The 72089-nt window shown below is 41.7% G+C and overlaps 2 protein-coding genes and 2 long non-coding RNA genes across 4 annotated transcripts in view; 1 reads left to right on the top strand and 3 right to left on the bottom strand.

Moving 5' to 3' along the window:
- LOC123724103 (protein turtle-like) overlaps positions 1-243 on the top strand; it is a 1023-nt gene extending 780 nt beyond the window's left edge. The window contains exon 3 of the mRNA XM_045687034.1: positions 1-243. This exon is cut by the window's left edge and continues 20 nt beyond it. Coding sequence (XP_045542990.1) covers positions 1-243 — 243 coding nt within the window.
- A 24277-nt stretch (positions 244-24520) lies between these two features.
- Positions 24521-35115, bottom strand: LOC106605914 (uncharacterized). Its single transcript, XR_006771228.1, has 4 exons — positions 34723-35115; positions 25463-26396; positions 25330-25369; positions 24521-25201 (listed from the first exon to the last, which is right to left on the bottom strand). It is a non-coding gene; the product is annotated as an uncharacterized lncRNA (long non-coding RNA).
- Positions 35116-38216: 3101 nt separating this feature from the next.
- LOC123744758 (uncharacterized) lies at positions 38217-47814 on the bottom strand. The gene is made up of 3 exons (XR_006771230.1): positions 47774-47814; positions 38843-38920; positions 38217-38559 (listed from the first exon to the last, which is right to left on the bottom strand). It is a non-coding gene; the product is annotated as an uncharacterized lncRNA (long non-coding RNA).
- Positions 47815-55972: 8158 nt separating this feature from the next.
- On the bottom strand, positions 55973-57365 carry LOC106595102 (B-cell receptor CD22-like). The gene is made up of 3 exons (XM_045687033.1): positions 56811-57365; positions 56392-56646; positions 55973-56205 (listed from the first exon to the last, which is right to left on the bottom strand). The coding sequence occupies exons 1-3, from the start codon at positions 57166-57168 to the stop codon at positions 55973-55975; spliced, it is 846 nt and encodes a 281-aa protein (XP_045542989.1). The 5' UTR covers positions 57169-57365.
- Positions 57366-72089: the final 14724 nt, after the last annotated feature.

The raw sequence follows: 72089 nt of genomic DNA, 5'->3' as shown, positions 1-72089 counted from the left end.
CCTGCCACGGTGACAGAGGGACAGAAGGTGACACTGACCTGTAGCACCACCTGTACTCTGACTGACAACCCCAACCCCACCTACATCTGGTACAAGAATGGACATGTAACCACCCAATCGAACAGTCTGTTCCTAAACCCAGTCAGCAGTGAGGATACAGGCAGATACTCCTGTGCTGTAGAAGGCCATGAGGATCTCCCCTCTAATGAAGAGACTCTCACTGTCAGATGTGAGTATGTGTGATCCATCTCCAGTTGTATTATTTTAGTAACATCTTCTCTATTCTATCTATCTATTATTTCAATCTATGTCCAAGTTCCATGATTGTACTCATCTCACTACTGTATGAAATTACAAGTACTTCACAAACACTGTATTGTTACATTAATGTCTAAGTTACACATATTTATATTTCATTTATTTTAATCAGAAATAAGTTCCATGATGCTCCTCATGTAAAGCTCTATGTATGAACGATGTATTGTTACATATTATCCACCAGATGGCCCAAAGAACACCTCAGTGTCAGTCAGTCCCTCTGGTGAAATAGGGTGGAGGGCAGTTCAGTGACTTGACCTGCAGCAGTGATGCCAACCCACCTGTGGACAAATACACCTGGTACAGGAAGAATGTAACCTCACCAAAAGCATATTTAGAACAGAGTTACAGCATCACTAACATCAGCTCTGAGGACAGAGGAGAATATTGCTGTGAGGCTGAGAATGAAGTTGGAGCCAAAATATCAAAGCTTGTTCCTGTAAATGTTTTGTGTAAGTATTGCATATCATCTCCATTTTCTACTCTATTTTACTTTAATTGTGATTTGCAGACATATTTTCTGAACTCAAATGGAAAGTATTGCTATACTTTTCTATCAGATAAACCAAAGACCACCTCATTATCAGTCAGTCCTCTGTGAAATAGTGGAGGGCAGTCTAGAACTCTGACCGCAGCAGTGATGCCAACCCACCTGTGGACAAATACACCTGGTACAAGAAGAATGTAACCTCACCAAAAGCATCAGGACAGAGTTACAACATCACTAACATCATCTCTGAGGACAGAGGAGAATACTACTGTGAGGCCCAGAATGGCAGAGGATCTATGAACTCTACAGCTCTGATGATTATTGTAGCAGGTAAAGTTACATCTTCAATACAATATTTTTTTATACATGTTTCAAGCTAATCTGAATCATTATACTTGGGTTTATTGCACCTTAGTTTATAACTATACATTGGATTTCACAAGTATTGCATTAATGTGCTGTATTTAAATGTATTATATCATACCATGTACTCATATCATCCATATTTTATTATAGGAAAACAAACCTCAGTTATGAATGCAGCTGTAGGAATCATAGTGGTTGTTCTGGTTCTCATCCTCTGTCTCTCTGGACTCATGTGGTTCAGGTGAGTGAAGTGAAAATTCATTTTTTGTTTTATTATTTAACTTTAGTAACATTGATTCATTCATTCATTCATTCATGCAAAACAGGAAAAAGCCTCCAAATCCACTCAACACAAGAGACGCAGCAGATGATGGACAGGTGAGTGTTGGAATCAGAAGATGACTGTGATGACTGTAATCTTTGTGGGACATTTCCACTCCTCATGTTGTCTGTCCTCTTTCTCCATCAGGGAGACTCTAGTCCAGTGTATGACAATGTCTCAAGCATGGCCATGACCCCTACTGCAGCACAAACAGCGGACACAGACAACCAGGATTATGTTCACTATGCCAGTGTCCACTTCTCTGGCTCCAAAAACCAGGAAGTGCCTCTATACTCCACCATCCAGCTGCCTCAGCCCCAGATTCAGGAGGAGGATGTCCAGTACGCTGTTGTGAAATTCAGCTGCCCCAGTGCTGCCACCCAGTGAGCGTATTCTGCCATTACAACAGTGTCAATAGTAGAACATTGAACACACAGACAGCATCAGGGTCATTCATATGCTGCTGCTTATTGGAAGAGTATACAATGTCATCAATAAGCAAAAACGGTTGACCTCTAGTGACAACTCATTGTTCCCCGAAAAGTCCCTCCATCAATAGGTGAAGCACAGGAGGATGGTGCTTCATTGGGGAGGATGGGCTTGTAATGGCTGGAGCGGAATGGTATAAAATACAAACATATGTTCTCATTCCATTTGCGCCGTTCCGGCCATTATTATGACCCGTTCTCACCTCAGCAACCTCCTGTGATCTAAAGAGTTGTAGGACAATCCTTCAGGCCAAAGTGCATTTCCTTGAACTCATAATATGGTGTAACAAGGGACATTTTGAAAAGTTGCACTCAGGGTTGGGGTCAACTCCATTTCCATTTAGGAAAATGTCAATTGTTCCTCATTGAAAAGCATTGAGAAAAGATGGATTTTTAGTTTAGTTCCTGAATTGAAATGGTATTGACCCCTAGCCTGGTTGCAGTTTCAAGAAGACCTTGTATATCTGGACCTGTATTTTAAAAATAAGTGATATAATGATATTACAATACAATAATATATGCCATTTAGCAGATGTTTTTATCCTGGGGACAGGGGGAGAAGACGGGAGGGGGGGCCTACCTTTGTTTCCCAAAATGTTTGTCAGCTAATTCTATTCGTGTCTTTAGACTTTAAAGTGTAGCAAAAACAATTTTGCACAAGATTATATTAGGCCACACTGTTACCGCAGGTATGGCATCAACCTTTCTGGGCTAGCGGGACGAACGTCCCACCTACGCAACAGCCAGTGTAATCCAGTGGCGATTTTCAAATACCTTAGAAATGCTATTACTTCAATTTCAAACATATGACTATTTTACAGCATTTTAAAGACAAGACTCTGTTAATCTAACCAAATTGTCCGATTTCAAAAAAGGCTTTATTAAGTCGAAAGTTAAACATTAGATTATGTCAGCAGTAACCAAGCCAGTTTAATCAGACACCCATTTTTCAAGTAGTATAATGTCACAAAACCCCAGAAGTATGTTAAAATGCAGCACTAACCTTTGATGATCTTTTATCAGATGACACACCTAGTACATTATGTTATACAATACATGCATGTTTTGTTCAACGTCTATATTTATATCAAAAACAGCTTTACATTAGCATGTGACGTCTAGAACTAGCATACCCCCCTGCAAAACCTCCGTGAATTTACTAAATTACTCACGTATAAACGTTCACAAATAACATAACAATTATTTTAAGAATTATAGATACAGAACCTCTTTGAAAATCGACATGTCCGATTTTAAAATAGTGCTTTACGGTGAAAGCACATTTTGCAATATTTTCAGTAGATAGCTCCAGCCATCACGGCTAGCCATTTAGACACCGACCAAGTTTAGCCCTGACCAAACTCCGATTTATGGCATTATTACAAAGTTTCTGATTACCTTTTGTTGTCTCGCCAGAATGCACTTGCGGGACTGCTACCAATAACAAAATGTTGGTTTGGTCCAAAATAATCCATCGTTATATCCAAATAGTCATGCTGTTCGTATGCTCCAAGACACTCATCCGGCAAATAAGGGTCACGAGCATGGCGCACTGGTGACAAAAAAATTCTGGGTCCCATTACCGCATCAAAGCATGTCAACCGCTGTTTAATACTACCTCCTAAATACCCACCATTACTGTGTCTCATGTTACATTTTACTCCTAAACACAACCCACCATCACTGTGTCTCATGTTAATACTACTCCTAAACACAACCCACCATCACTGTCTCATGTTAATACTACTCCAAACACAACCCACCATCACTGTCTCATGTTAATACTACTCCTAAACACAACCCACTGTCACTGTGTCTCATGTTAATACTACTCCTAAACACAACCCACCATCACTGTGTCTCATGTTAATACTTACTCCTAAACAAAACCCACCATCACTGTCTCATGTTAAGATTACCCTAAACACAACCCACCCCTCACTGTGTCTCATGTTAATACTACTCCCAAAAACACAACTCCACCATCACTGTGTCTCATATTATACTACTAATAAACACAACCCACCATCACTGTGTCTCATGTTAATACCCTAAACACAACTCCACCACTACTGTGTCTCATGTTAATACTACTCCTAAACACAACCCACCATCACTGTGTCTCATGTTAATTCCTGAGTTCTTAGTAAGCATCCAGTCAATCAATCTTACTCCTATTTTCACTCTTACTTTAATCCATTTTCTAGAAAGTCTCCCCAGCAGTCTATTGCTTTCAGAGTCCTCAACACAGCATGTAAAGTATTATACTTTAAACCACGTCATTAAACTCATGGAAGATGAAGAGGAAATTAACTACTTTAAAATGGATACAGCCCTCAATGATGCTGCCAATGCTGTCACAGAAGTCATCATCTTTTTGCGCTTAAAAATACATATTAAACCCGAAAATACATTGAACCATTATTCAAAGAGATCTTACAAAGAGATTTACATGCAAAACATAACTCACACTCTAATTCTGTATGTAGGTCTACATTAAGTATGTCTAGGTTAACAGACAAACTGTATGTAGGTTTACATTATGTATGTCTAGGTTAACAGACAAGCAATCTGTTTGTAGGTCTACGTTACGTATGTTTAGGTTAACTCTCGGCCAGGGCGACTAATTGTCCCACCCTACGGAACAGCCACTGAAGCCTGTGGCGCGATTTTCAAAAACCTTAAAAATCCTATTACTTCAATTTCTCAAACATATGACTATTTTACAGCTATTTAAAGACAAGACTTCAATCTAACCACACTGTCCGATTTCAAAAAGGCTTTACAACGAAAGCAAAACATTAGATTATGTCAGCAGAGTACCAAGCCAGAAAATAATCAGACACCCATTTTTCAAGCTAGCATATAATGTCACAAAAACCCAGAAGACAGCTAAATGCAGTACCAACCTTTGATGATCTTCATCAGATGACAACCTCGAGACATTATGTTATACAATACATGCATGTTTTGTTCCAATCAAGTTCATATTTATATCAAAACCCAGCTTTTACATTAGCATGTGACGTTCAGAACTAGCAAACTTCCGGGAATTCGCTTAACATTTTACTAAATTACTCATTTATAAACGCTACAAAAAAGCATAACAATTATTTTAAGAATTATAGATACAGAACTCCTCTATGCACTCGACATATCTGATTTTAAAATAGCTTTTTTAAGAAAGCACATTTTGCAATATTCTAATTACATAGCCCAGGCATCACGGGCTAGCTATTTAGACACCGCAAGTTTAGCACTACCAATATCAGCTTTACTATTATAAAAGTTTGATTACCTTTTGTTGTCTTTGCCAGAATGCACTCACAGGGACTGCTACTAAATAACAAATGTTGGTTTGGTCCAAAATAATCCATCGTTATATCCGAATAGCGGCGTTTTGTTCAAAAGCGTCCCAGACACTATCTGGAAATGGTAAATCAGGGTCGCTGTGAATGGCGCAATTAGTGACAAAAAAATCTAAATATTCCATTACCGTACTCGCTACGTCAACCTGTTTAAAATCCATTTTTATGCCATTTTTCTCGTAGAAAAGCGAGCAATATTCCAACCGGGAATGTCCATTTAGCTAAATCCGAGGAAAGTAAACAAAGCTTTCGGTCGACGCGGGCACGCGCCTGAGTCTCACAGTACTGTAACCAGCCACTACCCAACGCTTACTTTTTTTCAGCCGAGCCTGCAAAGCCACGATTCAGCTTTTTGCCGCCTTCTGAGACCCTATGGCAGCCGAGAAGTGTCAACATACGGGACAGCTAAGATCCTCACTCTTCAATAAACAGAGACAAGAAGAACGACACCTTGTCAGACAGGCCACTTCCTGCCTGGAAACCTTGTCAGGTTTTTGCCTGCCAAATGAGTTCTTGCTGTTCACAGACACCATTCAAACAGTTTTAGAAACTTTTAGGGTGTTTTCTATCCATGTAACAAGTATATGCATATTCTAGTTACTGGCAGGGAGTGGTAACCAGATTAAATCGGGTACGTTTTTTATCCAGCCGTGTCAATACTGCCCTCTATCCTAAACAGGTTAACAGACAAACAAACTGTGTGTAGGTCTACATAATGTATGTCTAGGCTAACAGCCAAACAAAACAACAATATAAAAATACTGTCATGCCCTGCAGCATTTGGAATTGTCATGCCAGAGAGAAGTTTGATGACTAGAAACAAATAATAATGAAAAGATAGACATCATCAAGCGTACTTACAGCATGAGGGGAGAGAGGGGAGGTGAGCTTACTGTCCAAGAAGAGAATGAAACAGAAGGGTGTGAGTTCTGTGGTTGACAGCAACTAGATCTACTGAGGGGCTGCAGTGCTGGCTTCCTGTCTTCATGATGCCTCTTCCTGGCAACCAACATGTCGGTGAAGGGTTTTAAGAAAGGTGTGAACATCTTCATGAGGAGAGAGAGGGACTTTACAAGAAATGTCTGTCTTATATGTCATAGGCTACTTGTATTTCTTCATTGAGGCTGCTAATATGGAGAGTGGATAGATGGGTCCTCCTGAGAGAGGTTTGAGAAACACTAGTTCTGGTCGGTGGTGTTCATATTCCCCAAACGCAGGTTAAGCTAAAACTGTATTTGGTTTTTAGAACACCGTTATACATAGCCTTTCTGAATAATGACACTACATCGATTTGATTAAACTGTATTTTATTATGAATGAATACAACTGATTGACATAATAAAACAGTAAGTCATTTGTACACCCAGCTCCCCACACATGCTGAGAGGATACAGACAGATTGTCTTTTTACATTGCTGCTCTCAATCAATCATTCTGTGCTCCTCATATTGTCACTTTAGTCAACTTCAATTGAATTAGTCCACTGAACATAAATGTATTAGTCCACAGAACGTACATGTATTAGTCCACTGACTGTACATGTACAGTATACATTCACTGAACTGAAGATATGGGCCTCGTTCTAATATCCACAGCAGCACACTACTTGTTTCAGTTTAGGTGGTCTAGTGTGGATGTTAGAACACCTCATGGACACTTGTGACGTTCCAGGCTGACGATATTGCAGTCAAGCTGTGTGCAGCAACCAATGGTTGTGTGCCACATCATCGATTAAGTAGTCGGGAATGCCGGGTTAACTTAAACACAAACACCTATCCAGTCATTGTGAGATCTGGCAGGCGACTGCAGTATAGTCTGCCTGGAACATGTCCTATATTCAATTCAAAAACAGCTCAGGCCGAGGGAGACGGGAAAGTTAATCAGAGGAGCACTCCTCTTCACTTTGATTGACACTTCACACACTCATACTGTACGTCCAGTGTTCCCAGTCAGAGGACTACAAAAGTGGTGACACCCCACAACACCCCCATTCTATTCAAGCTTCCTGTTCCTTTTTTTTTTAAAGTAGGTACACGGTCCCTCTTCCTCAATCTTCATTTTCATTATGCTGTTCTTCCTCTTCCTCCTCTTCTTCCTCCCTCTGTTATATCCGGACGGTGCGTGATGTTCAGGGTGTTCAGGTTAGTCTGGGTGGTCAGAGTTGCCATGGTTTCCTGTCTCTTCCTCTATGGTCTTTTCAGGTTGATGCTTACATTTGGTCACCATAGAGACAGCCAGTGGTCCTCCAGAAGAAACACACTATCACTATTGATGGGAGCCATCCTCCTGGGCCTGGGAGACACACACACAAACAGTATGAAAACACAATCCTGTCCCCACCTTCTGTCAGCTGTCTGTAATTTTGTACAATTTATGGCCCATAGATTAGCAACAATTTAGAATAAAACATTAAAATGCTTACATATGTTTATAAATTATAGTTGATGTTTTGACAGATAGTCAAATGTCCTTACCCTGTGGAGGCGTACTGGGAGGCTGAGGAGTTGTTGAGGCCTATAGGGTTGGTCCTCTGAGGAGAGGGAGCGGTTCCCTGCATCCAGCTGTCTGGGTACCTGATTACCAGTCTGGTGCTCTCCAGCTCCACCCCCTGGACAGTAGGACAAACAGCAGCCACAGTCAAAATACATACAACAGCAACCAAAGTCAAAATACATACAACAGCAGCCACTGTCAAAATGCATACAACAGCAACCAAAGTCAAAATACATACAAGAGCAGCCACTGTCAAAATGCATACAATAGCAACCAAAGTCAAAATGCATACAACAGCAGCCACTGTCAAAATACATACAACAGCAGCCACTGTCAAAATACATTAAATGGAACCAATAGCATAGTCCCAATAGTACAATGGAACCAATAGCATATTCCCAAAAGTACAATCTCCTAAAGTTCAAGCTAAATAATTGAAAGCACATCTCACGTAGTTAAATGCATTTGACAGCATTATGTTTCATCCCACCACTCACCTGGAGCCTCTCCAAGGTGCGAGCGGCCATGTTGGTATTCTTGATGTTGACAAAGGCACATAATCTTTCATGTAGAACTCTGATACTCTCTATCTCACCACACATATAACCACAACTAGGGAGAGACAGAACATAGAGAGTATTAGAGTTCTACATTCTATTTCTATGTTATTAACAGACAAGGGAGATAGAATTCAGAATGTAGAACTCTGATACTCTCTCCTCATACCTACAGTACAGAACATAGAATTAGAATGTAAACTCTGATACTCTCCTTACAACCTACAGTACAGAACATATAATTAGAATGTAGAACTCTGACATTATCTTTCCTCACCTACAGTACAGAACATACACCAAGAATGTAGAACTGTGGGATACTCCTCTATGTTCTGTACTGTAGGTGAGGGCGATAGAATTAGAATGTGAACTTTGTAAGTCACTCTGGATAAGAGCGTCTGTTAACTAACATGTAGTTAGAGATGCAGATACTGAACTAAACAGATAGAAATGGGGTATGATGGTCATACATTTTGAAGAGGTCCAACATGTGTTTCTCAGTGAGGTCCATGGGTGACGCATTCCCACCCAGAGAGAGGGACAGGGGACCTGAGAGGAGAGGAAGGAGGGACCATGGTCAGAATAAATCCATTACAGCAACCCAACAACAACATAACATTTTAAATGTGATTTAAATGGCACCCACCCATACACAGTGCACTATGTTTGACCAAGACCATGAGGTTCTGGTAGAAAGTAGTGCACCATGGGTGAATAGGGTGCTATTTTGAACAGTCTATAGAACCTTATAGCCGTAGGTATATACACTCACATTAAATTATGTATAATTTTAGATGTGGAATAAATCAAACAACAGACTGGGTGTGGGGAGGAGAGGTCCACCACTGGAGTCCTGAGGGGAGGAGAGGTCCACCACTGATGTCCCGAGGGGAGGAGAGGTCCACCACTGGAGTCCCGAGGGGAGGAGAGATCCACCACGAGTCCCGAGGCGAGGAGAGGTCCACCACTGGAGTCCCGAGGGGAGGAGAGGTCCACCACTGGAGTCCCGAGGGGAGGAGAGGTCCACCACTGGAGTCCTGAGAGGGGAGCCGAGAGCAGCCTGCACTGTGGTAAACTTCTCCAGCAGCAACAATCTCTGCACCTCCTCAAAAGTAGAGGGGAGGGAGAGAGAGAGGATGGGGAGAGAGGGGAGATGAAGCGAGAGAGAGCAGGGGGAAGAGAGGGGGAAATAAGTGGGGAGAGGGAGAAGAGATTGAGAGTCAGATTTCACCGACAAACACACACACACTGTCAGCAATGTCCACTTTCACAGTAGAGTGTTCAGACACTGACCTTTAACCCCATCAGTGCGCTCCCCTTGAGGAAGTATCCCTTGGCCAATAGGGGCGAGCTGTATGGACTTCTGAGCATCTGATGGGGTAGAGCTCCAGACACCATTAGGAGTACAAACCATTCCCAAAGAATTACAAGAAATTAAATCAAAGTAGAAATAGTGCAGATCTTTACCACCTAGGAAATCTGTTTGACCACTTACATTAGAGTACTCCTTCAATAGTCTAGGGAGCAACATACCTATACCACACACACAGACATCCATGTGTGTGTGTGTGTCTGTGTGTGTCTGTGTGTCTGTGTGTGTGTGTGTGTGTGTGTGTGTGCGCCTAGCCACTCATGGTTATGTGGTTCAATGGCACCATCATGTGTCCAATAGGCAGAAATACAAGAAACGAGCCTAATGTATATAGTTGTGAATCAATGTAAATTAACAACATTTATATGATGCTTATACTGTATTCAATGTATCTAAAATACGTAATAATTCATAATTAATAATTTGATAATAAAACTTGCAATATCATGACACTGAACAATATGGTATTTAATAATATAAAATATAAAATGCTCTATAATATCCGAGAGCAATACAAAGTAAAACATCTTTAAACACATCAGGAGCAACTCGAGAGCTACAAATATTTAAAAGCTCTTGTCAATATTATTCCTTTTTGTATCACTAAGACAAGCCAATACTTTATATGTTATAAAAATCTGGAATTGGTAAAATCCCATAAAAAAAAGATAAGCAATACAATCTATAGACAGTAAACAGATAAATTGACATTTTGAGCCTGTAATCGAACCTACAAATGCTGTTGCTCCAGTTACTCAACTCGTCTAAAGAAGGCCAGTTTTATTGCTTCTTTAATCAGCAAGCACAACAGTTTTCAGCTGTGCTAAAAATTGCAATATGGTTTTCTAATGATTAATTCGCCTTTTAAAATGTTAAACCTGGATTAGCTAACACAACGTGGCATTGGAACACAGGAGTGATGGTTGCTGATAATGGGCCTCTGTACGCCTATGTAGATATTCCATAAAACATCTGCCATTTCCAGCTACAATAGTCATTTACAACATTAACAATGTCTACACTACATTTCTGATCAATTTCATGTTATTTTAATGGACACATTTTTTTTGCTTTTCTTTCAAAAACAAGGACATTTTAAGTGACCCCAAACATACTGTATTTATCATTAGGAGAACAATCTAAATTCCATCATTTACTCAAAAGTTAAAAGCTCATTGTCTTAAACCCTAGATTAGGAAAGAATATCATAGTAAGAGAACAGCATTGTGAGGCCTTAGCTTTGGTTTGATGCTGTTGCTCTTCAGTCCAGGTTCTGTTGTGGTTCTCTTCAGTCCAGGTTCTATTGTGATTCTCTTCAGTCCAGGTTCTATTGTGTTTCTCTTCAGTCCAGGCTCTGTGGTGGTTCTCTTCATTTCTCATAATCAGAGGGCTCAGCATCTATTTGAGGGGCTGTGTCACTGGGGAGTCCCCTCACTTTCTGAAAGAAGACACATTGAATGAGCACTTTACAAACCAGTCCCTCTAACATTTTGATGTACACGAACACAACAAACTGCATTATGTTGACTTACTACAAGGTGTCCACTCTGGTGACCTGGTATTCATGTTCAGAGCTGTGTACGTCACTACGGAAACTGGGGGCAGTACCCTGTGACATCAATTTAAGACCCCTTGTGGCCCCCTAAATGTGGAGTAAGAAATAATTTCTACATAACACATTTTTGCTATCGTTCTATTTTTACATCCGTTATTAGACAGTGGCAACGTGGAACATGGTATTTTGCCTGCTAATGCCTGCAATGCAGTGAAGAAAACAATATGACAACAATAATGTCTAATGTAACTGGCCCTCTAACAGTACAATAACTCGGCCCCCAGCTTGGCCCCCCCAGTTGAAATGGTCTAGAACCGCCACTGGTGTACGTCTCACTGTTGGGATCAGGATGGACACTCTGTGGAGAGACACAGAAACACAAACACTCAATACTGTATAAAACACAAATACATGAATCCATTCATTTACTGTTTATGTCTGTGGAATTGGGATTGAAATAACTTAGGTTTTTGACATTATTACCTGTGTGTCTGCTGTGGCATTACTTCCTCCTGTGGATCTCCTGTAATGGAGGGACAGAGTGAGTTCTGCTCTCTTCTGACCTCTAGTGGAGTTTGATATGTTACTTATACAGTATACAGTATGTAGATGGCTGTCTCACCTCTTCATATAGCAGTAGATGGTGACAAGAAGTGCTCCAGCAGTCAGGACAGCACCACAGGAACCCAGGGAAACACTGCTGCAGGGTCATGAGTTTATAAATGCATGGTGTAGATATGACATAGAGGAATCCAGGGAAACACTGCTGAGTATCATGAGATTATAAATGCATGGTGGAGAGATGACATAGAGGAAACCAGGGAAACACTGCTGCAGTATCATGAGATTATAAATGCATGGTGGAGATATGACATAGAGGAAACTAGGAAACACTGTTGTAGTATCATGAGATTATAAATGCATGATGGAGAGATGACATAGAGGAAACCAGGGAAACACTTCTGCAGGATCTTGAGATTATAAATCCATGATGGAGATATGACATAGAGGAAACCAGGGAAACACTGCTGTAGTATCATGAGATTATAAATGCATGGTGGAGAGATGACATAGAGGAAACCAGGGAAACACTTCTGCAGGATCTTGAGATTATAAATCCATGATGGAGATATGACATAGAGGAAACCAGGGAAACACTGCTGTAGTATCATGAGATTATAAATGCATGGTGGAGAGATGACATAGAGGAAACCAGGGAAACACTTCTGCAGGATCTTGAGATTATAAATCCATGAAACCATCCGGCTATTCTGTTGTTATTGTTTCTCTACCAGCCATCCAATGTGTGAGGGGCGCATGGTCCCGTAATTCAATGCAAACCTCCGACCTAGTAGGTAGTACCGAAGATAATCGAGGGCCCACTTAATGGCTAGGGCCTCTTTCTACGGTAGCATATCTCTGTTCCCGATCGCTGAGCTTTACTCTATAAAGAGAATCGGCTTCTCTGCTTCGCCTTCACCTCCTGAGCTAGTACGGCTCGAGCCCCGTGACTCGAGGCGTCTCTTACCTGTACAATGAAATTTTGTGTGTCTGGAGCCTGTAGGACGGGATCAGAACACAGGCCCTTTAGCAATTGAAAGGCTCCTTCCGCCTCTCATCTTTCCACTCTACCCGGTTTGGCAAGTTTTTCTTGATGAGGTTTGTGAGGGGTTGGCAATGGTTGCATATCCAGGGATAAATCGGGGCGATAATATCCCGTTATCCCTAAGAAGGCCCGACTGTCCTGCTTGGTCTGGGGTCGAGGCCAGTCCCGAATTGCCCTGGTCTTCTGCCTGTGGGCGTATTTTCCCATTCCCCACGCTGTACCCCAGGTATTCCGCTTCGGACAGACCCAGGCAGCATTTTTTGATTGGCAACCGTGGCTTCCAGATCTGCGAGCACCGCCCGTAGTCGTGTAGGAGGTGACTATCGCAGTCTCGGGCTGTGGATGACCATATCGTCTATGTGTACGCCGCTGCGCATTTTTGATGGGGCCGTAGAATGGCATCCATGAGGCGTTGGTGGCTGCAGCAGCAACATGCAGTCCGGAAGGGCATACCACATACTGAAAAAGCCCTCCGGTGTGGCGAAGGCAGTCTTTGTGCGGTCCTCTGGGAGCCACCGGCACTTGCCAATATCCCTTCGTCAAATCCAGGCTGGTGATGAACTTGGCCTTTCCAAGCGCTCCAAGAGTTCATCCATCGGGCATGGGATACGCATCAAATGAGATTGCATTCACGCCCTAAAGTTGTTGCAGAGTCCTGCTACTACCATCGGGTTTGGGGACCAGGACTATGGGACTGGACCACTCCACTGCCGACACGGCTCGATCACACCCATCCTCAGTATCTCCTTTACCTCGTTTCTGGCGATGACTGGGCGGGCCTCAGGAATCCTGGTAAGGACGGATATGCACCTTCTTGCCGTGGTTCAGTGTGGATATGGTGGAACAAGACATCTGTTTGTCCTGGGAATGGAGAGAAAACCCGGCCGAAGTTCATAATCAGCTTGTCTAGCTGTCTCGACTGTTCCGGCAGGAGAGTTTGGCCCTGGCTAATTCGTGGTAGAACCTCTTCTTTTCCTTGGCCCTCCATGGTCATCAAAGCCACCTCCTCCTCTCTTCCATGGTACTTCTTCAACAGGTTTATGTGATAGCGTTGGACCTTCTTCCTCCTGTCGGGCTATTTGATGAGGTAATTGACCGGTGAGACTCATTACCTCGTAGGCCCTCCACTGTGCCAGCAAGCTGTGTTCAGCTGTGGGCACGAGCACCATCACTTTCCCTCCCACGGAGAACTCTCGGGATGTCGCGGACTTATCGTAGGCCCAGCCCTGCGCCAGATCTACGCACGGTACCCCCAGTTCGCCAACACAAACCTGTGCGACCTGTCACAACGCCTCGCACTTGTCGGGCTACGAAGGTTATCCAGCCAGGACGGGCTGTGCCAGCCATAAGCTCCCAGACCTCTAGTGCGCCTCCACGGCCCAGTATACCCTGTGCCTGCTCCGACCCGCCTGTAGCCACGTTCCCTAGTCCAGAACTCTCAGCAACGTTTCTAGTCCGGTGAGACCTATTCCAGCTCCACGAAAGAAGCCTCCAGTGATCTATGGTCTGAAGCCTCTAGGGATGATCCATGGCACGAAGCCTCCAGTGATGATCCATGGCCCAGAGCCGGTAGGGATGATCCATGGCACGAAGCCTCCAGTGATAATCCATGGCCCGGAGTCTGTAGGGATAATCCATGGCAAGAAGCCTGTAGGGATGATCCATGGCCTGAGCCTGTAGAGATGATCCATGGCATAAAGTTTTCCAGTGATAATCCATGGCCCGGAGCCTCCCAGTGATGATCCATGGCACAAAAGCTCCAATGATGATCCATGGCGCGGAACCTGTAGTGATGAATCATAGCACAGAGTCTCCAGCGGCGGCCTGCAGCCCAGAGTCTCCAGCGACGGCCTGCAGCCCAGAGTCTCCAGTGATGCTCTACAGTTCTTTCGATGACGATCCACAGTCCGGTGGTACTAAAGCAGAAGGATCAGTGGGTGGAGCGGGTTTGCGCCCGAACCTGAGCCGCCGCCTGCTGGAGGTTATGTGGGACTGCATTTGAGCCACTACAGACAATTGTCACCCTCCCTACCTTTTGTTTTGTGGTTTCTTTTGTTGTTTTTAGGTGCATTCGGAGTCTGCAATCTTGGGGAGGTACTGTTGATGTCCTGACCATAGTAAGATGAATTTTCATGGTAGAGTAGGTTCAGGTGTGACAGTGGGTGTTTTGTGTTTTTGCATGTTTTCATTTCTATGTTCTTAGGTTCTAGTTTTTTGTATTTCTATGTTAAGCAGTTTAGAATGATCTCCAATTGGAGGCATCTGGTCCTCGTTGTCTCTAATTGGAGATCATATTTAAGTAGGGGTTTTTCTTCCTGGGTTTTTTTTAAGATTATATTTTGAGTAGTGTTTGTTTTTCATGTCATTTGCCTAGAAGTTTTAATATATTCAGTTATTTATGTATTGTAAAGTTTCACTTGATTAAATAAAATGTGGAACTACAACCACGCTGCACTTTGGTCTGCTCCTTCGGACTAATGTGTATAAGACTGTAATATTTAAAAATCTACCAGTTGGTGCTGAAATGGAGAAAGTAATTTAAATATATGCAATTTTTTTCTTTCATTCATCCATAATATTCTGAACCCGTTCTCTCGCGTCTGTCAACAAAATTCAAACTTAAAGGGACGGGTTCAGATAAATGCACTGAAAACCCTATGGAATGAAAACACCACCAGACAATCTGTTGGCCAGTAGGTGGGAGGGTTTCAGCGGTTGAATTACATTTATTCAAAGTGAGCAAGGTAGCCACACCTGCAGAGCGTGTTATGCAATTGCATAAGTTAAGTCTGAATACCAAATACTGAAGTGCGTAGGAATGGCTTGAATAGGAAAGGCGTGCATAGGAAAGATGTAAATTCCTATGTCGGAATCAGCCCCTTTATGAAAACAGGCCCTGATGTAACAACTGACATCTCTACAGTGCTCAGCCTCCAGTCCTCATGTGTCTCTAATAATCTAGGAAATCCCAGACTTAGTGAAACAGCTAGAACATTGTTAACATTGTGGGAGGCAACCTGTCAGCCTAGGGAGACTAATATGTCCCAATCATAAAGGTTTAGTTAAATAAAAGTTTATCCACTTTGATCAATAACAAAAAAGCAAGTGCACACTTCCCGTCATGGATAGAGTCAATTTCAGCGCACCCTCAGAAATCGGATTAGCGTAATAAAATGTAAAAATCCCTGTCAAAATCTGGCAGTTTAAGAGAGAGATATCTGGGTTTTTTTGCATTGGATGTGTCTCAATCCACCGCATCCGCCGATGTCGCACTTCTGCATCTGCTGTGTTAGATCAAGAGCGGTGTTTGTCCCACAGTACTAGTTTTAAAAAATTATGGAAGTCTACAGTATATGGAGACAGTTTAGTGCCAAAAAGTAAGGGGTGAAATACATGTACAAAATATATAAATATATTTATATCTCTCGTATATAAGACAGACACTTCAGAGTAAAATTCCTTTAGATTTTGTTGTTCCATGTAGTGAATATGTTATTTCATGTGTTTGTATGGGATAATAGCAGTAAGGCCAAATACATGTTTTCTTCAAGGGGTCTTAAAATTCCAAATCAAATAGCTAAATTATCCTTTGGTATGTTCCATATGTTAGCTTAGTAGAAACCCCTCTCCTTAGACAGGCTAAGTCTGTAGAGGGTTAAAAGTATGGGATTGGTGTGGAAATTTGGATGACTGGAGTTTCCATCCTTATTAGCTAAATCTATGCTAAAATGTATGGAAGTGCACACTTCGGGAAGGGTGAAGAAACGGGATGGGGCCATCAATGTTGTGCTGTGGCCATCTTTTCATCAATGTTTTTTTTTCCTTGATTGACACTCAACTAGTGAATTCAGACAATCCAATGAGAGAGCGGAACATGCACATCTATGCTGCTCACCCCCATTGTTGTGTCATATTGTGACAAATAATTTTTCCTGTAACTGGTTGCTAGGTGCTGGGCATTGCTCATTCTGAAAGTGTGTGTTGTAGAGACCTGATGATGATGAATAAACTACTACTGCTATGCAAACCAATGTAAATGTCTTAGTTGTAGTTACTGTACAAGAGGTGTGGTTTTGAAAAGCTTCTAAATTTCTCTGCCCTGAAGATACTCTGCCCCGAATGACAATGAAGTTTAATCTTTAAGTTGAATCTTTTTTATTACATTACACTTATTTTACAACAAAAAAACCTATATAAAAGCGATAAGAAAAGATTGATCAAGCAAAACTCTTCCTTGTACATTGAGACAAAATGGTGCCATTGTCACGACTTCCTTCGAAGTCGGTCCCTCTCCTTGTTCGGGCGACGTTCGGTGGTCGACGTCACCGGTCTTCTAGCCATCGCCGATCCACCTTTTCATTTTCCATTTGTTATCTTATCTTCTCCTGGCCACCTGGTTTCAAATCAATCAATTACATGTTGTAAATTTCTCTAACCTCTGTTCCCCTCATGTCCTTGTCCGGAATTGTTTATTGTAAGTGCTTTTCAGCACGTTATGTCTGGTGTGCGCGGTTTGGTACCCATTAATTGATTGTTCTGTTTTCCGGTGGTTTTTATTATTAAACTGCGCCGTCGGAAACACAGTTTTTGCTCTCCTGCGTCTTACTTCTCTGCCGCCAGTACGCACCCCTTACAGCCATAATTGTGATAAAACCTTGGAAAGTCAAGCACTCACATAAACATATATTTTGTGTATCATCTTACTGTACCGTATTACGTTATAGAATAGAAAAGAACAGAATAGAGAAGAATAGAATAGAAATGTTTAAAATATAAATAACAATTTTTCCTGTCAGGGAACATCAAGCAGCAATTCAAAAATATGTCAAATGATATTTTGTTTTCAGAAATATGAGATACACATTTAAAAAATATATAGAAATATAACATAACTGGACATCGAGGCTGAGTACTTCAGATATGGAATGCAAGGTTTTTGTCAAAAATCTGATTCTGGGTTTGCTGTAACTTAGAAAATATTTTTACAAATATATATTTTTAAATAAAATAAATGTACTTAACCTGTTATGGCTAGGGGCAGTATTTTCACGGCTGGATAAAAAACGTACCCGTTTAATCTGGTTACTACTCCTGCCCAGTGCAACTAGAATATGCATATAATTATTGGCTTTGGATAGAAAACACTCCAAAGTTTCTAAAACTGTCGAAATGGTGTCTGTGAGTATAACAGAACTCAAAATGCAGGTCAAAACCTGAGAGATTCCTTTGCAGTAAAGTGGTCTAGGTCTGACCATTTCTTGAACTTCTTTGCCATCTCTATCTTTTACAAAGGATCTCTGCTCTAACGGACACTTCCTACGTCTCTCCATGGGCGCTCAGAGCCCGGCAAAAACCAGAATGTCGTCATCCCAGCCCCAGGCTGAAACACATTAACGCTCAAGTGGCCGATCAAGGGACTGTGGGCTTAGGCGCAGCCCTGGCCGCCCTGCCTTTTGTGATTTTTCCTCTGTTTGCCGGTGCGAGATCTCCCGGTCGAAATATTATCGCTTTTGCACGAAAAAAATGGGCATAAAATTAGATTTTAAACAGCGGTTGACATGCTTCGGAAGTACCGTAATGGAATATTTAGAATTTTTTGTCACGAATTTGCCATGCCGCACTCCTGATTTACCATTTCGATAGTGTCTGGGACGCAACGAACAAAACGCTTATTCGAATATAACGATGGATTATTTTGGACCAAACCAACATTTGTTATTGAAGTAGCAGTCCTGGGAGTGCATTCTGACGAAGACAACAAAAGGTAATCAAACTTTATAATAGTAAATCTGATATTGGTGAAGGCTAAACTTGCCGGGTGTTCAAATAAATAGCCCGTGACAATAGCTATGTACTTAGAATATTGCAAAATGTAAGCTCACCAAAAGCTATTTTAAAATCGGATACACGAGTGCATAGAGGAGTTCTGTATCTATAATTCTTAAAATAATTGTTATGCTTTTTGTGAACGTTTATCGTAGCAATTTAGTAAATTGTTAGCAAATTTTGAAGTTTGCGGGGGTATGCTAGTTCTGAACGCCACATGCTAATGTAAAAAGCTGCTTTTTGATATAAATATGAACTTGATTGAACAAAACATGCATGTATTGTATAACATAATGTCCTAGGTGTGTCATCTGATGAAGATCATCAAAGGTTAGTGCTGCATTTAGCTGTGGTTTGGGTCAGGACATTATATGCTAGCTTGAAAATTGGGTGTCTGATTATTTCTGGCTGGGTACTCTGCCGACATAATCTAATGTTTTGTTGTAAAGCCTTTTTGAAATCGGACAGTGGTTAGATAAAGGAGAGTCTTGTCTTTAAAATGCTGTGAAATAGTCATATGTTTGAAAAATTGAAGTTTTTGTATTTTTGAGGAATTTGTAATTCGCACCACGCCTATCATTGGATATTGGAGCAGGTTTTCCGCTAGCAGAACGTCTAGATGTAAGAGGTTAAAGATATAACTTTACTAATATTTATTCATATCTATCATAGTTTAATAGTCAAAACTGACCCTAGATCAGAACTCCTACTCTAAGTGTGAATAGAGTAGTCCTGCGTGGCTCAGTCTGTACAGCATGGTTCATGAGTTCCATTCCCACTGGGACTACCCATACGAAAAATGTATGCATGCATGACTGTAATGACTTCGTGTATGACTTTGGGTACAAATATCTGGTAGATGGCATATATTATTAAAGACCATGTAGCTGAAGACCAGGTACAGTGGGGGGAAAAAAGTATTTGATCCCCTGCTGATTTTGTACGTTTGCCCACAGACAAAGAAAGGATCAGTCTATAATTTTAATGGTAGGTTTATTTGAACAGTGAGAGACAGAATAACAACAAAAATATCCAGAAAAACGCATGTCAGAAATGTTATGAATTGATTTGCATTTTAATGAGGGAAATAAGCTTGACCCCCTCCCTAATCAGAAAGATTGTCTCCCAGGTGTTTATAACGAGCTGAGATTAGAAGCACACTCTTAAAGGGAGTTCTCAACCGCAGCTTGTTACCTGTAAAAGACACCTGTCCACAGAAGCAATCAATCAATCAGATTCCAAACTCTCCACCATGGCTAAGACCAAAGAGCTCTCCAAGGATGTCAGGGACAAGATTAAGACCAACACAAGGCTGGAATGGGCTACAAGACCATCACCAAGCAGCTTGGTGAGAAGGTGAGAACAGTTGGTGCGATTGCCCAAAATGGAAGAAACACAAAAGAACTGTCAATATCCTGCCTGTAGCTCCATGCAAGATCTCACCTCATGGAGTTGCAATGATCTGCGAGAACGGAAGAATCAGCCCAGAACTACACGGGAGGATCTTGTCAATGATCTCTGGCGCAGCTGGGACCATAGTCACCAAGAAAACAATTGGTAACACACTACGCCGTGAAGGACTGAAATCCTGCAGCGCCTGCAAGGTCCCCTGCTCAAGAATACATATATATGCCTGTCTGAAGTTTGCCTTAGAACATCTGAATGACTCAGAGGACAACTGGTGAAAGTGTTGTGGTCAGATGAGACCAAAATGGAGCTCTTTGACATCAACTCAACTCGGGCCGTGTTTGGAGGAGGAGGATTGCTGCCTATGACCCTAAGAACACCATCTCCACCCGGCCAAACATGGAGGTGGAAACATTATGCTTTAGGGGTGTATTTCTGCTAAGGGTACATGATACTAATTGCATCAAAGGGACGATGGACGGGGCCATGTACTGTCAAATCTTGGGTGAGAAACTCTTCCTCAGCCAGGCATTGGAAATGGGTCGTGATGGGTATTCGCTACGACAATGACCCAGAACACACAGCCAAGGCAACAAAGGAGTGGCTCTAAGAAGAATCAGATTAAGGTCCTGGAGTGGTTTAGTTATCGCCCCGCCAGCCGGGCGCAGTCATCGCCAAGCTCAGCCGGGCGCAGCCAGGGTCGCCCGCCAGCCAGGCGCACCCATCACGGCCCGCCAGCCGGGCGCACCCAGGGTCGCCCGCCAGCCGGGCGCACCACCGCGCCCGCCAGCCGGGCGCAGTCAGGTCGCCCACCAGACCTTCGGCGCCAGGTGCGCCACCTAAGAGGGCCACACCAAGGGTGGAGCAGAGGCCACGTCCCGCACTCCTGAGCCGCCGCTGTAAGAAGGCCCACCCGGACCCTGCCCTTCAGAGTCAGGTTTTGCAGTCGTGGAGTCCGCACCTTTGGGGGGGGGTACTGTAACGCCCTGGCCATAGAGAGGGGTTTTTTGTTCTTTATTTAGACAGGAGACACCTCAATCCGCTTTCTGAATGCTTTAGAGAGCCAATGGAAGCCTTAGAAAGTGCCACGTAACAGCTCAGATACTGTAGTTTCGATAGAGAAGCAAAAGAAGGACTAGAAATTCGCAGACAAGCCACTTCCAGCTTGGAATCTTTCTGTTTTTGCCTGCCATGAGTTCTGTTATACTCACAGACACCATTCAAACAGTTTTAGAAACTTTGGAGTGTTTTCATCCAAATATACTAATAATATGCATATTCTAATTTCTGGGCAAGAGTAGTAACCAGTTTAAATCGGGTACGTTTTTTTCATCCGGACGTGAAAATACTGCCCCCTATTCCAAACAGGTTAATGGGGAACCAATTACTTGTCTCCACAATGTCTGTGCGCAAGTCACTTCCTCCTTTGGCATTGGGGGAGGTGTATGGCAATGTCTGGAACCATTGTATGTCCTCTATGATGTTGCACTTAACCTGCGATAGTATATGACCTAGAGGCTCACTCCCCTCAGTGAGCTTGTCCAGGAGTGGGGTCAAGAAGGGGTTTTACTTGAGATGGGAGTATCTAGAGTTGACAATTGAGTTATGCCATTGGATGAGTTGGTGTTTTTGTGCTATGAAGTACCAAGAACGAGATTAGAACCTCGTCTTAGGGGCCAAACTGAACGATAATTTATAGTGAATGCTATCTGGCTACGGGATACTCCTTTCTCATTTATAAAGTCCCACTTTGTGAACTGTTCCTAATATCTGTGGTTTGTTATGTCGACTAGGGGGTGGATCTTTGCTAGAAAAGATCTCAGTAACCAATGCGTTGTCACTCTCAACGTTCATTAGAAAATGGCGAATCGTTGAAAGTCATTGATATTGCAAAGCTCTATTATTAAAGATTTAGTTTAAGTATAACTCCGACTCGTGTGATAAGTTTGTCTCTCCTCATTTGATAAGACATAAATTAACCACCACACCCCTCATATACAGTACAGAATAAAGAATTAGAATGTAGAACTCTGATATTCTCTATCTCCCCGCATCTATAGTAGAGAACATAGAGTATCAAAGTTCTACGTACTAATTCTATGTTCTTCTACTATAGATGTGGGGAGATAGAGAGTATCAAAGTTCTACATTCTAATTCTATCTCCCCACATCTATAGTACAGAACATAGAGAGTATCCGAGTTCTACATTCTAATTATATCTCCCCTCACCAACAGCACAGAATGTAGAAGGAGGAGAGGAAGGGAGGGAGGTGACCACAGTCAAAATACAAGGAATATAGGAACAGGGTGCTATTTGAGACAGCCTACAGAACCTATAACTGTAGGAATGTCTACTGTGGAATAACCAGAATTAAACATACTCACCCACTGGAGTTCTGAGGGGAGGAAAGGACCACCACTGGAGTCATGAGTGGAGGAGAGCTCCACCACTGGAGTCATGAGGGGAGAAGAGGTCCGCCACTGAAGTCATGAGGGGAGAAGAGGTCCACCACTGAAGTCATGAGGGGAGGTGAGATCCAGCACTGGAGTCATGAGGGGAGGTGAGGTCCACCACTGGAGTCATGAGGGAAGGAGAGGTCCACCACTGGAATCCTTAGGGGAGGAGAGGCCTTCCCCTCAGGAAACATTGTAGCTAAACCTCACAATAAATCAATGTTAGATGTACAGCATGTATTTCTTTATTGTTGTAGTGTTTTGGTTAAAACAGAAATCAAATTCCTGTAATAATGGCTATGCTCCCTCTGATGGGGTCTGGTAGTGCAGTCTGTATATACTATGCCCCCTGTGGTGGGGTCTGGTAGTGCAGTTTGTATATACTATGCTCCCTGTGGTGGGGTCTGGTAGTGCAGTCTGTATATACTATGCCTCCTGTGGTGGGGTTTTTTCAGTGCAGTCTGTATATACTATGCCCCCTGTGGTGGGGTCTGGTAGTGCAGTCTGTATATACTATGCCCCTGTGGTGGGGTCTGGTAGTGAAGCCTGTCTATACTCTGGCGGGGAGACAGACAGACAGACAGACAGACAGACAGACAGACAGACAGACAGACAGACAGACAGACAGACAGACAGACAGACAGACAGACAGACAGACAGACAGACAGACAGACAGACAGACAGACAGACAGACAGACAGACACACACAGACTGTCAGCAATTTCCACTTTCACAGACACTGACCTTTAACCCCATCAGTGCACTCCCCTTGAGGAAGTATCCCTGTAACAATAGGGGTGAGCCAAAAGGAATTTCTGAGCGCCTGAAAGGGCAGAGGTAGAGCCCAGACACCAATAGGCGGCCATTCCCAAAGAAATACAAGAAATGATCAAAGTAGAAATAGTCCAGGTCTTTACTAATTTTACTAAATCTGTTTGACATCTTACATTAGAGTACTCCTTCAATAGTCTAGGGAGCAACATACCCATACCACAGACATAGGCATCCACAAGAACACATCCATACAATGTCTGAACTACTGGGAAATAATCTGGCAAGGTCTAGACATGTATGTATGTGTGCATGTGTATATTTATATGAATGTGCATGTGTGTGTGTGTATGTCTGTGTGTGCCTAGCCACTCATGGTTATGTGGTTCAATGGCACCATTATGTGTCCAATAGGCAGAAATACAAGAAATGAGCTGAATGGATATAGTTATGATTCAATGTACATTACCAAAATAATCAATTTATTTGTTGTCTATTTATTGTCAACCTTTGAGCTTATTTACAACATGGTGCTTATACTGTATTCAATGTATTTAAAATATGTAATTATTAATAATAAATAATTTGATAATAAAACAAGCAATACAATGACACTGAACAATATGGTATTACATAATTTAAAATATAAAATACTCTATAATATCTGACAGCAATACAAAGTAAAACATCTTTAAACACATCAGGAACAACTCGAGAGCTACAAATATTTAAAAGCTCTTGTCAATGTTGTTCCTTTTTGTATCACTAAGACAAGCCAATACTTTATATGTTATAAAAATCTGGAATTGGCAAAATCTCATGAAAAAGATAAGCAATACAATCTATAGATAGTAAACAGATAAGTTGACATTTTGAGCCTGTAATCGAACCCACAAATACTGATGCTCCAGTTACTCAACTAGTCTAAAGAAGGCCAGTTGTATTCCTTCTTTAATCAGCAAGCACAACAGTTTTCAGTTGTGCTAACATAATTGCAATATGGTTTTCTAATGATTAATTCACCTTTTAAAATGATAAACTTGGATTAGCTAACACAACATGCCACAGGAGTGATGGTTGCTGATAATGGGCCTCTGTACGCCTATGTAGATATTCCATTAAACATCTGCCATTTCCAGCTACAATAGTCATTTACAACATTAACAATGTCTACACTGCATTTCTGATCAATTTGATGCTATTTTAATGGACACATTTTTTTGCTTTTCTTTCAAAAACAAGGACATTTTAAGTGACCCCAAACTTTTGAACGGTAGTGCACATACTGTATTTATCATTAGGAGAACAATCTAAATTCCAGCATTTACTCAAAAGATAAAGCTCATTGTCTTAAACCTTCTAGATAAGAAAGCACTATCATAGTAAGAGAATAGCATTGTGAGGCCTAGCTTTGGTTTGATGCTGTTGCTCTTCAGTCCAGGTTCTGTTGTGGATCTCTTCAGTCCAGGTTCTGTGGTGGTTCTCTTCAGTCCAGGTTCTGTGGTGGTTCTCTTCAGTCCAGGTTCTGTTGTGGTTCTTTTCAGTCCAGGTTCTGTGGTGGTTCTCTTCAGTCCAGGTTCTGTGGTGGTTCTCTTAAGTTCTCATAATCGGAGAGCTCAGTATCTATCTGAGGGGCTGTGTCACTGCGAAGTCTCTCACATTCTGAAAGAAGACACATTAAATGAGCACTTTACAAACCACACAAACTGCATTATAAGAGACTTACTTCCAGGGTGTCATACTCTGGTGACCAGGTCTTCATGTTCAGAGATGTGTACATGTCACTGTTGGGGTCAGGATGGACCCTCTGTGGAGCAGAGACACAGAAACACAAACACTCAATACTGCATAAAACACAAATACATTAATCCATTCACTTACTGTTTATGTCTGTGGAATTGGGATTGAAATAACTTAGGTTTTTGACATTATTACCTGTGTGTCTGCTGTGGCATCACTTCCTCCTGTGGATCTCCTGTAATGAGGGACAGAGTGAGTTCTGCTCTCTACTGACGTCTAGTGGAGTTTGATATGTTACTAATACAGTATATGTAGATGGCTGGATCACCTCTTCATATAGCAGTAGATTGTGACTAGAAGAGCTCCAGCAGTCAGGACAGCCCCCAACCCCACCACAGGAAACCAGGGAAACACTGCTGTAGTATCATGAGATTATAAATGCAAGGTGGAGATATGACATAGAGGAACCCAGGGAAACACTGCTGTAGTATTGTGAGATTATAACTACATGGTGGAGATATGACATAGAGGAACCCAGGGAAACACTGCTGTAGTATTGTGAGATTATAAATACATGGTGGAGATATGACATAGAGGAAACCAGGGAAACACTGCTGTAGTATCATGAGATAATAAATGCATGGTGGAGATATGACATAGAGGAACCCAGGGAAACACTGCTGTAGTATTGTGAGATTATAAATACATGGTGGAGATATGATATAGTGGAAACCAGGGAAACACTGCTGTAGTATCTTGAGATTATAAATACATGGTGGAGATATGACATAGAGGACACCAGGGAAACACTGCTGTAGTATCATGAGTTAATAAATGCATGATGGAGATATAGGGGAAACCTGGGAAGAACAAAATGAAACAATATTTATCTAATTCTATGTCATATGGTATAATAAGTGTCTAACATCGCTAATGATTCTTTATTGTTGTTGATCTGTGTGATTATCAATGAATAGAGGAAGAGTAGGTGTACTTACACTGAACGTCCAAAAACACTGAAGAAGAGTTGAGACATCCATATTTATTCTCAACCACACAGTAATATTCTCCACTGTCCTCAGTGCTGAACTTGGTGATGGTGTATCTATGTCCTGATGCTTTTGGTGAGGTTACGTTCTTCTTGTACCAGGTGTATTTGTCCACATGTGGGTTGGCATCACTGCTGCAGGTCAGAGTCACTGAACTGCCCTCCACTATTCCACCAGAGGGACTGACTGACACCGAGGTGTTCTTTGGGCCATCTGGTAAAGAGGATGACAGAAATGGTAAGAGTACACATAGTATAATGCAACAATGTGTACTCTTACCTTGCTCAGAAAACTTGCAGGGTACCAAATAAAACCACCCGCAGGTCCAATTCGGCCCACGGTGTCACAGTATCCACAGAAGGTGGCGCCCCTCCTCAGTCGGACGGCGCTCGTCGCTCGTCGTTGCCGATCTACTAGCTGCCATCAATCTATGTTTCTGTGTTCTTTGGGTTTTGTCTGTCAAGGTTCACACCTGTTCCTTGTCTGTCATTAGTGGGGGGGTATTTAGTTTGTTCCTTTGTGTTCTGTATTCGTGCGGGATTGTTTGTATGTCGACAGGCAGTTAGTAGTTAACGCTGCTTTTGATTTTCAGCGTGCAACAAATGATTATTGTATTGCCGGGCTGTGCCCCGTGCGTTATCGTTCTTGAAAACCTATTCTCCCTTTTTGGGTGTTGTGCGCACCCTGTGCCTTTTGACCACCTTTGTTACGGTGACAATAAAACTTCGGCACTACTGGACCTCAGTCTCCTGCTCTTGACTCTGCCCCTTTTTCCCTGCCCTTAAGGAAACGTGACAGAATCCCGCACCACAACGATGGAGTCAGCAGGAGCAGAAGCGCCGCCCATGGCCGAGCAGGTGTCACAACACGCCAGCCTCTCCACCGCCTGGGCTCGGCTATGGACCAGGTGCTGTGCCCGGTTGGAGAGCTGGGAGAGAGGTGCTTCCCCACCAGACCAGCTACGGTTCCTCAGCCGCCGCTCCCTACCGACACCCACTGAAGCGGGCTCAAGCGGAACTGGATTACGCCTCTGAGGGAATTCGATGGGACGGCTGCAGGGTGTAAGGGGTTTGCTCCAGATAGAACTATACCTGGCGAATGGGCCCGCCTCTCCCTCCGACGAAGAGAAAGTGAGCGACCCTTATCTCGTGTCTTACGGGTAGAGCCCTGAATGGGCCAACGCGGGTCTGGGATGGCCCAGACTTCCGGCTGGGGCACTACCCGAGTTCACCCATCGCCTCGGCGGTATCGATCATCCTCGGAGGGCAAGCGGCGGGTGAGCGGTTATTTCACTTGAGACAGGAGACGAGGAGCGCTCAGGACTTGTCCCTGAGTTCCGTGGACTGTCGCCGCTGGATCGGTGGGGAATGAGCGGGCCCTGATAGATCACTATCGATGGAATTCCGGGGAGGATGTCCTGCCGGGAGCTGGCTTGTAGGGACAACACCATCACCCTAGACCAGCTGGTGGATGTATCCATCAGGCTGGACAACCTGCTGGCTGCTCGGGACGTTCAAGTCGGGGCCTGTTCTGTTCCACCTCCCAGCCCTCCTGCTCCACTGCCCATGGAGATAGGAGGAGCTGCTTGCAGGAGGACCATAGGGAGGGCCTCCCCCACTCCACTGTGGGCGAAGAGGACACACTCGCGGACAGTGCTGGAGGGGTCCACCCGGGAGTTCGACGGCAGGCAGAGCACCCATCGACCCCCAGGTGAGTCAGCACCAGCCACACCCAGAGCCCCCTGTCGACTCACATCTACCCCCAGTTTGTTTTCCCAATTTTCCCTCACTTCCAGTATAAGGCACTAGTCGATTCAGGTGCAGCTGGGAGTTTTATGGACCGTGGGGCCAAGAGGTTAGGAATTCCCTGGTTCAGCTGAACCACCCCTTCCTTGTGCACGCACTAGATAGTCAACCGCTAGGGTCCGGCCAAGTGTGCCACTGGTTATGGTGACGTGGGGGCCATGTATAACGTATCAGCCTATTCTCATTGACTCCAAGGCGTTTCCGTGGTACTGGGAGTCCCCCTGGCTGTAGTCACTCACAACCCCCAGATTTCATGGAGGCAGAGGGCTCTTAAGGGGTCACGAGGGAGTGCTCAGGTAGGTGTATAGGAGTTTCATTAGTGCGACCACGGTGGAAAGTCCAGACCGTTCCACCGTGCACATTCCCTCTGAATATGCTGATTTGCTATCGCCTTTAGTAAAACGAAGGCGACTCACCACCCCCCACGACGCAGATTGTGCGAGCAAACCTCCAGGCTGACGCGTTCCTTCCTAGGAGTCACTGGGTATCCTCTGTCTCAGGAGGAGACAGTGGCTATGGAGACATACGCCACTGAGTCTTTGAGCAGGGACATTCGGCCATCCAAGTCACCCGTCTCGTTTTTTTGTGAAGAAGAAGGAGGGAGGTCTGGGCGCCAGGCATTGACTATAGAGGTCTAAATTTATCACGTGGGTTTCAGTTACCCGCTACCTCTCATTGCTACGGCAGTGGAGTCATTCATGGGGCACGCTTCTTCACCAAATCCAGATCTCAGGAGCGCGAATAACCTGGTGCGTATCTGAGATGGAGACGAGTGGAAATTTAGTACCACATCTGGCCATTATGAGTACCTCGGCCATGCCGTATGGGTTAACCTGTTAGGCCAGGGGCAGTATTGACACACGGCTGGATAAAAAAAAACGTACCCGATTTAATCTGGTTACTAACCTGCCCAGTAACTAGAATATGCATATAATTATTGGCTTTGTACAGAAAACACCCTAAAGTTTCTAAAACTGTTTGAATGGTGTCTGTGAGCATAACAGAACTCAAATGGCTTCTATTAAAACTCCTTGAGAAGATTCCATGCAGGAAGTGGCCTGTCTGACAAGTTGTGTTTTATCTTGGCTCTTTTATTTGAAGACTGAGGATCTTGCAATAACGTGACACTTCCTATTGCTCCCATAGGCTCTCAGAGCCCGGGAAAAAGCTGAACGATATCGAGGCAGGCTCTGGGCTGAAACACTTTATCGCTAGCTTTGGCAAGTGGCCTATCAGAGTACTGTGGGCTTTGCCATGTTCTTCGAGTTGACCGGTCGTTGGCTTTCTTTCCTCTGTTTACCTAAATGCAGATTCCTGCTCTGAATATTATCGCTTTTTAAGAGAAAATGGTACAAAAATTGATTTTAAACAGCGTTGACATGCTTCAAAGTACGGTAATGAACATTTCGATTTTTTACCACCCGCGCCCATGCTCACCACCCTTATTTACCCTTTCGATAGTGTCTTGAACGCACGAACAAAATGTCATATTTGGATATAACGATGTATTATTTTGGACCAAACCAACATTTGTTATTGAAGTAGAAGTCCTGGGAGTGCATTCTGACGAAGACAGCAATGGTAATAAAAATGTTCTTATAGAAAATCTGACTTTGGTGAGTGCTAAACTTGCTGGGTGTCTAAATAGCTAGCCCTGTGATGCCGGGCTATCTACTCAGAATATTGCAAAATGTGCTTTCACCGAAAAGCTATTTTAAAATCGGACATAGCGATTGCATAAAGGAGTTCTGTATCTATAATTTTAAACAATTGTTATGTTTTCTGTGAACGTTTATCGTGAGGTAATTTAGTAAATTCACCCAAAGTGTTCGGTGGGAATGCTAGTCACATGCTAGTAACATGCTAATGTAAAAAGCTGGTTTTTGATATAAATATGAACTTGATTGAACAAAACATGCATGTATTGTATAACTTAACCTTGTTAGGGCTAGGGGGCAGCATTGACACGGGTTGGATAAAAACATACCCGATTTAATCTGGTTACCACCTACCAGTAACTAGAATATGCATATACTTATTACATATGGATAGAAAACACCCTAAATTTTCTAAAACTGTTTGAATGGTGTCTGTGAGTATAAAGTAGAATTAAAATGGCAGGTCAAAACCTGAGAGATTCCTTTACAGGAAGTGGCCTGTCTGACCATTTCTGGAATCCTTGCCATCTCTATCATTTACTATGATCTCTGCCTAACGCAACACTTCCCACGTGTCGGCCCAGGCTCTCAGAGCCCGGGAAAAAGAGAATGTCGTCGTCATTCCAGCCCCAGGCTGAAACACATTATCGCTCTTCTCAAGTGGGCCCATCAAGAGACACTCAGCTTATGCGCGTGACCCCGACCGCCCCGCCTTGGGATTTTTTCCTCTGTTTGCCGTAAAAGGAGATTCTGTCGGAATTTTATCGCTTTTCTACGAGAAAAATGACGTAAAATTTGATTTTAAACAGCGGTTGACATGCTTCGACGTACGGCAATGGAATACTTTGAATTTTATTGTCAGGAATTGCGCTGCCGCCGCACACTTCTTTACTATTTCGGATAGTGTCTGGAACGCACGAACAAAACGCTCGCTATTCGAATATAACGATGGATTATTTTGGACCAAAACCAACATTTGTTATTGAAGTAGACGTCCTGGGTGTGCATTCTGACGAAGACAACAAAAGGTAATGACATTTTTTATAATAGTAAATATGATTATGGTGAGTGCTTAAACTTGCCGGGTGTTCAAATAGCTGCAGCCCGTGATGCCTGGGCTATGTACTTAGAATAATATTGCAAAATGTAAGCCACCCAAAAGCTATTTTAAATCGGACATATCGAGTGCATAGAGGAGGTCTGTATCTATAATTTTAAAATAATTGTTAAGTGCTTTTTGTGAACGTTTATCGTGAGTAATTTAGTAAAATGTTAGCGACTTCATAAGTTTGGCGGGGTATGCTAGTTCTTGAACGCTACATGCTAATGTAAAAAGCTGGTTTTTGATATAAATATGAATTTGATTGAACAAAACATGCATGTATTGTATAACATAATGTCCTAGGGTTGTCATCTGATGAAGATCATCAAAGGTGAGTGCTGCATTTAGTTGTCTTCTCTGGGTTTTGGGTGACATTATATGCTGGCTTGAAAATTGGGTGTCTGATTATTTCTGGCTTGGTACTCTGCTGACAGATAATCTAATGTTTTGCTTTTTGCTAAAGCCTTTTGAAATCGGACAGTGTGGTTAGATTAACGAGAGTCATTTTTAAATGGCTGTAAAATAGTCATATGTTTGGAGAAATTGAAGTAATATGATTTTGAAGATTTTGAAAATCGCGCCACAGGATGGCAGTGGCTGTTACGTAGGTGGGACGAATTCGTCCCGCCGGTCCCATAGAGGTTAATGTCCTAGGTTAGTGCTGCATTTAGTTGTGGTTTGGGTTTATGTGACATTATAAGCTAGCTTGAAAAATGGGTGTCTGATTATTTCTGGCTATGTACTCTGCTGACATAATCTAATGTTAACGAGAGTCTTGTCTTTAAAATGGTGTAAAATAGTAATATGTTTGAGAAATTGAAGTAAAAGCATTTCTAAGGTATTTGAATATCGCGCGACGGGATTACACTGGCTGTTGAGTAGGTGGGCGTCCCACCTAGCCCAGAGAGGTTAAAGCTGCTTTTGATTTTCAGCGTGGAACTAATTATTATTGTATTGCCGGGCTGCGCCCTGTGCGTTATCATTCTTGGAAACCTATTCTCCCTTTTTGGGTGTTGTGCGCACAGGGTGTGCCTTTTGACCACCTTTGCCGGTGATAAATAAAACTTCGGCACCAATCGACCTCAGTCTCTGTTTTGATTCTGCCCTTTTCTCGCCCTTAAGGAAACATGACACGTGGTCCGCCAGTTGTGGAACCCTGGTCTATGTCAGGGAAAAAGCAGGTGTTCTTAATGTTTTGTATACTCAGTGTGTAGTTCTAGAATTATATCCCACATCCCACAGGTGACAGTAAGAGTCTCTTCAGGAGAGTGGAGATCCTCATGGTTTTCTACAGCACAGGAGTATCTGCCTGTATCCTCACTGCTGACTGGCTTTAGGTTTGGTACTTGATCCACCCAGGCCACTTCAGATTGCTGCTTGTTTGCGGATGTGGAGGCTGCTCCAGTAGCACCCATAAGTATATTATATGTTATATAATCTAACCACTTTAGTAACCCAAATAAATTTAAAGACATTAAAAAACATGACTTACTGCATTATCATAAGACAGGATATATGCATATTATTAACACATTCGAAACACTTTGAATTTTCTAAAACAGTTTGAATGGTGTCTGTAAGTATAACAAAACTCATATTGCAGGCAAAACCTGTGAAAAATAGATTTAAAAAAATGTGAATTTTGTGACTGTACTATTTAGTGTCATTGTTTTATAGATACCATAGTGAGAAAGGATTCATTTCGCAACACCTACGGCTTCCACTAGATGTCAACGATCTTTATAAAGTTGTTTGAAGGTCTATGATAAATAACAGAGAGCAAATAAAAAACTAAGAAGATATGTCATCACTTCATTTTTTTTGCGCCGGCGCATAAATCTGAGAAGCGTGAGTTTGTCTTCATTGTTTATCTAGACATAGGATAGGTTGTGTGAAAATATTACTGATGTGTTTAACGTTAAAAATGGACCAAAGATTAATGCTAAAACAACATTTGACATGTTTGAACGGACGTAAATAGATTATTTACTAGGTTTTTTAGCGTTTCGGCGTGATTTACACTCCCACCACGTTTTGTGGGAGCATAATGAACGCTAAGTACTTGGTGTTATTTGGACATAAATTATGAACTTTGTCAAAAGAAACTACATTTGTTCCGACCTGGGATGCCTTCCGACCTGGGATGCCTGCCTTCTGGATGTAGATAATCAAAGGTAAGGGGATATTTACAATGTTACTTATATCGATTTTAGATGATGCTAACTGTATAGCATAGCCTGTTGTTCTTAGCATAGCACCGGTTTATTGCAAAATGTGATTTCCCAGCAAAGTTATTTTGAGATCTGGGCTTTCGTAGCAATTACGAGATGATATATATTATTCTTTGAATGACAATATTATAATTTACCAATGTTTTCTTTAATAGTAATTTTGTTATGTTCAATTTGAAGCATTTCAGAGAAGAAAAAATCTGAATTTCACACTACTGTAAAATGCTGTTTTTGGATATAAATATGAACTGTAATGCATGGCCAGGTAACATAATGTCCTAGGAGTGTCATCTGATGAAGATTGACAAAAGTTAGTGCATAATTCTAGCTGGTTTCTGCTTTTGGTGACGCCTGACCTTGGAATTGAAATGTGATGTTTGTACTTTTGTGGCTATGTACTGTCCTAACATAATCTAACTTTATGCTTTTTGCCGTAAAGCCCTTTGAAAATCGAACAACGCGTGTTAGATTAAGGAGATGTTTATCATTTAAATTGTAAAAAATAGTTGATTGTTTGAGAGAAATTGAAATTATTCGATTTTTGATGTTTTGAATTTCCAGCCTTGTTAGCAATCCCGACTCGGGGTTCATTGCTAACCTGTAGCCCCAACAGGTTAAAACCCTGATTCACCTGATCTCTATTACAATAAACAAAGACTTTCCTACACAGATGGTTCTCATTTTTTTATTTTATTTTTTATTTAACCTTTATTTAACCAGGTAGGCTAGTTGAGAACAAGTTCTCATTTACCACTGCGACCTGGCCAAGATAAAGCAAAGCAGTGTGACACAAACAACTCCAGAGTTACAATGAAATAAACAAATGATACAGTCAATAACACAATAGAAAAAGTCTATATACAGTGTAAGGAAAATGAGGTAAGATAAGGAAGGTAAGGCAACAACAGGGGCCATAGTGGCGAAACAATTACAATATAGCAGTTAAACACTGGAGTGATAGATGCCGAAGATGAATGCAAGTAGAGATACTGGGGTGCAAAGGAGCAAAATAAATAAATAACAGTATAGGGATGAGGTAGTTGGATGGGCTACAGATGGGCTATGTACAGGTGCAGTGATCTGTGAGCTGCTCTGACAGCTGGTGCTTAGAGCTAGTGAGGGAGATATGAGTCTCCAGCTTCAGTGATTTTTGCAGTCTGCTCCAGTCATTGGCATTAGAGAACTGAAAGGGAAGGCGGCCAAAGGAGGAATTGACTTTGGGGGTGACCAGTGAAATATACCTGCTGGAGCGCGTGCTACGTGTGGGTGCTGCTATGGTGACCAGTGAGCTGAGATAAGGCGGTGCTTTACCTAGCAAAGATTTATAGATGACCTTGTGCCAGTGGGTTTAAGAATAATATGAAGCAAGGGCCAATAATCTAGGAGCATACAGGTCGCAGTGGTGGGTAGTATATGGGGCTTTAGTGACAAAACGGATTGCACTGTGATAGACTGCATCCGATTTGCTGAGTAGAGTGTTGGAGGCTATTTTGTAAATGACATTGCCGAAGTCGCCATTGTATCAATATTAACTAATACATTGACACTGTGGCAGGAACAGGGTTGCAAAACTCTGGTAACTTTCCTAATATCCCCATGTTTTCCAGAATAATCCCAGAATTAGAAGGAATTAATCCTCCAACCAGGATTTCTGGAAAACCTGGGAATTTTGGGGAAGTTACCAAAATGTTACAACACTAGGCAGGAGTCACATTCACCTGAAGGTTGTGAGTGCAGTGTTACCTGTGACAGTCAATGTTGTTCCAGGGAAGCTGTACCCCCATCCTGAGGTTTGTGTGTTGAAAATGAACTTGTACTCAGCAGAGTCCTCCTCTCTCAGATCTGTGATTCTCAGGGTGGAGCGACCGCTGTCCTTCTCTCCAGCATACTCCACGCGACCTGCATACCTTGGGTCTGTGGTTAGGTCCTCAGGGATCTACTCATCCTTCCAGGTTGCACTCCTTTTAGGAATAAACCAGAGTGATGATGTGACAGTATCATAACCACTGTCATACTTGGAGGATATATCCACTGATGACCCCTTCAAGGCACAGACTCCCTGATGGGGGTAAGTCACACTCCAACAGTTCTGACCACGAACACCTAAAACAATAACATGACAATATAGTGTTTTCTGTATTCTGTGCTCAGATCGTTCTGTGTGATGAGTGTTTCAGATGTCTAATTCACCAACATGAATGAATATAGCCTACTGAGGAATACTGTAGTTGAATTTACACTCACACACTGCAGGAGAGTGGAGATCCTCATGGTATTTTATAGTACAGGAGTAACTGTCTGCATCACTAAAGTAGTCTGAGTTCAGGCTGGAAGTGTCCTCCTTTACTTTGTGTCCGTTCTTGTACCAGATGGAGGTGGGGTTACCAGTCAGAGTACATGTGGTGCTGCAGGTCAGTGTCAGCTGTCTTGAAAACAGTGAAGTTGTCATCTTTACCTGTAAATCTGGAGAGAAATATATCACATGAAAATACTGTATGAATTTACTGAGTTCTCTTCTGAAGAAATGATGCAAGCCATTCCTATTACAGTCTGTACAGACTATCATCCTGACCCTAATACTGAATAAACACAAATCAAGATACGTGTTGAACTAGCCTACAATAACTAGACTATTCATTTTGTTTGAATACAAATTTCGTTAGTCCGTAGATTGATGAGGCACATTTGTATCGAATCTTGATCTAGTATTTAGCACGGTATTACCTGTGACAGAGTAACTCCGTGTTATACTGCCCTCTTAAATCTGAATAAACTATTTTAGAGACAATAATGACAGTCATTCTCTCTCTCAGGTCTCTGTTTCAACTACACTGAACAAAAATATAAATGCAACATGTAAAGTGTTGGTCCCATGTTTCATGAGCTGAAATAATACATCCCAGAAATGTTCCATATGAACAAAAAGCGTATTTGCCTCCTGCAGCGTGACACATCTCCTTCACAGAGTGTTGATCAGGCTGTTGATTGTGGCCATTCACGTGGTCTGCGGTTGTGAGGCTAGTTGGACTTACTGCCAAATTCTCTAAAATGACGTTGGAGGCGGCTTACGGTAGATAAATTAACATTCAATTATCTGGTAAAAGCTCTGGCTGACATTCCTGCAGTCAGCATGCCAATTGCACACTCCCTCAAAACTTGATACATCTGTGGCATTGTCTTGTGTGACAAAACTGCACAATTTAGAGTGGCCTTTTGTTATCCCCAGCACAAAGTGCACCTGTGTAATGATAATGCTGTTTAATCAGCTTCATTATATGCCACACTGTCAAGTGGATGGGTTATCTTGGCCAAGGAGAAATTCTCACAAACAGGGATGTTATCAAGTTTGTTCACAACATTTGAGAGCTGTATGTTTTTTGTGCAAATGGAACATTTCTGGGATCTTTTATTTCAGCTCATTAAACAAACACATTTCTTGTTGCATTTATATTTTATTCAGTGTCCGGTATGTCCTCTTATGTGAAATACTACATTTGTTTTTTCCTGTCACATTCCACCACAGTGTCTGTATGACTGCCCTTAATACAGTAATGACAGTTATAGATGTGAGATGAGTGACAGATCACATGTGACAGTCAGGGACACAGGTGAGCCATGAAACTTTTCTCCAGATGTTATGAATCTGAACCTGTACCCAGCAGAGTCACTCAATCTCAGGTCTGTGATTCTCAGGGTCAGTCTCTCTTCTTATCCCCAAGGTACTCTATATGAGCCTCATACCCTGGCACCGAGTTCAGATCTTCAGCATCCATTCCAGACCATTTAGTAAACCAGAAAGCTTGTTTGATCTCATGATAACTGGGATTTGTGTAAGAGCAGGATATGTTCACTGCTGACCCCTTCAAGACACAGATACTCTGGTGGGTGTAAGTCACACTCCAACAGTTGTTACCTGAAATACAAGAAGACAATAGAACACCTTTATATTACCTATACACTTATGTTGTTATGTTCACCTGCAAGAAAACCAAAAGTCACTAAAACGGAAGGGGGAAATAACAGTCACTGACAAAGACCAAAATGTGACTGGTTTCCAGGAAGTGTTCTGAAAGAAACTCATAAGGGTGTCCATTGAAAGTTGACTAGCAACAACAACTGAAACCAAAAAGACATGAGCGCCCACAACATTTGCCCAATAAGAAGAAAACAAAATAAAAACACACACCAAATGTGAAGACAGAAAGCAAACCAAAAAATGGAGCAAAACCACTCAAAAACACTCAAAAACAGGGAAGATAAAGAATTGTTTTTCTATAACTCAAATAGGGAGAACCAAATAATGTGCTGACCCTCCACATCGCTTAAACAAACTTTATCATCGGCCCAGCCACTCTTAAATATCACCTGGGCCAGCACAGGTGAAACACCTTCCCACTAACCAGATGGACAAGTGAACACAGGTGTAACACATACTGACTAACGAGGTGATGCCCCGCCTCGAAATATAAATAAAAAAAGCCAACACTGTTGATTAAGTAGGAAAACAAGTTTTCACTAGTTAAAATCATATGCTGTGAAAGTAACAAGGAAGTGACGGCTCCCTCAGCTTTGTAGTTTTTAAACTTTTGTAGTTTTTTTTTTCATGGGCCTTCAGTACTGAAAAAAGTAGTGCAATGGTGTACAAGTACAAAAACGTAATGAAAGGTATCTGGTAGAAGTAAATTTCTCCATTGACTGCGTTTTCATGAATTTGATTATATATCTTGAAGCCCATTCAACACTGCTTGGCAAAGGATACGGAACTAAAGCAGAAGTGAAATTCACATTCACAGCAAATTAAATAATGATCGTCTGACAACCTGAAACAAATTTTGGATTAAAAAAGTTCACACTCACACACTGCAGGAGAGTGGAGATCCTCATGACTTTAACACAGGAGTAACTGTCTGCATCACTAAAGTAGTCTGAGTACAGGCTGGAAGTAACCTTCCTTACTTTGTGTCCATTGCTTCTGTACCAGATGTAGGTGGGGTTGTCAGTCAGAGTACAGGTGGTGATACAGGTCAGTATCTTATCCTGATGTCCACCAGTCACCTTCACCTGAAGACCTGGAGAAAAAACAATATCACTATAAATCCCTTTATCACTGACTTATCGCTCTAATACAAAGATGGAGGAAATCCTATGTTATACAGACATAAATACAAACCAATACATTTATCCTGAACTAAATGAAATTCAACAGTTTAGCTATATTGAATGTAACTGTACCTGTGACAGACAGAGTGACTCCAGGATTGCCGGTATATCTCCATTTCCCAGTTTGATCTGTAAATCTGAATTTGTATGTAGCTGAGTCTCTCTCTCTCAGGTCTGTGATTGACAGGGTGTGACCATTCTCTTTATCCCTACGGTATGTCACACGTCCTTTGTAGTCTGGGTCATCACTCAGACTCACATAATTCCCCTCAGCATCATTTTTAGTGAACCAGAAGGTAGTTGTGACTGTATAACCACTGGGATATGTGTAAGAGCAGGACAGCTCAACTGTTGAGCCCTTCAAGGTACAGATACTCTGAGTGGTGTATGTCACTCTCCAGCCATCCTGACCCAGTACCACTGAAACACAGTCACACAACACAATGGTATCAGAATTAAGCCAAGGCCAATTGGCTCACACTGATGGTAGGGTTTGTCCACACTTTGTTGCCATAGTTGCTGAGTTGAGTGAGAATGGAAACCACAGATAAGCATCACTCAGTGAGGTGTGAAAGATAACTATTTAAAGTGAAGTAGAGATGCCTAACAGAACACACCAGAATAACATTATGATTCTTATCCTTTTAGAAATGTCTGTAGATTATTAAACAGAGCAACTAAAACACTATGAATGAGACCATACCTGCTACAGACCAGAGAAAGACCACCAACACACTTCCTGCTGTTCTCAAGGCCATTGTTGCATCTCCCACCCTGCAGTCTTAGAAACAATAAACAACAACTCACCTATAGCTGGCAGAATAACTCCACCTGGGATACATTGAAGCAGAAACTGTAAATGGGGTACAGGGCCTCATTACTGAAAATGAACCAGGCTCATATTGTGTTGTGTTGTATTGTGCTATATGGTTGTCTATGTGAATACTGTCTGTATGTAATGTGTGTGATGTGTTGCATGTCTGTCTAAATCTGTCTACATTTAAGGTGACATGATGTATGATGCAAAACTATTTCCTAGTGGATACACTAAAGTCATCATCATCATCAACAAAAACAATCACTTATTGAACAGATCTGTAGAACTGTAAACACATATTTCTACATTGATTATTCTGAAGCTGTTTTATTCTCAGAACCACAAATATAGGAGGATAAATGTTCAATCCTATACGGCCATCAAGCTGTATAGCAGCCTAAAGACTGACCACCAGGTTCAATGATAGCTCCTATCCCCAAGCTGTGAGGATAAACAGCAAGTGACTCACACACACTCTTGTTTTTAATGGGTAGCTCAGCTTTAATATTGCAGATAGATTGTGGCTTCCATCAATGTAATTGTCTGAATCATTTCCAATTCCCTATTTATATTTTTTGTAAATATATACAATATATATATAATATATATGAATATGTGTGTGTGTGTGTGTGTGTGTGTGTGTATGTTACTTTTTTGCTGAGTTTATGTATATATATATATATATATAAACTCAGCAGAAAAGTTACATCCCTTTTTCAGGACCCTGTCTTTCAAAGATATTTTAATTTTACGAACTAACTTCACAGATCTTCATTGTAAAGGGTTTAAACACTGTTCCCCATGCTTGTTCAATGAACCACAAACAATTAATGAACATGCACCTGTGGAACGGTCGTTAAGACACTAACAGCTTACAGACTATAGGCAATTAAGTTCACAGTTATGAAAACTCAGGACACTAAAGAGTCCTTTCTACTGACTCTGAAGAACACCAAAAGAAAGATGCCCAGGGTCCATGCTCATCTGCATGAACGTGCCTTAGGCATGCTGCAAGGAGGCATGAGGACAGCAAATGTGGCCAGTGAAATAAATTGCAATGTCCGTACTGTGAGACGCCCAAGACAGTGCTACAGGGAGACAGGACGGACAGCTGATCGTCCTCGCAGTGGCAGACCACGTGAAACAACACCTGCACAGGATCAGTACAACCGAACATCACACCCGCGGACAGGTAAAGGATGGCAACAACAACTGCCCGAGTTACACTACAGGAACGCACAATCCTCCATCAGTGCTCAGACTGTCCGCAAAAGGCTGAGAGGCTGACCGAGGGCTTGTAGGTCTGTTGTAAGGCAGGTCCTCACCAGATATCACCGGAAACAACGTCGCCTATGGGCACAAACCCACCGTCGCTGGACCAGACAGGATCGGCAAAACGGCTCTTCACGATGAATCGCGTTTTGTCTCACCAGGGTGCTGGTCAGATTCGTTTATCGTCGAAGGAATGAGTGTTAAGCACTGAGGCCTGTACTCTGGAGCCGGATTGATTTGGGGTGAGAGTCCGCTATGGTCTGGGGCAGTGTATCACAGCATCATCGGACTTAGCTTGTTGTCATTGCTGGCAAACTCAACGCTGTGCATACAGGGAAGACATCCTCATCCCTCATGTGGTGTCTTTCCTGCAGGCCTGTCCTGACATGACCCTCCAGCATGACAATGCCACCAGCCATACTGCTCTTTCTGTGCGTGATTTCCTGCAAGACAGGAATGGCAGTGGTCTGCCATGGCCAGCGAAGAGCCCGTATCTCAATCCCATTGAGCACGTCTGTGACCTATTGGATCGGAGGGTGAGGGCTAGCGCCATTCCCCCCCAGAAATGTCCGGGAACTTGCAGGTGCCTTGGTGGAAGAGTGGGGTAACATCTCAGAGCAAGAACTGGCAAATCTGAGAAGTCCATGAGGAGGAGATGCACTGCAGTACTTAATGCAGCCCCCCCCCCCTCCATTGTTCAGAGACACATTTTTCAATTTCTGTTAGTCACATGTCTGTGGAACTTGTTCAGTTTATGTCTCCGTTGTTGAATCTTGTTATGTTCATACAAATACTTACACATGTTAAGTTTGCTGAAAATAAACGCAGTTGACAATGAGAGGGCGTTTCTTTTTTTGCTGAGTTTATATCTATATTTTGTAAATATATTTTCCACTCAATGATCATGCTGCTGCTCCCCCTATGGTCATTCCACCCCAACCCCTCTTCAGTCTTTACTCTGCCTCCACCCCAATGGTCATATATTTATTCATCACGGCCAGAGTTGTTATTATCTATATAGTGCTATTTCTATTGTTTTATTACCATTTTTCATAATTTTATTTCACTAGTCCTGTATAAAGGAGCTCGAAGCCTAAGATGTTCACTATACCCATCACACCTGCAACCCTGTGCATGTCACTATTAAACAATCTGAATCTTTATTATTTCCCCCTAACCCTAACTCCCCTCCTCTAATTGGAGTAAACTAATGACAAACAACACAGCAACATTTTGTGTTTATTCCTGGTGTGGACCAAAACATTTATTCCCATTCAAAATATGTTTTTCCTAACCACTAACCCTAATCTTAATCCTAACTTTAACCCCTAAACCTAACTCATAATCCTAACCCTCAACCAAAAATAGCCTTTTTCCTTGTGGGGACCTGTGAAATGTATCCACTTGTCCAACTTTTCCTTGTTTTACTGTCCTTGTGAGGACTTCTGGTCCACACAAGGACAGTAAAACCATACAACACACACACACACACACACACACACACACACACACACACACACACACACACATCTGTCATCTCTCAACATTTCTGCAGCCTCCTCTCATCAAATGATGTCCTCACTAATTTGGGCAGTAATATAATGCCACTATGATATTCTGTTACACACGGATTACATCCCAAATGCACCCTATGTGCCCTGGTCAAAAGTAGTACACTATTAAGGGAACAGGGTGCCATTTGGGACACAACCACTGTTGGTCATTGTGTACAGTACCGGTCAATAACAACATAACAAACTAAGGAAACAGAGCACTGGCTAGTACTTGACCAAGTCACATTTAAGCACACAAACACTGATGTCTATAGTAGTATAAGCCACTATCATATTATGATACAATGTTGGCCCTTATGTAAAGCAGAGGAGGCTGGTGATAGAAGGAGGTGGTGCTGCAGTGGATGCTATTTTGTGTTTTTTTTATGCTGGTCTTAAATTTTTTTTGTTCTTAATGTCTCTGAAATCATTTCCTATGGCCAAAACAGCTTCTAAACATTGATCACTAAACTTGATTTGGATAGAAATTTCTACTTTAACGAGTCTGCAACTTTGGACATTCTGCTTACTCCGGACCAGACCCTGATCCCCGGCAACAGAGAGTCAAGCGAGCAGGCATCCTGACGAGATTACGTCAGTGATCAAATAGACCACCAACTAGACCAACAAACTGGATGAGCTCGAGACTATCCTGTCAACGGGACCTGAACAAAACTGTAATATATGTTTCTCAGAGTCGTGGCTGAACGAGGACATGGATATACATCTTTCTGATTTGTAGAAAACAAATGGTGCTATCTAGAGCCTAAAAGGGTTATTTGGCTCTCCCCATAGGAGAACACTGAAGAACCCTTTTTGTTTCCAGGTAGAACATTTTTGGGTTCCATGTAGAACCCTTTCCACAGAGGGTTCTACATGGAATACAAAAAGGTTCTACCTGGAACCAAAAATAATTCTACCTAGAACCAAAACGAGTGCTAAAGAACCAGAGAGAGAGAGAGAGAGAAAGAGCGATATAGAGATAGACAGAGTTTGAACAAGATTATACAAATCTAATTTCAGGTGGGAGTATAGTGGTATTTTGAAGTTGTGTACCTGTGGTGTTTGGGGCTCAAGCAGGTTAGAGGTCAAGCTTTAAGGTGTTGTGTTCCTGTGGTCTTTGGGGTTACAGGGATAGCCTCAGAGAACATGTCCACAGCCTGAGAATACCGGGTCATTCCCTGCTTTAAACAACTGAATACCTGAGGAAACATACATACAGTGCTAAACTGGGGTCATTTCTAGTGAATAGAAATAATCATTCTGAGACAAGTGTGTTAATGTTTACCTGTTAGTGAGACTCTCTCCCTCTTCACAGGGTTCAAACACTCCACCTGAAATGAGACAACTCAGTTAACACTGCCTATGTGTGTGTGTGTGTGTGTGTGTGTGTGTGTGTGTGTGTGTGTGTGTGTGTGTGTGTGTGTGTGTGTGTGTGTGTGTGTGTGTGTGTGTGTGTGTGTGTTGTGTGTGTGATTATTGATTAATTGTTAGTAACCTCCGGGAAGGTGGAGAAAAGGGACTCAGACAGAGAGGAACAGGGGCCAGGGGCAGAGAGGAACAGGGCCAGAGAGGAACAGGGGCCAGGGGCAGAGAGGAACAGGGGCCAGGGGCAGAGAGGAACAGGGGTAGAGAGGAACAGGGGCCAGGGGCAGAGAGGAACAGGGGCCAGGGGCAGAGAGGAACAGGGGCAGAGAGGAACAGGGGCCAGGGGCAGAGAGGAACAAGCAAAGCCTAAATCGTTTTCCTAGATATGGTCTATGTCTTTGCCAGGGTAGAGGGATTCACATCTTTCATCAATGTCAAGAGAATTCAGACAATCCAATCAGAGGGAAACGTAAATATACGCCATGTGGCACCGGATAAAGATACAGATAAAAATGACATTTAATAATGAAACTTCATCTGATGTGATAAAACTGTATTTTATTATTAATTAGTACAACTGATTGACATAATAAAACAGTAAGCAGGTCCTCCACATGCTGAGAGGATACAGACAGATTGTCTTTTTACATTGATGCTCTCAAACAATCATTCTGTACTCCTCACTATTAGGAAGGTGTTATGGGTCTTGTTCCAATATCCACAGCAGCACACTACTTGTTTCATTTAAGGTGGTCTAGTGTGGATGTTAGAACACCCCATGGACACTGGTGACGTTCCAGGCTGACTCATGGTTGTGTGCCACGTATGGTTGTGTGCCACATTCAAAATACATGCAATAGGACCAATAGCATAGTCCCAAAAGTACAATGGAACCAATAACAACGTATTGGGTTTTATTACCGGCATAAAGATTGTTTTTCCTTTGCAGCCAGAAAGGAGTTGAATCGTTGTACTTTTCTCTCTGTGTTGGACAATGGTGTTACTATTTATGTGCAAGTCTCAAGCTCTCCACTGAAGGCTCTTGACTTGTGTGTCATGCAGAGAGATCGCCTAATCCCACCATTGTGATCTCTACAATGCTGTCAGGTGGACATCAGTAGCAACACACAGGCTCAAACACTGGTACATTTTTATTCATTTAAGAACACCTAGTCGTCTAGCTCAAAATGAGAACACATAATACAAGCTCAGATCTCAAATCTTGTTTTATAGTAATAGTCCCTTTCATTACTCAGCCCCTGATCTTGAATTCCCTCCAAGCCGACCTAAAACACCAGGACCTGGTGTCTGGAGGAGTTCAAAGGACAAATAGATGAACAGGTTGTTGAGACATGCCCTGTTTCCTAGTTGTCACCACATGACACTAGTTTGCATTGCCTTATGTAAGGAAGCCTGTTGTTTTACACTATACACACCTCCTGTTTGTTTGCTGGTGTATTTGAGCTGTTGCCAGTGTCTTCTGTCTGTGTTGTCCTTTTAGTCAAATGTATTTTTAATTATGTTTTTGTACATATGTTTTCGTTGATGTCTCATGGTTCGACAAACATCGCCTTTACTCTGCCACCTTTCATCGCCGATGCTTATTGCTACGATCGTATGGATGCGTGTGGACTTGATATCGCTATCTTGAACGGACAGATTTTAGGCGATTTGGATTATTATGTTAATTAGATTGAAACTGTTATTTGAGTATCCATACCACAGGAGGCCTTTAGCCTCGTCGTTGTGGTAAATAATATTTGTTATTAATAATTGACTTGCCTGGTTAAATAAAGGTTAAATAAACATTGTCCCAAAAGTACAATGGCATAGTCCAAAAGAACAGTCCCAAAAGTACAATGGAACCAAAAGCATAGTCCCAAAAGTACAATGGAACCAAATGCATAGTCCCAAATGTACAATGGAACCAATAGCATAGTCCCAAAAGTACAATGGATCCAAAAGCATAGTCCCAAAAGTACAATGGAACCAAAAGCATAGTCCCAAAAGTACAACAGAAGCAAAAGCATAGTCCCAAAAGTACAACGGAAACAAAAGCATAGTCCCAAAAGTACATTGGTACCAAAAGCATAGTCCTAAAAGTACATTGGAACCAAACGTATTTCCAATCGGACAACAGAACCAAAAGCTAGTCGGCAAGTCGGTTAGGACATCTACTTTGTGCATGACACAAGTAATTTTTCCAACAATTGTTTACAGACAGATTATTTCACTGTATCACAATTCTGTCTCCTAGCGATGAACGTACTCTGGTGCGGGTTGTGCGCAACCAATCCCAGAACAACAGCAAAGGGACCATGAGAAGATACTGGAGGAAACAGGTGGCCAAAAGTATCTATATCCACAGACAAACGAGTCCTATATCGACATAACCTGAAAAAGGCTTCGCTTTCAGCAAGGAAGAAGCCACTGCTCCAAAAACCGCCTATAAAAAGCCAGACTACAGTTTGGTAACTGCACATGGGGACAAAGATCATAGTTTTGGAGAAAATGTCTTCTGGCTGATGAAACAAAAATATAACTGTTTGGCCGCAACATCATCATATGTTTGGAGGAAAAAGGGGGAAGCTTTTGCAAGTCAAGAACACCTTCCCAACTTTTAAACACGTGGGGGTGGCAGCATCATGTTGTGGGGGCAAGCTGGCTGCAGGGGAGGGACTGGTGCACTTCACAAAATAGATGGCATCATTAGGGAGGAAAATTATGTGGATATATTGAATCAACATCTCAAGACATCAGTCAGGAAGTTAAATCTTGGCTCGCAAAATGGGTCTTCCAAATGGACAATGACCCCAAGCATATTCCAAAGTTGTGGCAAAATGGCTTAAGGACAACAAAGTCAAGGTATTGGAGTGAGCATCACAAAGTCCTGACCTCAATCCCATAGAACATTTGTGGGCAGAACAAAGTATGAGCAAGCAAGGAGGCCTACAAACCTGACTCAGTTACACCCCAGCTCTGTCAGGAGGAATGGGCCAAAATTCACCCAACTTATTGTGGGAAACTTGTGGAAGGCTACACAAAATGTTTCAATCAAGTTAAATAATTTAACTTGTTTGGGCTAGGGGGGGCAGTATTGAGAATTTTGGAAAAATATGTGCCCATTTTTAACTGCCTCCTACACCAACTCAGAAGCTAGAATATGCATATTATTGTTCAGGTTTGCATAGAAAGAACCCCAAAGTTTCTAAAACTCGTTTGAATGGTGTCTGTGAGTGCTAACAGAAATCCTATGGCAGGCAAAACCCTGACAAGGTTTCATGCAGGAAGTGGCCTGTTTGACAAGGAGTCGTAAGGCCTTGCATCTGTTTATTGAAGAGTAAGGATCTTTGTAACGTGATGTTCAGGCTCCAATAGGCTCTCAGAAGGCGGAAAAATCCTGAAGGTTGACGAGGCAAGCCTCAGGCTGAAACAGATTATCGCTTTATTCAAGTGTCCCATTAGTGACAATGGAATGAGTTAAGCGCGATTAGCCCCTATGGAGTATTTTAATTCGCTGTTTAGTTTATTGCAGATTCCCGGTCGGAATATTATCGCTTTTCTACGAGATAAATGGTATAAAATTTGGTTTTAAAAACAGCGGTTGACATGCTTCGAAGTACGGTAATGGAATATTTAGACATTTTTTGTCACGCATGCGCATTTCCACCGTGGGATTACCATTCTGATAGTGTCTAGAACGCATTAACAAAACGCCGCTATTCGATATAACGATGGATTATTTTGAACCAAACCTACATTTGTTATTGAAGTAGAAGTCCTGGGATTGCATTCTGACGAAGAACAAGAAAGGTAAGAACATTTTTCTTATAGAAATGTTATTATGGTGAAGGCTAATCTTGTCGGTGTCTAAATAGCTAGCCGCGGATGGCTGGGCTATGTACTTAGAATATTGCAAAATGTGCTTCATCCGAAAAGCTATTTTAAAATCGGACATATTTGAGTGCATAGAGGAGTAATGTATCTATAATTTTTAAATTAATTTGTTATGCTTTTTTCTTGTAGAAAAACTGAGTTTAAATGTATTTGGCTATATGTGTAAACTTCTCCGACTTGAACTGTACATATCATCAGGGGCAGGTTGGTCTCTAGTCAAAAGTAGTGCAATTTATAGGGCTATGGTGTCATTTGATGTAATATAACAACACATCATCATCACAGCCTTGGAGTGGATGGTGTGTAAATAACATCATCATAATAGTTTGGTAATATGGAACGTTCAGTTGTATCGCAGGTAGTCAGAGGTTAAGAGACGCTAATGGGCAACAAAAACACTGCTGGTTTAAATCCCCGACCTGGCAAGGTGGAAACATGTGCCAACTTCAGCAAGGCAGTTACCACCAGCTTGAATGATAGCTCCTATCCCCAAGTTGTGATGCTAAACAGCAAGTCACACACTACTTTTGTATCATCATTATATGACAGTGTCCATATTCACAAAGTGTCTCAGAGTAGGATCTAGGATTCGTTTTCCCATTTAGATCATAATTATATGGACCAGGAGGACCTGATCCTAGATCAGCACTCCAAGTCTGGGACCCTTCAGTACATGACTTGCGGCTAAAAACTAAAAACCCTATTTCAAGATATCAAGAGTACTTACAGACTGAAGGGGAGAGGTATTGTACAGTGAGTCAACTGATCAGTGAGGACCTGCTAGTAAGTGTCAGTTCTGTGGTTGATACATATTTATAGTAGCAGGGCGGAGATCCTAGGGGACGGGGACACGACCCCATCCCAAAAATATGATTTGTCCCAATATATCACTGTAAACATAACTATGTAATTTAATTAATATTACTAATATGCAATGAAAGCAATTGTGCTGATTATAGACACTTAATAGCTCGTTTTTAAGTTTCAAAGATTGCACCCCCCACCCTTTGGCCTCACAATGGTTTGATCCACTGCCAGTTCCTTAGTTGGCAAGGTAACAGAGGGTTCAGATTCACTGTAAATTAGTGCTTCAGAAGTCCAAACTGAACAGAACTACACTCTGTTCTACCATTGTCTTAGATACATTTAATGTCTCAAGGTAAAAAGCCAAATTGTCGCAAGGGAACTTTTATTGATTTATTTACCACTTTAATTTAACCCGGTAGCAAAGATTATAGCAAACACCACTGAAACGGAATTGGTGCTCGCTATATTTGGCAATTCAGCTATTGTTGGAAGCTAGCCAATATGAAACAAACGATTAAAATTACAAAAGGTTTTATGGCATATGTTGTGTAAATGGTGAACTCATACAGCTGTCAACTCTTGTCACTGCAAACTGCTTCACATTTGCTAGCTACCTTTAGATCGAAGCCCATATAGAATGATAGAAGATAAGATGGTAGAAGCCCATCTCCTACTGTAAATAACCTGCACACTGTGTGTGTGTGTGTGTGTGTTCATCCGGCGTGAAATGGCTAGTTAGTTAGCGGTGTCGCGCTTAATAGCATTTCAATCAGTGACGCTACTAGCTCTGAGACTTGAAGTAGGGGTTTCTCGCGCTGCAAGATGGGTAACGATGCTTCGGTGTCAGTTGTTGATGTGTGCAAGGGTCCCTAGTTCGAGCCCGGGTTGGGGCGAAGAGAGGACGAACTCACTGTTGGCATTGATGCTGCTGACCCGGATTATTGGTTGCAGCGGAAAAGGAGGAGGTCAAAAGGGGTGAGGCAAATCGGCGTGAAATGGCTAAGTTAGTTAGCGTGGTGCGTCAATAGCATTTCAACCAAAGACGCTACTAGCTCTGAGACTTGAAGTAGGGTTTTGCTGCTGGGTAAGCGGGCCGCGGCTTTTGTGGCGCTGGCGGTACCCATGCTTCGCGGGGTGTCAGTTGTTGATGTGTGCAAGGGTCCCTGTTCGAGCCCGGTTGGGGCGGTAAGAGAGGGATGGAACCTACACTGTTACAAAGTGTGTGTGTGTGTGTAGCCAGCTAGGTAGAAAATGGCAGAAAAAAAGACGGACATCAGAGGTTTTTCAGTATACCAAAATGCAAAGTAAGAACCCTAGTAGCCTAATATCTCAAAAGACTAGTTGGATAAAATGTTCATGAGAAAGAAGAAATACTAATGGAAATGTTTCACAATGATGTCATTAGGCAGAGCAGGCAACAGATGGCACACAGACAGCAGAGCTGGGGACAGAGATATGCAGAGACAGGAGTCTCAGGTAAGTTTGTTGAGTCTTTGTTTGGCAACATTATGAAAGGTTCTACATTTTTTTGACTTGTAAAATAGGAACATAATAATTGGCAATGCCATGGATACCCCCACCCTCAACTTAAACTGGTGACTGAACTAAGATTTGTTAAAGGCAATGGTATTGCTGTTGTGATTAGTTGTGTAGTTTTGGGTACCGGTAGTTAGGAGTAAGGCAAACACCTTATTTCTTTGGTTCCTCAATATACATTTAATATATTACAACGTAGGCTATGTGTTACAGCACTGGTGTCCCCTCAGAATTGCTCTTGAGAAAATTTCATGTAATTGTCCCCTCCAAAGTTGATATCATTTTCGCCCCTGTATAGTAGTCAGAACACAAGTAGCTGATACAGAACTGTCCTTTCCTTCCTCTTTAAGACATTAACATGCATGAGGACCAGAACAGCAAGTCAGAAAGGGGTGTTACTGTATTTCAATAGAAAATGTACAACAGACTGCATATCTAGTTGCCTTTCTTAATTTGAGTGTGCTACACATTTTTAAATGGCCAAGACTTTGACAATTTTTATTTTATTCCATTGACTACATACAGAATCATATTAGGTGTCTGAACCAAGTAAGACTAGCTGTCGCCATTGGTGTCTGCTTCTAGGGATCCTATTAAATCAAATTCAAATCATGGAAACAGTGTGTTTACTATAGCCTACTATTTAGAATGTTTATAATATCTTAGAATGTGTTTACTATAGCCTACTTTTTGGAATGTTCATAATATTTTAGAATGTGTTTACTATAGCCTACTATTTGGAATGTTTATAATATCTTAGAATGTGTTTACTATAGCCTGCTATTTAGAATGTTTATAATATCTTAGAATGTGTTGCCTTGACCCTCTGAGGTCTACATGGAACAGGTCAAAGGTCTATATATATATATATATATATATATATATATATATATATATATTATTTCTCCCAGGTGTTGACTGAGAACATTCTATTTTTACAGCACAACCTGGGGAATAGTTAAAAGTGACAATTAGAAGCTAAAAATGATTAGGTGGCATGAGGGGCATATTATGCTAGGACACCAGGGTTAATAACCCTACAATAAATGACGAAGGGATCTTTAGTGACCACAGAGAGTCAGGACGCCCATTTAATGTCCCATCTGAATGACAGCACCCTGAACATCCTCAAACACAACCCTTTGGGAATATATATTTTTTACAACTAGAGGATAGAGTGCCTCTTACTGGCCCATCAACACCACTTCCAGCAACATCTGGTCTCCCATCCAGGACCAACCCTACTTAGCTTCAGAGACAAGCCAGCAGTGGGACACAGGGGGCTATGCTGCTGACATTTGGTCAGTTCCACGATGTCATTCATTCTATTCTACAAACACATTCAATGTACACTCCTCATCAGCTGCATCAAAGTGGTACTGAAGGTTCCAGTGTTCTAGACTAGAGCTCTCCCTACTGGCATCTCAACATTACTGCACCATCCTAATAATAATGTCCTCAATAATGTTGGACTAATAACAACATAACAAACTGACAATACATCAGATAGAATTGTGAAACACAACACTGGCTACTTGACAATGTCACATTTAATCACACAAACACTACGTCTGTAGTAGCACAACATACCACTATCATTCTGTTACACTGACACCCTAATCCATATATTGTGCACTACCTTGACCAGAGCCCTATAAGCATGGTGGCGACTGTGCGTGTGCTTGATTGGCCTGCAGCGCTGTCGATCACCCTTCACACTGCTACACCAGCTAACCAATCAGGGTGCTTGGATGTGCTGCAGGACACCGCCTCCCCTCACCTTTTGTTAGTGCACGGCATCTTCAGTCTTGAGAAGAAGTGTTGTGTTGTTGACAGACTTTTGACGTGCAGTTCCTTACTGAAGTGTGAGACCAGAGAATATAACCACACAATAATATAAAACATCTTCAAATGGTAAACAGCTGTGTCTGCATGTGTGGTGGTGTACCATCAAGAGTAGAGTGACGGGCCTCAACACCATGTTCTGAATTCAGACAGCACTATAGTGGACAGAACCTAAAAACCAACTGGCATTAAGTACGAAGGTCTCGGCATTATGTCAGCTGTTAAGCGCCTGTGACGAGCTCCAGCTGTTAATACATGTGTAAAACTGCAGATCTGGTAGAAAGACCTCTGGATGACCTTTACTAATCCCTAGGTACTGATTCAGGGAATGTGTGGAAGAACAACAGGGACGTCTGACAAAGGGTTTTATTGTGACCACAACAAGGCCTCCTCCGGTTCACTTTGGTTCTTATACAACAGGGTTTCTAGGAGGAAAGAGATACATGGAAATAGAATTAACCATAAAAATTACACACACAATGCTATACAAGACAATTAGGCCGAAAGATATTCACACTACTGCATCACAAATACAATAAATAATGTTCTCAATTGAACATTATAAAGCTAAACATTCAAAAAGCTAAACATAATATAATATTGCAGTGCCTGAATCACATATCAATGAACATTTATGGCTAGACATCAGACTGAACAGCCCCCATGTAGCCTTAGCATTATCATTAGTGGTGGGCTACAAACATTTAGAAAGGTGTTAGCTAGGTCATGTTAACAAATACTCAGCAAACATCAGACTGAACAGCCCCCATGTGTTTCTGCATTATCATTAGCGGTGAGCTACAAACATTTAGCAGGCTACGCCAGGTCATGCTAACAAATGATCAGCAAAGGCACATATAAACATGCGTGTCTATGTGTGTGCATGTGTATGACTGTGTGTTCATGTGCATGCTCATCATAATGGCCGAACGGAGGAAATGGGAATGGCATCAAACACCTAGAGACCATGTTGATGTATTTGATACCATCTCCACTGATTACTCCAGTCAGTGTTTTACATGTCTGTTCTCTCAAACTTCCTGTGGTGTGTGTGTGCATTCCAGGAGATGACTGGATACTGGGCGCGCCCATGATAAGATGGGAACGGTACGCACTCCTCAGGCGCAGAATGACACCGCCAAGGAGCATGTCAACAACTTCTTCTAAGTAACACATAACTACAGATCTAGGATCAGATTTCTAAACAAATTCTTCACCAAGCTATTTAGTAAGGAGTAGGCACGATGACTATCTCTCACAATTAAAAAGCCAAAGTAGTGCACTTTACAGGGAATAGGTTGCCATTTGGGACTCAGCCTTAAAGTTACAGTACCTTTAATCCTTTACTCTGTGTCTCACTCTGTCAGAAAATGGACAAGAACAATGACGGAGTGGTCACCATTGAAGAGTTCCTAGAGTCCTGTCAAAAGGTGGGTTTGTGTGTTTGTGTGTGAGCGTGCATGCGTGCGTCCGTGAGTGTGATATTTCAGCATGATTCTATAAGATATGATTATTTATGACATGATTTGATTGACATCTAAATCATCACAATTTAAAGTAACTGTCCAGTGTTTCCAGATTTCTATGAAATATGACCTATAATTACTTACAATATAAGTGAAATAGTTTTCATACTAAATAATTATAATTATGTTAAAAAGCAGCTTTTCTGTGATGGAATGGTGGGGGCGCACCCCCCAACAGAAAGCTGTGGGCGAATTCCCAACAACAGAGCTGTGTACCCCAACAACAGAATGGTGTGGGCGTATACTGGTCATAAAACAATATTAATGTACTGTAGACCGCTGATTGGCCAGGCCTTATCCTCCTCCCAGACCGCTGATTGGCCAGTGTTTTTCTCTCCAATTCATGCTTTGGCCACAAATATGAGTACAGGACAAGTCAACAACTTCATTTGGGCATGAGATATCAGAACATTAACTTATAAAGGGAGATTTTCACCAGACAGTTACACATTAAGAACCTGCTTCTGCTTCACTTAGTGAGGTCGGACACTGATGTTGGGCAATTAGGTCTGGGTTTCGCAGTTGGTGTGTTCGATGGGGCTGAGATCAGGGCTCTATGCAGGCCAGTCAAGTTCTTCCACACGATCTCGGATAAACCATTTCTGTATGGACCGCTTTGTGCACAGGGGCATTGTCATGCTGAAACAGGAAAGTGCCTTTCCAAACTGTTGCCACAAAGTTGGAAGCACAGAATTATCTAGAATGTCATTGTATGCTGTAGCGTAGATTTCCCTTCACTGGAAATGAAGGTGCCTAGCCCGAACCATGAAAAACAGCCCCAGACCATTATTAACAGTTGGCACTATGCATTGGGCAGCCATGCTCTCTTGCATCAGCCAAACCCAGATTTGTCAGTGGGACTGTCAGATGGTGAAGAGGTATTCATCACTCCAGAGAATGCGTTTCCACTGCTCCAGAGTCCAATGCAGGCGTAGCTTTACATCACTCCAGCCGACGCTTGCAACAGGCATGGTGATCTAGCCGGGGCTGCTCGGCCATTGAAACCACTTCCAGAAGCTCCCGAACCGTTATTGTGCTGGAGTGTTGCAACCGAGGACAGATGATTTTAATGGACTAAATGCTTCAGCCTTCCTCAGCGGCCCCGTTTCTGTGAGTCGTGTGGCCCACCATTTCACGGCTGAGTCATTGTTTCTCGTGGTAGTTTACACTTCACAATAACAGCACTTACAGTTGACGGGCAGAAACAGATCTGGTTGTAAAGGTGGCATCCTATGACGGTACCACGCCGAAAAAGTCACTGAGCTCTTAATTAAGGCACCACGGCCAATTGTCTATGGAGATTGCATGGCTGTGTCTTCAATTCAACCGTGTGGCTGAAATAGCCAAATCCACTAATATGAAGGTGTCCACATACTTTTTTATATATAGTGTACAAGGTTTTGTTTTATCTTGTTGAGTTCAGGCCTTCTGGGAATGTTAAGGTGTTCAGGTACCTTCTGGGTTTGAGTTGTGCTCAGGCCTTCTGGGTATGTTGTGTCTAGGTCCTCTGGTGACAGTTCAGGCCTCTCTGGGTATGTTGTGTTCAGGCCTTCTTGGTTCTGGGTATGTTGTGTTCAGGCCTTCTTGGTTCTGGGGTTTGCTGTGTTCAGGCTTCTGGTTCTGGGGTTTGCTAGTGTCTGTGGCCCTCTTGGTTCTGGGTTTGCTGTGTTCAGGTCTTCTTGGTTCTGGGTTTGTTGTGTTCAGGCCTTCTTGGTTTGCCTATTGTTCAGGCCTTCTTGGTTCTGGGTTTGTTGTGTTCAGGCCTTCTTGGTTCTGGGTTTGCTGTGTTCAGGCCTTCTTGGTTCTGGGTTTGTTGTGTTCAGGCCTTTGGGTTCTGGGTTTGCTGTGTTCAGCCCTTCTGGTTCTGGGTGTTTGTTGTGTTCAGGCCTTCTTTAATTCTGGTTTTGTTGTGTCTAGGCCTTCTTGGTTCTGGGTTTGTTGTGTTCAGGCCTTCTTGGTTCTGGTTTGTTGTGTTCAGGCCTTAGTTCTGGGTTTGCTGTGTTCAGGCCTTCTTGGTTCTGGGTTTGTTATGTTCAGGTCTTCTTGGTTCTGGGTATGTTTACTGTACTGTAGAGCACAGAGGGGTCCTCCTAGGCTGCTTGTGCTGCTGCGGGTCTGAGGAGAGAGAAACAGAAATGAAACAGAATGCATCCTAAATGGTGGCAATCATAAATTTTTTATAGTGCAATTACCCAGACCAGGGCCTATAGGGCTCACTAAATAGGGAATAGGGTGCCATTTGGAACACAGGCAGAAAAATCATCATCACATCACTACCTCATTATAGACATGGTATAGTAATTGTATTGAGATGTCCATTGTTGGGTTGGTAGTTTTAAGAAACTACATCACTAGTGGTCAACTGTTTTGCATATTGATGACATCTACACAATAAGCAGCAGCAGTATGAAATGACCTTAATAATATGCTCACCAGGTAAGGCAGGGAGTTGAATTTCAGAGCAGAGTACTGACATCTTCTTCCTGTTTCTTGCTGAGGCAGTTGGATGGTGGAGCACAGGCGCTTCCTGGTTTTGGGAGCAAGAGAAGTGGACGCCGGTGTAGTGAATGTCATCCTGGCTGGTTCAGGCTCATGGCCACGCTTGAGACGTTGTCATACACTGAACTAGAGTCTCCTGATGGGTAAAAAAGAGAGGACAGACAACATGAGGAAGGAAAATGTTCCACAAAGAATACACAGTCATCTTCTGATTCCAACAGACTCACCTGTCCATCATCTGCTGTGTCTCTTGTGTCAGAGGGGGATTTGGAGGTCTTCTTCCTGTTTTGTGCATTAATTAATAAACAAATGACTTAATTAATGAAGTTAACAACAAATCAGAGCGCTGAATTGTAATAATGAACAACATAATAATATGCATTTTAACTCACCTGAACCACATGAGTCCAGAGAGACAGAGGATGAGAACCAGAACAACCACTATGATTCCTACAGCTGCAGTCAGAACTGAGGTCTGTTTCACTATAATAAAATATGGATGATGAATACATGGCATGATATAATAAACTAAAAAGAAAGTATAATACAGGACATAATGCAATACTTGTTACGGGATCTTATAACCCAATATATAGTTATAAACGTAGGTGTAATAAGACAAAGTATAGTGATTAACAGATTGAAACGTAGTTTATATTGAAGTATTGAAGATGTAACTTTACCTGCTAAGCAATGATCACCGACATGTAGAGTTATGATGCTATTTTATTCTCAGCCTCACAGTAATATTCTCCACTGTCCTCAGAGATGATGTTAGTGATGCTGTAACTCTGTCCTGATGCTTTTGGTGAGGCTACATTCTTCTTGTACCAGGTGTATTTGTCCACAGGTGGGTTGGCATCACTGCTGCAGGTCAGAGTCACTGAACTGCCCTCCACTATTACACCAGAGGGACTGACTGACACTGAGGTGTTCCTTGAGCCATCTGGTAAAATATCATTTTCCAGAGCATTAAGACAGTAGTTATATTACAAATACACATGATATCTCATGTCAAAATTACATTCTCAAAATTACATTCTCAGATAACTAAAATTACACAATACATCAATAATATCTGTCACTACAATGTTAATATAGCAAACTAAAGATTTAAACCCCATGCACTTACATGTGACAGTGAGAGTCTCTTCAGCAGAGGGGAGATCCTCATGGCCTTTTACAGCACAGAAGTATCTGCCTGTATCCTCACTGCTGACTGAGAATAGGCTATAGACAGGAGAGTAGGTGTTGGTGTTTGTTATAGGCTGTCCATTCTTATACCAACTGTAGGCTGTGATTGGGTCCAGCGTACATTTGGTTCTACATGTCAGTGTGACTCCCTCCCCCTCTGACACAGATGTAGGATTCATTTCCAACACAACATCTAGGAGTAAAATGGAAACAAATGATTATTCTCTCCTATATATGTCCTCTTATATGAAATACTACATTTAGTATATTTCCATCACATCCATCCACTACTGTGCCTGTATTACTGCCCTTAATAAGGTAATTACAGTAATAGATGTGAGATGTGTGACAGATTACCTGTGACAGTCAGGGAGACAGGTGAGCCAGCAATCTTGTCTCCGGATGTTATCAATCTGAACCTGTACCCAGCAGAGTCACTCAATCTCAGGTTTGTGATTCTCAGGGTACAGTCACTCTTCTTATCCCCAAGGTACTCTATATGACCCTCATACCCTGGCACTGAGCTCAGATCTTCAGGATCCATACCAGACTCCCATTTAGTAAACCAGAAAGCTGTTTTGATCTCATGATTACTGGGATATGTGTAAGAGCAGGATATGTTCACTGTTGACCCCTTCAAGGCACAGATACTCAGAGTGGTGTAAGTCACACTCCAGCCATCTTTCCCGAGTACCACTAAAACACAGTTAGACATCACAAGCACCTTACATTAAGCACAAACCTATTGGTTCACACTGACAGTAGGGTTTGTTCACACTTTGTTGCCATAGTTGCTGAGTTGCTGAGTGTGAATGGAAACCAGAGATAAGCATCACTCAGTGAGGTATGAAATATAACTATTTAAAGTAAAGTGGAGACTCCTAACAGAACACACCAGAATAACATTATGATTCTTATCCTTTTAGAAATGTCTGTATATTATTAAACAGAGCAACTAAAAGAGATAAGAATGAGACCATACAGACCAGAGAAAGACCAAACACACTTCCTGTTGTTCTCAAGGTCATTGTTGCATCTCCTACCCTGCAGTCTCCTTTAGAAACATAAACAATAACCTTACTGTTGTTGGTGAATAACTCCACCTTATGTTATCTAAGTAGAAACTGTAAATGGTGTACATGGCCTCATTACTGAAAATGAACCAGGATCATATTGTGTTGTATTGTGCTATATGGTTGTCTACGTGAATACTGTCTGTCTGTAAGTCTATTGCAATATGTACAGTCGTGCCCAAAAGTTGAGAATGACACAAATATTAATTTCCACAAAGTTTGCTGCTTCAGTGTCTTTAGATTTTTTTGTCAGATGTTACTATGGAATACTGAAGTATAATTACAAGCATTTCATAAGTGCCAAAGGCTTTTACTAACAATTACATTACATTTTAGTCATTTAGCAGACACTCTTATCCAGAGCAACTTACAGTAGATGGAATACATTTTTACATACTGGCCTCCAGTGGGAATCGAACACACAACCCTGGCGTTGCAAGCGCCATGCTCTACCAACTGAGCTACAGTGGGACTACATGAAGTTGGTGCAAAGAGTCAATATTCACAGTGTTGACCCCTCTTTTTCAAGACCTCTGCAATCCGCCCTGGCATGCTGTCAATTAACTTCTGGGCCACATCCTGACTGATGGCAGCCCATTCTTGCATAATCAATGCTTGGAGTATGTCAGAATTTGTGGGTTTTTGTTTGTCCACCACCACGAGGATTGACCAAGTTCTCAATGGGATTAATGTCTGGGGAGTTTCCTGGCCATGGACCCAAAATATCGATGTTTTGTTCCCCGAGCCACATAGTTGCCTTATGTTAAGGTACTCCATCATGCTGCAAAAGGCATTGTTCGTCATCAAACTGTTCCTGGATGGTTACTCTGTTTGTCATATATGCATAGTCACTTTAACTATACACTGGGCGTACATACTACCTCAATTAATACCAACCAGTGCTCCCGCACATCTGCATTGTGTCCCGCCACCCACCACCCTCTCTTTTACGCTACTGCTACTGCTCGCTACTTTTATAGCCTCGCTACTGTATATAGCCTGTCTTTTTACTGTTGTTTTATTTCTTTACTTACCTATTGTTCACCTTAACACCTTTTTGCACTACTGGTTAGAGCCTGTAAGTAAGAATTTCTACCGTAAGGTCTACACCCGTTGTATTCCCGCTTACGACAAATAAACTGATTTGATTTGAAGCACCCTGGAGGATGTGTGTTGGTACCATTCTTTTTCATGGCTATGTTCTTAGGCAAATTGTGAGGAGCCCACTCCCTTTGAGAAGCAACCCACATGAATGGTCTCAGGAAGCTTTACTGTTGGTGCATGACACAGGACTGATGGTAGAGCTCACTATTTTATTTCCTGATGTTTTTTCCTGGATGCCCCAAACAATCGGAAAGGGGATTCATCGTAGAAATGACTTACCCCAGTCCTCAGCTGTCCAATCCCTGTACCTTAGCAGAATATCAATATGTCCCTGATAAGCCTCTGGAGAGAAGTGGCTTTGCTGCCCTTCTTGACACCAGGCCATCCTCCAAAAAGTTTTCCCGCTCTCACTGTGTGTGCAGATGCACTCACACCTGCTTGTTGCCATTCCTGAGCAAGCTCTGTACTGGTAGTGCCAAGATCCTGCAGCTGAATCAACTCTTTAGGAGACACTGCTGCCTTGCTGACTTTCTTTGGGCGCCCCTGAAGCCTTATTCACAACAATTCGAACCGCCTCCTTGAAGTTCTTTGATGATCCGACAAATGCTTTGATTTAGGTGCAATCTTACTGGCAGCAATATCCTGCCTGTGAAGCCCTTTTGTGCAAAGCAATGATGATGGTACGTGTTTCCTTGCAGGTAACCATGTTTGGAAGAGGAAGAATGTAATGATTCCAAGCACCACCTCCTTTGAAGCTTCCAGTCTGTTATTCAAACTCAATCAGCATGACAGAGTGATCTCCAGCCTTGTCCTCGTCCACACTTACACCTGTGTTAACGAGAGAATCACTGACATGTCAGCTAGTCCTTTTGTGGCAGAGCTGAAATGCAGTGGAAATGTTTTTGGGGGATTGAGTTAATTTGCATGGCAAATAGGGACTTTGCAATTAATTGCACTTCATCTGGTTACTCTTCATAACATTCTGGAGTATTTGCAAATTGCCATCAGACAAACTGAGGCAGCAGACTTTGTGAAAATGTATATTTGTGTCATTCTCAAAACTTTTGGCCACGACTGTATGTAAGGTGTGTGATGTGTTGCATGTCTGTCTATTTAAGATGACATGATGTAAAAACAATTTCCTAATGGATACAATAAAGTGGTCACCATCATCATCATTACCATCATCAACAACTTATTGAACAGATCTGTAGTACTGTAAACACAAATTTCTACATTGATTGTTCTGAAGCATTTTTTTTCCACAGATCCACAAATATAGGAGGATAACTGTTCAATCCTCTACGGTCCGTCAAGCTGTACAGCAGCCTAAAGACTGTCCACCAGGTTCAATGAGAGCTCCTATCCCCAAGCTGTGAGGATAAACAGCAAGTGACTCTCACTCACACGCACACACACCTTTTACATAATAATTATATGGACTGGGGGCCCTGATCCTAGATCAACACTGTGGCAATGAGGCACTTTATGAATACTGGCCCTGATGTAACAACCAAAACACAGCTCAAAACATAAGTAGTAAGATGATACATTACCCTCAAGTATATGACTTATGACTAAATACAAATAACCAAAACTATATTTCAAGATATTGTCAAGTGTACTTACAGAGTGAAGTGAAGGGGAGAGGAGTCTTGTATTAGTCGAGTCAACTTACTGGTTGTAAAGGAAACTGACAGTAAGTGTGAATTATATGGTTGATACATATTTAAAGTAGTTGGGTGGGAACAAATAGCTGATGCAGAACTTCATTTCCTTCCTCTTTAAGTCATGAACATGCATGAGGACCAGACCAGCACATCAGAAAGGGTAGGTATTTTTATTTCAATAGAAAACGTACAACAGACTGCATATCTAGTTGCCTTTCTTCATTTGAGGAGTGGGTTTACATTTTTAAATGTGGCCCATTTCCAATGTATTCCATTGACTAAATACAGAATCATGTTTATTATAGCCTACTAATTGGAATGTTTATAATATTTCAGAATGTGTTTGTAATATTCATATGTGTAAACATACTGAATTGTAATTGGATGCATTTTACCGCCATATCATACTGTGCTATGATTGGTTAAGACCACCCAAATGGTTAGGTCATGTTGGATCATTGTTTCAGAGTCTGTTGATTCAGTTGGTGTAGTATGCAATATAAATGGTTACTTACCTTGATTTCAAACTACAGAGCATGTATTCAAAAGAAACGCTTAGAATATGTAAACATTTGTGTTATGTTTTAAAAGAAGGGGGATGTAATATTCATATGTGTAAACATACTGAATTGTAATTGGATGCATTTTACCGCTGTATCATACTGTGCTATGATTGGTTAAGACCACCCAGATGGTGAGGTCATGGTCAGTTGATCATGGTTGGAGATAAGTGAACATGCAGTTGTAGCTAGCTAATAAAGAGCTACGTTAAGAAATATCCTGTAGTACTGCATTTTATTATTTTGTACAAAGTGTGCAAAACAAGACAGTGTTGCCTTGTCCCTCTGAGTTCTACATGGAACAGGTCAAAGTTCCATTTACATTTTGTCAGTTCCATGATGTCATTCATTCTATTCTACAAACACATTCAATTTACTCTCATCAAAGTGCTACTGACGGAATATTGTTCTAGGCTAGACTTCCACCAGGCATAGCAACATTACTGCAGCCGTCAAATATTAACGTCCTCAATAATGTTATATTAATAAATACATTACAAACTGTAAAATTAATCAGATAGAATGGTGAAAAACAACCTCGGCTACTTGACAAAGCAACAGTTAAACACACAAACACTAGTAACGAAATCTCTACACGGAGTCGTCACCGCAGCACTGCCACTAAAGAGCGCAGCAGCAGTCAGGAAGGAGGAAATCAAGACGGCTCTTCCAGCTCTGTTAGGAGCTCTCTATTGGCGCGGTAGTTTTGACAGGTGTGTGCAACTCCGAAAAAGTCTTGTTTAGTTTCAATGTGCTTAGTTATAACGTTTCCAAGTTTGGTCGCCTTTTGTCGCGCTACTCCTGACGAGTTGGTGCCGTTCTGGCCTCTGATCTCATCGATTACTAGCAACATTTTTGCAAGCTTTTGTCAAACGAACAACCAAGTATTGTGTCGGACGGACAAATGCACGTTCAAGCCTGGACACAACAGCTAAGCCCATCTCACTTTCTATCTCCTTCTTCAGTGCTTTACAGTGAAATATGTTCTCTTTGTGCTGCGCTCCTTTTTACGTAAACTGCCTTCAGTGAACTAATAATTCACTGTAGTACTGCTTGACATTTTAGTTAGAGGAGGTTGCGTGAGTGTATTGTTTTGAACTTCGGCCGATTTTGTGTGGGACAACTGACATTTGTACATTTTTTAAGGCTTTTTGTCTATATGAACACACCCATTCATACCCCCTACCTCCTCCACTTGGAGGTAATACAGAATATTGCAAATTATCTACGTTTTATGACTGGGTTCTGTTAGGGTTTGACCAACTATTTGTTTGCATAACCAATATAATACAACTATTTAAACCTATATAATAAAATTAGTTGTGGTGCATAACTTATGAATACTAATGCTAAACATATGAGGTTTATATTGTATTAACATTTATTGAGGAACATATAATAGACATGACTAACTGGAGGGTTGCTGGCTAGTAGGAGTGTAGGCTGAGTAGACTCTTGACACACACACACACACACACACACACACACACACACACAATGACTGGTTGTGGGGCCGCTCAAGGACAGGTGCAAGGTGTATGTGAGGAACTGATAGAGGGGAGAATGGCTGTAGCATAAAAACAGGCACTGTCCTTGAGTGTCTGACTCTCGGTTACACACACGAAGATAAGCTAGAAGACAACTATGCCTGGCAACAAAGATGCGTCTAGAGGCTGGGACCAGCCTGCACGCCAACGATGGTCTGGAGTGTTCAAACCACACCAAAGCCTCTACTAAGACAGGCCCTCAGGAGAGGAACCAAGTCTGTCAAGAAGTACTTAAAGTAAAACTTGTGATGTTATTCCAGTTCTCTGTTTTGCCCTGCGAGGTGTTACAGGAGCCTATATACGAACCACCTATTTACCCCTTCAAGAGTTTGCATTATTTAAAGTACAAAGAAATTCGGAAGTTAGTATTTAAAAGGACTATTTTGTTCGGTTACCAGATCGAATTGACGTGAATTTAACATGGTGACCACGTTCTGGTAGAGGGACGCTGAGCATTGATCAGCCAATTGGACATCGCTCTCGGGGAACGGGTGTTTCTTACAATGAGTCCGAACAACTAAAAACAGGCAAGCAGACACCTAGTCTGTTATAATAACTAAAATTCTGCATATTGGCTTTAACCAAATTAATTTTGTGAAGCACCTAATTACGGGGTGAACCAAATTATGAATTATTATGAGTAGATAAGAAATATTATAGAGTCATTATTGTGACATGCAACTCCATGGTGAATGTGTTGTTATTACCTTTGTAAATTGGAGTATTGTTCTACCGCAAGATCCGTGACTTGTAGGGGGGCAATTTATTAGGACCGGAGAAATACTGAAATCGCTGATCGAATCTGGAGGGTGCGAATTCGGGATATAGGGAATAATTTAAATAGCAATTGTTGCCAAGCAGTTTGTAACTACGTAGAGTAACACTGGGGTCGGAAAATTTTAGATAAGAATACTGGTGACCGGCGAGACGGCGGAGTAATTTAGGAAAGGAGGTGAGGTTGTAGGCGTGATAAGCAAATAATAAATTAGGAACTAAAGGCAAGTGGGAAGGATAAACATAAGAGCAGTTAAAGTTAAGATTATATGCCTACTTTAGGTGTAAAATAAAAGGAGATATTTAGGTTGGTTGAATTTAGTAAACTAGAAGGTTAAAGATAAAATAGTAATAGGACAATAAAAAGGCTGTAGATAAAATTATATGTCCAAATTAGATGTAGAATAAAGGAGATATTGAACTGATTGAATTTATTAACAAAATGGCATCAAAAGAAGAAAGAGGAAAAGGAGGGGATGGTCAGATCTTCCGGAGGAGCAAATCTAGGTCTGATTATCCATTGAAGAAGGGGAAACCCATTACATGGAGTGAGATACAGACATGTCAAAAGTTACAAGGAGCAACAGATAGTTGCATACGTATGCACCTAATGTCCGATCAAAAGTCACCGCTATAGATAAAGTTTCAAGAAAGAGATACACATAGATTGTACAACACATAGACACATTGGGAAGTTTTCTTCCACAGGGGTAAGAGGATAATTATGTGTGAGATGGATAATGGACCTATCAAAAGTCATGAAAGAAATTATTCCTGGGACCCTAGAGGAAATTACCAGTAGACATGGACAAAGGAAAATACAGCACACACATAGAGATCAATAAAAAAGGGCACACACGGATTGTAATTGAATCAGAGTTTTATCAATTAAAGCACATAGAATAATAGATAGTTTAAGGTTCTTACGAATAATCCTTCTAAAATTCTAGATTGGGAGAAGTAGCAGAATAAATACGAGTGTACTTTAACAACATGGGTAGTAAATCCTTCTAAGGAGATCCTGCTATTGACGGGAGATGAACGCTTTATGCTGGGAAAAGATAAGAGGAACATTTATTTTGGCCTGAAATGGACAGAAGAAATTACTTTTGATGGATGTTTAAATGTTGAAAGATTGGAATTAATGGTAAAACAAATACATAGGGTCTGTGGGGATAAGACAGAAAAGCAGCGCACAGAGGGCCTTGACACTGCTCGGGTATGGCTGGCAGAAGCTAGAAAGAGAGCGAAGGGGGCCAAGAGTAAGGGAGTTACTAAGAATGAATGTTTGGGTAGCCAGGAGCAAGGCCAGAGAGGGAGTAGAGACAGATACAAAGAGAAGAAGGTCAGGCGCCCACAGAAAGGCATATTCAATCACATAAACCATTGAGGAAGTTTAAAACGAATTATGGGGGGGGAGTACAATGGAATTATAAGTATTGTTAGGTTTTGTTTATAGTCAACTTTGGGGTTTTTGAATCAGTGTGGTAGGATGAAACGCTGACCAAGTGGTTATTTTATGGAAAAAGAAGCGCTTAGTCTTCTTTAAAAAAATAAATAAATAAAAATTCCTAGGGACATGATATCTTAAAGGGCTATACACACATGGCATTTGGAAGTTTTGTTTTCTTAGTTTAATTAAACACGGAAATTTTTTGATAGGGAAATGTTCTGGGAACCTGGGATACGAAATGTAGATAAAGTTCTTAGCCTTAATTTGTTTAATGTAGTAAGAAACACGGTTCTGAAAGGGTGGTATGATCTTTGAACCCTCTGGTGACTTTTCCTGTGTGGTCTGATCAGCCACATTGAAAAAATCCATTTGGATGGTGAATTTAAGGTCATTAATGATATTGATTTTAAGGGAATTTGTAGAACTGATAATTGCGATGGAGTTAAAGTTCTAGATTAATAAAATTGATAATTTGAACCAATGAGAAGACTAAAAGGGAAAAGCCTTAGACTATGGGTAGGCTTCCTTAAGTCTATTTTCCCAGAACAATAAGGGTAAAATTATTTTTCTTAGAGTAAATCAGATTAGTCATTTTAATCTGATTATGTTATTTTGAAAATATTTTGACCAGTAGCAGGGGTATTTTTTACATGATCTAGATAATGCTTATTTTCCCTCAGGAAGTCAGCTGTTGCTGAATTCAGGTAAGAGATTTAACACAACAAGACTGTGGAATTGATATAATAGTATTATATTTTGTTGTGAATAAGTTTAATAATGGTAGACTTCTATGTCAACAGGACAGAGATATATGACATCTGTAGGTGATCTAGGATCATTGAGGGTATTGTGATAAATTTAAGTAGATAAGTGCAAAATCTAGACAGGTTGATTTTTCTAAAACTCAGGAGTGTCGTGAGTATAAAATGAGACATTTAGTCAATATTTAAAAACAACCCATATTATGCGAGAAAAAGCTGAAGACAGATAGAAGGGCAGACGGAGAAATCCTCCTGCACTGCTGGAAACCTTGAGGGCTGGGGAGTAGCAGGAAGAAAGGAGGGGGCCAGCAGAGGTAGATAGGAAGAGAATTTGGTTCACTTAGCTCTAGGATATTAATCTGCTGAGAGACTATCGGCCCGCTGGCAGGCATATATTTTAGTTTGATTTTAAGTTTATGTTTGGTAAATTCGCTTAGAGGAGATAAGGATCGCTTTGTTGAAAGTTATTGTTACCCTAACTAAAAGGGCAATGAAAGCTTAGTTGGTTTCCAGGTGTTAGACACTGAACCATTGCCCAGACACTATTCTGCACAGTAGGGTCAAATAGTAGCATTGATCAGAACCGTGAAATAAGCAAAGGAGAGAAAAGTTACTATTTACACAGACAAGCACATAGACATTTAAAACCATACAAAATAGCACAGATACATCTTAAAAGAAGATAAAACACTTGACAGGAGAATTGCTACAGAATAGCCGAGGATGAAGGCCCCAGGGAGAATTGACATGGAAAATAAAAGGGGGCAATCCTACAAGAAAAGGGCCTATATAAGGATAATTTGTTTAGATATGCAGTAATATTGATACATGGCTTGAGCCATGTATAAATAGGGGAGTATGGTAGCAGGCTATAGAACAGGTTAGGATAATTACTTTAAACAAAAACATTTTTTGCAGAACATCCATTCCAACATTTGGAAATGGACTTAGTGAACTATTCCGAATTGAGGAAGAAGGTGTTTAACAATAATAGATAAGTATATAGCAAATGGCAAGAAGTTGCTCACAACTTACTTGTGTGGACATGATTATGGTAGCTAGAATATTAGGTCAAGATATTATTCCTAGAGTTGGTTTACTGGGATCTATCTTTTAAATGATGGATGACATTTCAGCTAATCAGATAAAGCCTATAGAATGCCAGAGTTAGGGAGAATAGAGATACCAGAACAGGTAGACACATAGAAGTTGAAGAAATACTAGCAGAGCACATGAAAAGACTGTTTGTTAACCAAACCCATGTCCAAAAAAGATTTTGTGTCCAACAGGTGAATTCTTACAGGAGAAGGTGATTTATCTAATCCAACTAGGAGACTGGTGTGGATCCAGTCCCTGAGGAGAAAAGACTGAAGCAGCCCCATTGGGAAGGCCCATACCAGGTTCTGTTGTCCGACTGCCTTTGCCATTAGAAAAGCTGTGAGGAGTCACTCTTGGGTCCACGTTATCCACGCAAGAAGGTATGTACACATAAGGAGCACTGCTGATCACACACAGAGTTGGGAGAAGAAACTGAGTACCAACAGGGTCCGGGGTTACGAAATTAACGAAGATTTCCTATCCCGACCGCTCATCACTGTGTGTGCTCCTAGAGGTGTGAGTATGGGGTAACCTGGCAGAGAGACTAAGGGCAGGAGAGGGTTATGTTTTGGGAAGAGTAGAGACTCTGAGCTGCATCATAGTTTTCTTTGCAACCTCTGACAAGTCCAGATCCACCACGTACTAATCATACAATACCGTTAAGTCATTGAGAAGATAAACTATATAATACACTGATGAGTGACATACACAGAATAAGGAATCAAAGAAGATCAAGATGTCGAATTTAAGGTAAACATTAAACAATTTCCTGGGGAAGCAGACAACTGTGGTTAGTAAATTGGGGTTGGCCAGATTGAAGCACTCAGCCAACCTTCCACCCCGTTCACCTAAATTCTGATGAGCACCAGTGTTATAGATACAAGAATGGCACACTTATATCCTGAGATTTTAATAGCTGGAAAGCAATTGTTAACCTCTTGGGGCTAGGTAGGACGCTAGCGTACTACCCGTGGTGCACTCCATCAACAGCAGGTGCATTTCAAGAGCGCCAAATTTGAATCCAAATAAATGTCAAAATTCAAATTTTTCAAAAATACAACTATGTTAAGCACCATTTGGAAAGATAAACATCTCCTTAATCTAACCACGTTTTACGATTTCAAAAGGTTTTACGGCGAAAGCATAAATTTAGAGTATGTTAGGACAGCATTTATAAGAGTTGTGTGTAATGTTTTGTCAAGTCAAAGACAGGGTCACCAAAACCATAAAAACCAGCTAAAATTATGCACCAACCTTTTACAATCTCCATCAGATGACACTCCTAGGACATTATGTTAGACAATGCATGAATTTCTTTAGTTCTATCAAGTTCTTAGTTTATATATCCAAAAACAGCGTTTTACTATGGCATTAGATGTTGAGGAAATCGTTTCCTCCAATAACCGGCAGTCAAGTCAGCGCTAGAAATTAAATAATTAAAATTAGGAAAACATTGGTAAAATATTATATTGTCATTTAAAGAATTATAGATTTACATCTCTTTGAACGCAATCAACTTGCCAGATTTAAAAATAACCTTACTGGGAAATCACACTTGCAATAATCTCGAGCACTGCTTCAAGAAAATATCACAAGGCGTATACAGACTAGGACGCTGCGTTGGGAAGATCTAAAATCGAAAAAATACTATGTAAATAATCCATTACCTTTGATTCTCTCTGATCAGATGTCACTTCCAGGTATCACAGGTCCATAACGAATGTAGTTTTGTTAAAAAAATGTTATCATTTATGTCCAAAAATCTCCGTCTCAAAAGCAGCTACGATGTAAGCCAGCCGATTCTCAAGCCATGAACGAGGGGGAAAAATATATTCGCTCGCTCAAACATGTCAAACGTTGTATAGCATAAATCATTAGGCCTTTTTTAACCAGAACATGAATAATATTCAAGGTGACGAATGCATACTCTTTTATAACGTATTAAAACGAGGGTACCTAACATGAACTAGCGCGCCAGGTGTCTAATGGGACATCACCGTTCCATGGCTCTTTGCTCCGGCCAGGATCTCCTCCAGAAGACTCCAAAACACTTTGTAAAGGCTGGTGACATCTAGGAAGCAATAGGAAGTGCCAAAATATTCCTAAACCCTGTGTTTTTCAATGGGATAGGTTTTAAAGTCAATACAACACATCAGGTATCCACTTCCTGTCAGAAAATGTCTCAGGGTTTTGCCTTCCAATGAGTTCTGCTATACTCACAGACACCATTCAAACAGTTTTGGAAACTTTAGAGTGTTTTCTATCCATATATAATAAGTATATGCATATTCTAGTTACTGGGTAGGATTAGTAAACTTGATTAAATCGGTAAATTTCTTTTTATCCAGACGTGCAAAATGTTGCCCCCTAGACCCAACAGGTTAATGTGACTGACTTAGGTTTGAAAGATGAATAGAACATTCTTAACCTCACAGCACCTATAACTGATGTAGGGTGGGCTAGTACCAGCAAAGGACACATACGATAGAAATTACCACGAAGGGTGGTTAATCATACCCTGGGGTTATTGGTCCACCCAGTTCGAAAAAGAATATCAGAGGCCAAAAGGCAGGAGGCTAAAGTATTCACAGGAGGAGTTTTGACCAGGATGGGGAGTAGCTTTGTCTCAGATGGATGCTATTGGCATCCCCAGGGAAGTTCCAGATGAATACAAAGCTATGAATCAAATATGAAAGGATTTAACACTACATTATTTTGGTGGTTGACAATAAATAAAAATGTGGATTGGATTAATGACATCTTTTATAATCAACAGAGATTCATGAATGAAACCGGGATGCAGTTAAGAGGTTCTCTGACCAATTATCCCCCACCTCCCTCATAACCTGGGTAAAATAGACTGACTCTCGATATGTTACTGGCAAAAGAGGATGGTGTAGGTAGAATGATTAGGTTCATTGCTGTACGTACATTCCTGATAACACAGCTCATCTTTGGGAAATGGAAAAGTGTTGTAAGAACTGTATTATGGGCTGCTTTCACCTGTATGAGTGTGTTTGTGTTGTGTGGTTGTTGTTTGGTCCCTTGTGCGAGAGGTCTCATTTCCAGAACTCTAGAGTGATCGATAACGGAGCAGATTGTGAGATACGGACCGAGTCAAAGTTCAGACCAGTGGGACGACAACTACCTACCGCCGAGCCTGGTGGATGATTCATTCAATTATGAGGAGCCCAAGATAAGATGAGACCATTCTAGAGTTTCCTGAATTAGTTTGATTTTGTGTGAAATTTCTGAATCCAATAAAAATAGATGTGTTAAAATGTATGTGAAATATTTAGCCAATCGGGTGGATGTAATGAAAGGTTTGACAAAATATTTATAACCTGTTGAAATATATTCGAAATACAGCTATAATAATGGGTTAAAAATTATATTCCAATACTGTGTGAGTAAGACACTGTTACCAGATTGAGCAGGGCAGAGTTGATAAGACGACCTTGGGAAGGGAACAGGAGAAGAAGCCTCCCTGGGTTAGGGAGAGAACGGCCTGGGAACGGCTAGTGGGCAGGAGATTGTAGCACAGGAGGCAAGGTTGATAAGGAAATGTATGTGTACTGTGGGAAAAATACAGCTGCCTAAAGCTGGGTTGAGTTCTTTACTGATGTGTGTGTAACAGAGATTTGTTAACTATACTGCACTGCATTGACAGGTATGGCTGAGCAACTAGTGGCTACCACTAGAACCGCTAGACAAAATAGATTGGAGTTGGGTATGGCGATATTGGCTAACAATGGGGGTGTATAAAACGTTTGGTGAACAATGCTGTACTTTTATCCCTAATAACACTAGCCCCATGGTAGCATTACCAAAGCCCTACTGGGACTTGCCAAGCTATCTGCTGAAATGAAGGGTGCAGCGGTATACGGCGAGAATTGGCTGAATACCTTTTTGGTAAGTACACATCTATGGTGGTTACTGATTTCTGACCCTAGTGCTTATGTTCTTATTATTGATGTGTTGTGCTGCCTGTATAATCCCCTTGCTTGAGAAAATATCTTACAGATGCTGTCAGAGCAACCGAATGATGCTCGAGGGAAGTGACCTCGAGTGACACTGAATCCAGCTCTGGGCAAAAGACGGGTCCGTCTGAGGACGATCCTTGGTTTGCTGTTGGGGAAGTGGTTGAATAAAGCTTATCCAAAAATGTTCTCATATGTATTGAATGTAGTGGCAGGTGGGAGGTGAAGTTGCTTTAAGTACTGGGACAAAAGTCTGTCCCATACCTGTTAGGTGCAGCCACTGCCGCAGGAAGGTCTTCTTTATATATGCTTTTAAATAATATGTTCTGAATTTATCCTGTGTACTATTTGTCTTTCCTCATGTGAAGGCTTCAGTTCCCAAGGTGGCTGGTAGTCAATCCTAGTACAAGAAAGGTGTAATGGGAAGGACTTGAGGTTTTTAAACTAATCATTAAAATGGGAATTAAAAATTGTGTTGAGTGACACCCTAGGGGTGTCAAAAGGGAATCTCAAAATGTCCCTGAAATTTAAGAACTTGCGTATTCACACCTATCAGATGTGAAAAAAAGGGGATTGTTAGGTTTGACCAACTATTTGTTTGCATAACCAATATAATACAACTATTTAATATATATAATAAAAATTAGTTGTGGTGCATAACTTGGCGAATACTAATGCTAAAACATGAGGGTTTATATTGTATTAACATAGATTGAGCAACATATAATAGACACACTAACTGAAGGGTTGCTGGCTAGTAGGAGGTAGGCTGAGTAGACTCTTGACACACACACACACACACACACAAAATGCCTGGTTGTGGGGCCGCTCACGGACAGGTGTATGTGTGGGAGGAACTGATAGAGGGGGGGAGAATGGCTGTAGCATAAAACCAGGCACTGTCCCTAGTGTCTGACTCTCGGTTACACACACGAAGATAAGCTAGAAGACAACTATGCCTGGCAACAAAGATGCGCCTAGAGGCTGGGACCAGCCTGCACGCCAACGCAGGCGGAGTAAGTCTAAACCACACCCAAGCCTCTTACTATGACAGGTCCCTCAGGGGAGAGGGAACTAAGTCTGTCAAGAAGTATTTAAAGTAAAACTTGTGATGTTATTCCAGTTCTCTGTTTTGCCCTGCGAGGTGTTACAGGAGCCGTATACGAATCCACCTATTTACCCTCTTCAAGAGTTTGCATTATTTTAAAGTACAAAGAAATCAGAAGTTAGTATGTACTGACTATTTTGTTCCGATACCAGATCGAATTGACGCAACTTAACAGTTCTTTCTTGTCCATTGTTTATAGGAAGTTGCTTTTGAATTGCTTTGACATTTATTTTGTGTGAGGTATTATTGGTTGCGTTACCCCTGTGCTGTGACGTGTGTTTTTATATGGTGTATTTTCCTCCACTGGCTATCTGGCCAACAGGCTACCCTATAGGCAGTCTCTTCTGCTGATGTCTGGTAGTGGTTCTCTGTCTATCCTACTCTTTCCAGTTCAGCAGGGTTAATACCTGTCTGGCGCCTGAACATAACCTTTTATCTTTACCTCTCTCTAACAGTACCGCTACAAACTGATGTCTGTATTGGTACAACATACCAATGTCATATTCTG

Source organism: Salmo salar, chromosome ssa09 (assembly GCF_905237065.1).
Source record: "Salmo salar chromosome ssa09, Ssal_v3.1, whole genome shotgun sequence".
In the NCBI taxonomy this organism is placed as follows: Eukaryota; Metazoa; Chordata; class Actinopteri; order Salmoniformes; family Salmonidae; genus Salmo; species Salmo salar.
The sequence above is the reverse complement of the archived record's forward strand: the minus strand, read 5'-3'. Positions and strand labels throughout refer to the sequence as shown.

Coding starts and splice junctions, on each gene's coding strand:
- LOC106595102 (XM_045687033.1), bottom strand. CDS start 57,168: ATGTCTAACTGTGTTTTAGTGGTACTCGGGAAAGATGGCTGGAGTGTG. Junction 56,647..56,810: donor TGTCTCCCTGACTGTCACAG/GTAATCTGTCAC, acceptor TTTTACTCCTAG/ATGTTGTGTTGGAAATGAAT. Junction 56,206..56,391: donor AGAGACTCTCACTGTCACAT/GTAAGTGCATGG, acceptor ATATTTTACCAG/ATGGCTCAAGGAACACCTCA.